Raw genomic sequence first — 70,790 nt, forward strand, 5'->3', positions numbered from 1 at the left:
GCTAAGGCTTTGAAGGAAGGTTTGGCTTTTGCTTATAAAAAAAGTTTCCCTAATTTATAAGTGGAAGGGGACTCCAAATTTGTGATTCTGGTAGTCCTTGATCATTGGGTTGTTCCATAGAGCCTTGTTCATGTGGTCGATAAAATCAGAAGATTGGCCAAGAAGTTCAATGTAATCAAGTGGAACCATAGTTTTAGGGAAGCAAACTTTGTGGTGGATGTTTTTGCCAAGTACGGGTTACATAGTGTGTCGAATCACATTTGGGAATATGTAACTTCCCAATTTCCTTCTCCTACCTTAATCTTTGATTGTATCAGTACTGGTTTTATTTGTGGTTCCTCTTTTTAATGAAGTTTGATTATCAAAAAAAAAAAAAAAAAAAAAAAATATATATATATACAGTTTTTTTATAACAAATGGTTCGTACAATTAACTATCGCACATCATTTGACCCTTGTTGTCCAAATTCGTTAAATTTTCTGTTAGTTTATTGATGTGGCAGATAAGGGACCCACACAACCATTGATTAGGAGCCATGTAGCCATATTCTAGAAAATCAATTATTTGAAATTTAATACACAATTAGAAACCAAATAAAATAATTTTAGAAATAAATGAAACACAAAAAACAATGATTTGGCTACTGCTCAAGCTCTGTGTGTTTGGCCTATTTTATTGGATAGTTGTAATGGATCTATTTTATTTGAATTTTTTCTTTGTGTTTTTTTTTTCTGGTATTAAGGACACAATTTTAAATTATAAATTGAATTATAATAGGGATAAAAATAATTGGAAACGGTTGAATGTTTAAAATTGGTGTTAATGTTATTATATAATCAAGGTATTCCCTTGATTTACAATCCTATCATTACAACAAAACAAAAAATACTAAATAAAACCCTTGTATTAAAACAAAGAACTATAGCATCCCTTCTATTTTTAATCTCATCACTCTTTACTTCCATATTTAAACCCTTGAGACCAACTAAACTCTCATTCAAACAAGCACATAAAAACCAAAGATGCATAAGACATAAGTTCAAAGACTTACTGCAAAGTCTAGCCTTAAGTATTTGGCTTTTCTTGTCAAATATTGTAATTAAACCATCACACATGCTCAATTTAGCTTTAGAATATACTCAGATTATGAGTTGTTGCTGTTGGAGTAAATGTTCAAGAAGTGGCACATTTCAACTCAAAGGTTTGTTAATGCATGTGCATTTCATATCTCTTTTTGTGTTGCATTCTGTCTAGTCAGTTTTGTACGTTAACTTTCAGTTATCTAGACACAAAGATTAAGATAGCCCACATAGGCTGATTGACACATTTATGATGGTAGTCAGTTTCTGGCCATTGATCTACCTAAATCTCTTTTGCAGCCAACAAGTGTCTTTGGGACAAGTTTGTTGATGGAAAATCATATTTTCTTGGGTATATTTACTTCTAGGGTTGGACTCAGTGGAGAGTCCTCGGTTTTTTAACTCAATAGTGGGTTTTTCAGGCCAAAAATATCTTGTGTTCAAGTTACGTTTATTGAGTTCAAGTTATGCTTATTGTGTCACACATCCCACACACACATACATGGTACACATATCTGTTGAACATCTGATACCTTTCAACAGTTCCTCACTGTGTACAAAGTAATGTTGAATGAATCTCTGTCTAGCCATCATACTCTAGTCAAAATCAGAACTGATCATGGAAATGATTTTTGAGAATGCTCACCTTGATGATTTATGTTAACCAACGACATCAAGCATGAGTTTTCTGCTCCAATCACTCCTCAACAAAATGGTGTAGTGGAAAGGAAAAATCGTATTTTGATTGAGATAACTAGGGTGCTACTTAACAGCAAAAACTTGGCAAAACACTTTTGGGCTAAGGCAATAAACACTACCTACTACATCTCAAATTATGTGTTCCTCATACCTGGCACTAATATGACTCCCTATGAACTCTAGAGGGGTAAGAAGCCAATGGTAAAATATTTCAAAGTCTTTGGGAGTGTGTGCCACATTCTACATGATCGAGAACATCTTATAAAGTTTGATACTAAAAGTGATGAATGAATCTTTTTGTGGTACTCGAACACAAGTTAGTCCTATAGAATTTATAATCTGAGGACTAAGACCATCATGGAGTCCATAAATATCAAGATTGATGACACTGATGTCCCTCCCTCTTTGGCAACTGAAAGTGACGATGTGTTATTTCCCTCTTTTAAGGATAATGGTGATGTTTAGAAAGTGACAATGAGAGTGAATCAAGCACTGATCAAGACTCTTGTGTCATTTTCAATGAAAAACCAAAGTGGGCCAGAGGTCATCGTGATGAGGAAATTGTGGGTTTGATTGACAAAGACGTTAGAATCCGAAGACAAATAGTTGATGAAGTTGCAAATGTTTGCTATGTCTCCTAGATTGAGCCTAAGAATATCAAAGATGCTCTAACTGATGATGAATAGATCTTAGCCATGCATAAAGAGCTAAATCAGTTTAAGAGGAATGAAGTCTGGTCCTTTGTTGATCGTCCATCGAACACTAATGTTATTAGGACAAAATGGATTTACAAGAACAAGTTTGATGAGTCAGGGATTGTGATTAGAAATAAGGTCAGGCTTGTTGTTTAAGGATACTCTCAACTTGAAAGTGTTGATTTTGATGAAACCTTCGCTCTTGTTGCTCATCTTGAATCAATCAGACTTCTATGTGCTATTACATGCCATTTAAAGTTCTAACTTTTTCAAATAGATATCAAAACTGCATTCCTTAATGCATATCTTAATGAGGAGGTCTACGTGGAATAACCAAAAGGCTTTGAGGATCCTCACAAGCCAAATGAAGTGTACAAACTAAGGAATGCTCTCCACGGTCTTAAACAAGCCCCACGTGCTTGGTATGACAGGTTTTCGTCTCATCTTCTTACTCATGGTTATACTCGTGGTTTTGTTGATAAAACCTTGTTTGTTAAGATGGTTAAATCTCATGTTGTGATTGCTCAAGTATATGTGGATGACATAGTTGTTAGATCTACTTTTGATTCTATTGTGAAACAATTTATCGATATGATGACAAATGAATTTGAGATGAGTTTGGTTGGTGAATTAAACTATTTCCTTGGACTTTAAGTGAAATAAGAAAATGATGGCATCTTCATTTCTCAAACAAAGTATGCCAAGAATTTGTGAAGAAGTTTGGTCTAAAGGGGTCAAAATCTGCTAGATCTCCCATGAGCACTTGTGCCAAAATTCACAATGACTCAAGTGGCAAGTATGTTGATCATACTCTGTATAGAAGCATGATTGGAAGCTTACTTTACCTAACTGCTAGTCGACCAGATATCTTATTTGTTGTTGGGGTGTGTGCTGATTTCGAAGATGCCCTAATGAGTCTCACTTACAAGTAGTTAAGAGGGTCATCAAGTATGTGAGTGGGACCACTGATTATGGACTTCAATATACTCATGACACCAACACAACATGGATGGGTATAGTGATGCTGATTGAGTTGGGTGCATTGATGATCAGAAGAGTACCTCAGGGGAGCTTTTTATGTTGGGAACAATTTGGTTGCTTGGCATAGCAAGAAGCAAAATTATGCTTCTTTATCTACTGTAGAAGCAGAATATATGGTTATCGGGAGCTGTTGCACTCAATTGATGTGGATGAAACAAATGCTCAACGATTACGATATATCTCAATCCACTTTTCTTGTTTATTGTGATAACATAAGTGCATTTGATATCTTTAAGAACCCTGTCCAACATTCGAGAACCAAACACATTGACATTAGGCATCATTTCATTAGAGATCTAGTGGAAGTTAAGATTCTTATAGTAAACTTTGTGCCAACTGAAAAACAACTAACTGACATATTCACTAAAGCCCTATATAGTCAAAGGTATGAAGATCTTCGACGGTCTATTGGTCTTTCTACAATGAACTGAATTGTTTGAATAGCTACGCTTTCATGTTGTGTCTATCTTGTCAGCATACCCATTAGATACCTTCATTTTGTCTCTCTATATGCTTATCTTAACTATCATACATTCATGACATTTTTGGGATTATCCTTGGTTAATTATTCAATGTGATGTCAAAGGTTCTCCCTTTTATCTTGATGGCCTCTGAAAAATCATTTTTACAATCATCCAAATCTAGTGGTGTTCTTGAATTTAGTGTTACTTTGGTCCTAATTAAGTGGTAATGACTTTACTTACTCTATAATCTGAACCATGTGCCAATTCTCTTCTTTTTGTCCTCTCCCCAAATCAAAACAAAAATTCAATTGGGAGAGTGTTTTATGAAAGGGGTGTCTTCAAAAGAAAGTATATATTATCAAATGGGAAAATCCCTTCATTTTGGCCTTCTATGCAATGTCATGAGTAGTGCTTCAAGATCCCCCTCCGTAGGTCATGTATCAAATTATCTTAAATATAAATGGTAATTCATCAATTTTTCACCTTCATTCAAATGACCTTGGTGTTTCTCAAATTGATGCCTCACTTAAATTTATACCTTGCTTTTTTGCGAGTCTTGTCCATTATCCATATTATGTTGGAAGTGTTGTTTCTTAAGGTCAATGGATTATTAAAAGCTTGATTAACTTTGAAAATGGTTTGAGATTAAATGCTTGGTTCTATGATTTTAAGATGGCTATCCAAAATCCTTTCTCCCATACCTTGACACATCACTATCGGATTAAGACCTTGTGTAATCTCATAATGTTTGTGTATGCCTTTGAAGATTTGTCAATTGAGAACTGCATTGCACGTCTACTTTTTGTGTTCTTCAAATTACATATCTCTTGGAAGCATAGATATTCAAGCTACATTATAGTTCATTCTCATCTTGTGGTTATGTCGTTAGTAGTTTATTGGTGCAAAGTTTCATCTGTTATCTTGATCTCTATCGTCTTAATGAGCTACCTTCAATGACTTGGGTACATTTGTCTATGCTTATGCTCAAATTTTTGTGTCAATGGTCATCTTTTTTGTATGTTGAGTCACTATCCCTTGTCAGTTAAATGAAGTTATGATTTGGAATTATGGGGGAGTGTGTTTTCATGGAGTTCATTTTCATTGCATGCATTCTTTCTGGGGGAGTTTCTATTATGGGGGAGTTCAATCACGTCGCATGCATCTTTTCGTGCTTACTTGTTGCTAGTCTATTTGTTGCTTCATTATGCTTAGGCATATCCATATGATATATTACAATTTCTTTATCTGCAATGCTCTTGTGGTTCTTATCATGTGTTTATGAAGCAAATTTGACTCTTATGTGTGGTTTCGACCATTTCTTTGTCTTACCATGACAAAATGGGGGAGAAAATATATTTTTCATTGTGTTATACTTTGCAAGCCTTTTACCCATGATAAATTTCACTTGTCTTGTCAAGAGTTGTTGTTGTTACTTGGTATTCTTCTGTTGATTGTTGTTTTCTTAGGTGTGGGTTTTGAGTGAAATTAGTTATAGGCTTGGGGTATTTAGTCAAGGAAAGCCAAAGGGGGATATTGTAAAGTCTTGTCTTAAGTGTTTGGATTTCCTTGTCAAATATTGTAATTGAACCATCACACATGCTTAATCTAGCTTTAAAATATACTTAGATTATGGGATGTTGTTGTTGGAGTAAATGTTCAAGAAGTGGCACATTTCAGCCCAAAGGTTTGTTCATGCATATGCATTTCATATCTCTTTTTATGTTGCATTCTATCTAGTTTGATTGTCTAGTAAGTTTTGCGCGCTAACTTTCAACTGTTTAAGCACACAAATTAAGATAGCCCACATGAGGTGACTGACACCTTTATGATGGTAGTCAGTTTCTGGCCATTGATCTACCTAGATCTTTTTTGCAGTTGACAAGTATCTTTAGGATAAGTTGGCTGATGGAAAATCAGATTTCCTAGGGTATATTCAGTGTTCTAAAAATCGCCCTGGGCTGCCGCCTAGGTGTTCAGCTGTGGTTGCCCGATACGATTCCTGGGAAATGGTTACAAAAATCAGTGGGTATCTAGGTAGCCGCCCAGGCACTCGCTAGGCACTCTAGGCAACACTCTAGACGGTTTGAAATTCTCGCCATAGCTAAGGGTTCTACAATTATCGCCGTCTCGAACTCTTATCGGATCTACAACTCCCATGTTGAACTCTCATCGGATCTACAACTCCAACTCTCACAGCAACATCTGCACCCGCATCGCAACTTGTGTATGCATCTAAATCTAGCCTTGCTAGATGTTTCTGGAAAAAACTAAAGAGAGAGAGAGATAGGGGGAGATTTTTTGGGTTTGTGTGTTATGGGTCACCTGCTGATAAGATATTAAAGTGGGAAGAGATGTGTAAAAACAAGGAAACAATGCTTTTCTTTGCCACGTCTGTAGCATTAGAGAATAAATTTATTTTTTATAAGAAAACAAGGCTGTTATTAATTGAAAAGCAAATCCCAATATTGAATAATAAAAAAATAAAAAAAGCAAAGTCAAATAATGAATTAAATATGTAGGCTGAGTAAGCACTAGGCCCCTAACTCGCCGCCCGACTGGCCTAGCGTTTTTTAGAACCTTGGGTATATTTACTTCTAGGGTTTCAGATTGTTCTTGGGGTTTAGAACTTAGTTTTAAAGTGAGAGTTACCTTAAAGGTTTGAAGCTTGCATCTTCTCCACTTATGAACCCTAACTACCAAACCTTCCTCATGCATTAAACACCAAATCATTGTCTATTAGGGTTGCATTATTTTAAGGTTTTGCATTTATGTCTTGGCCTAATTTTAAGCTTTAAATTTGTTTTTAGACCAAGTTTTTGGATTCAAGTTAGATTCTTTCTTCAACAGTATGACTGGAAAATCTGACTGGTCATTTAAATCCAGATTTCATGTGCATATCATAAAATCATATCACATCATTGATCGTGTTGATCTCAATGCCACAAGGTGATGAGTTCAGGAAGAGCTGCCACTTCATGAAGACCGAATGAGTCCATCTTGTGTAAGGCAAGGTTACACAAAGTAAAGCTACTCTGTAGATAAGGATCTAGGAATTGAGCTTGCGTGATCTTTGTATGAACCTTTGTTTACACGAGTGGATTTGACTTAGTGGAGAGTCCCCGATTTTTTAACCTAGATGTGGGTTTTTCATGCCAAAAATATCATGTGTTCAAGTTACGTTTATTGAGTTCAAGTTATGCTTATTGTGTCATACATCCCACACACACATACATGGTACATATATTTGTTGAACATCTAAATGCTATGTGTTTACTGTTATACTCACTTAACACATCGATAACGTGCAACGAACTACAGCCTTACTAACTAGGATAGTTTTTGGAAATTGAAATTGATATTTGAATCTTGCTTTCTAAAATTGTAAACCCTAGGGGTCCCTCCTAAGCTTTATGAAACTAGAGGTGTATAACAAACATGTTGTACACTTTTAGGTTATTAAAAAATAAAAAAGAAAACGTGTTTAGTTTTACTTTGATTTCAATTATGAAGTATGAGATATACAAAATTAATGTGAATACACTTTTTTTTTTTATGATTGTTAGTAAACACATGAATGGAAACCATTTCCATTCTTTTCAAATCATTGGTTATTAGTAAACACATACATTTAAAGAGGAACCTCCTAAAATTGTAAATTCCCAGGTCCCTTCATAACTTTATGAAAACTAGAGGTGTACCATGATATATGCCAAAGTCAATGATTGTTGCATTTGTGCAACTATAGGGCACACTTCCTTAAGTTTCAAGACATCAATCTCATCCATATCTGAATAATCATCACAGTCGAGTATATTACCCACTGTCCAATCACAATGTCCATCAACTTTAACTTTAATTATTACAAGTCAAAATATTAAAACAAAAATTAAAATTTTCTTAATAAAATAAAGACTAAATCAAAGAAATACAACTTATTTATTTTAGTAGTAAATTTGCCATTCAAAATTTGTTTGTTCTTCTATTGAAATATCCTCTTTAGAAAATTTTGCTCTCATCTAGAAGCGATTTAATTTTTATGATATTAATAGCTAAATGACTCGAATGGGCATGATATTAATTTATATATATATGGACACTTTGGAAGTTTTTAAAAGTGATTGTGACTGTAGAAGTATTTTGTTGTAGTTATATAGCTTAATACTTTTATTGAGACTGCAGAGGTATTTTGTTGTTGTAGTTATATAGCTTCAAACTTATATTTAGAGTGTAGTTACATATTTACATCTTTGTATTTTGACCAAAACTTAAACAGAAAGGGAGGAAAATGTCTTTAAAACTATAGCATCTAAAATTGGCTTTAATGGCACAACTCATTTGACAACTAATGAACAAGCCAACCAATTAAGCAAAATAGGAGAAGAAGTAATCAAACCAACTGTCACTTGTCAAACTTGAGACATTTATACTTATAAGTGGGAGGTCTCAAGTTTATTTCTGTAAACAGCGAATTCAGTATCTAATTCTTGTTGATCTATAATATGATTTAGCCAAAATCCTTAAATTGTATTAAAAATACATAAAAAAAAATACAAATATTTAAAAAAAAAAACATAAAAATTACAAAGAAGAACTTCGACGGATCTTTAAACCATACATAAAAAAACTGATCTTTAGGTATGACTTTTTAGGAAAAATTACAAAACCAAATATATGAGTGGTTATACTTATGCCATAAGTTCGCAAAAGCGTCCGCTACCATATTTGCTTATCTAAAAGTATATTGAATTCTAATATTGGGAATTTGCCTAAAAAATACCAAATATCTTAGATAATGGATTGGATTTGACAGGGTACTTGTGCTTCCTGCTGAAGAATTTGGATTAAAATTGTGGGACCATAATTTTCTATAGTTGGAGTAAGGCTGATCCAAATACAAATATCTCAGAAGTCCCGTCATAGACTTATCAGCTCAGGGTTGAGCTGGATCAGACGAAGCAACGGTGCCACCATCATCTTAGCAACTCTGCTTTACACATCCCGACCAAGGCCAAGGCATGCTGGCCGTCACGTGAGAGTGACGTAGCCATGTGCACAGTGCGGAAGCAATAAAGATAGCAAATATATGAATAATTAAAAACCGCATTACTAGAGTACACTACTAAATAGAAAGTGATAGGAGTTAGTTATAACAGTAAACACTCCTAATCAGAGCATAAAGTCTAGGTGCAGTCTAGTAAGACAAGTACTAGTTACACAGTACCAGGAATGTCCTACTATTATTCAAATAGGTCAGAACTGCCGAAGATCCCGAGCCACCAACATCAATCTTACTTAGAACCTGGAGGGGCACAAAACAGAAACGTGAGTGGGCAAAAACAAATGTTTTACAAAATCATTTCATTTATCAATATAATAACCCCTCGCTGTAAAACATGTACTATTTTTCCTAGAATCAGAATATAAGAATATACATAATTAGATGTGAAATTTATCAACTGAATTCATGCTTCAGATAATCATATTCATACGTATATATGCCATGCCAAAATATAATAGAGTAAACAATTCAAGTAAGAATAATTTCATAGAAATGTGATATGTTAGCCGGAACTCCTGTGGTAGTTTGTACGGCTAAATTCATAGCTCAATCTCGAACTAGCCGGAGTCACTACTATGATCTATACGGCAATATACTGCACATAAGTTAGAACCCCTAGAAAGGGTCTGTACAACAAGATTGGATGTAATATAATTATGCTCAAATCTATTCTTTCATGTTAGCCGGGCGATAAATCACTAGTCACCTACGAGTCGAAACCATAAATAAGGTCTGTACGACAAGACTGTGCACTTAAGTTGGATCCAATATGAGCATATAGTGCGAGAGGTGACGTAAATAAACAGGCCTGCATTTCAAATCTTTGGCTAAGTCACAATCACCCTAGGTGCAGCTTTATGAGCTCAACATTACTTAATCACATATCACATATCACATCATCGATGATTCACACAACCAAACATAACTTACCTGAACTCACCTGTGCCTCCACAGCACCATATATATATATATATATATATATATATATATGCAACCATGCAATGCATATTCAAAATATAGAAGCATTAGACATATTATTTCAAAGCATACTTTTCTTAAAGAATGCATTTCTGGGAAATATATCAAGTATATAAATATATACTGAAAACAAAAGCCCACTCACTGGTATGTCGAAGGGTCGTAGCCCCCGAGTCGCCCGTGGATACACTCGTCCTCGAGATAAGTCTCACCTATATGCGAATTAACTATAAAAATGTTATTTTAAAGCACATAGGCAAAACTAGCTAATAACTTCTCATACATAGCTCAAAATGGGTATATGAATATGCCAACGTGACCTACACAACCTCACGAACATCGTGATATTTTTAGAAAAAAATTTCCTATAGCTCACGCGCCTTCACGCGCTAGGGAGGGCATGGCATCATTCGCCCTCACGCGCATCACCTTCAACCTCCAGACGCCGGAATAGTGCCACCAGTGCCGGATTCTGGGCAGACCTGCAACTGCCCATTTCTCTCTCGTTTTTGCACCATTTTCTACGAAATTTTCACCCAAATGTCACAAATTTCAAGAGGAAGAAGGTTATACCTCTTTGAAGCCTCAAATTCTTAAAAAACACGTCGGAAAAATCTCAACAAAACCGGCCACCTTCGAACGTCGTGATCCCGACGTCAAAACCGAGCCAACGTAGCACTCTGAACTTCGTGAGAACCTCCTAGAGTTTGCTGAAAGCTTGGATTGTCCTAAAACATAACCAATCAAAAGTTCATGAATAGTGCTCAACTCGGAGCTTGAGTTTTCAACGTGAAATCGAACGAGTTCTTACCTAAAATGGGTACCTTTGAACTCGTAGGGTCCTCACGAACACAATGGTACCATTTTCTTCCTCGATCTATGAAGATTTTGCTCAGTGTCAAGGTGGTCCGTACGGAGGAGAGTGAAGAGAGAGAGTCTACGAGATGAGAGAGAGAGCACGGGAAAGAGAGAGAAGGGTATGGATTTGTGTGGTCCAAAACTGCACACCAATCCCAACTCTTTAATCTTTTAGTTCTAATTGGGTCCAATTAGTTAGGGATAGAACTGATTGACTCAATTTGACTCAATTCTTTAATTCCACACAAACACACATCCGACGCTTAAGGGTAAATCTATCTTTTCACAACCACAATGATAAAATAAAGTACATTTCTGGGACGGACTATGACACTGCTGAATGACCATGCTTATTTCGCAAGATACGTGATCCGATCCAGATATGGACACAATCAGATCCTTTGAGTCTTGGAGTTCGTACAATCTGAAAATTGGAGTGCACCACAAGTAAACATAACTCCTATAAGGGTACAATATCTACTTTTAGATATCTTCTAGGATTCTCTTGGCTTAGAACTAGGATTCTATCCTAAAATGGTCTCTCTCCCCATGGTATAAATACACCCGTCTAGGGTTCATCTCTAGTAACGCAATCTATACACTTAAATTCTCTTGCCCACTGCTTAAGTTTAAAAATGTTCACTAACGTGACCATCAGAGAACCTTTGGTCAGCACACCCCCTGGTCCTAGGCCTGCTCATGGTTGTTTATTGTATTGCAAATAGTTAAGTTTGAGCACTTCCTCCACGCATGGCGGTGATTTTGATTCCAACTGTTGGCATTTTTATTAAGAGTGAACTCTTATTCCTCTCAACCAGACCACTCAACCCTGTGGAAACTTTACCCAGACGGTCACTCTATGGTCAAGCCACAAACCCATATAATGAATATACCTTTTTCATGGATCAAGTTTGGGATGACCCACTGAAAGTAAGTGTGTCAGTGAAAGATCTTCAGAAAGATCTGCAAATTAGGGAGCGGGTAAGACACTCAAAGCTAGATGAGAGGATGAAAAATATTGAAGATGTCATCGTTCGTTTTGAAAATCCAACCATCTAAGCAACCTCAAATACAATCGATCAAGGTCCATGCATGTTGACCCAAGAACTCATCCTTAAAGCATGCCATGGAAAGCTGCAAAGAACCTAAGGGTTACCCTCGACCATGTATTTTGGAAGGAGATCGTTTCCTGAGTCAACCGCATAGAAGGAAAGCAAGAATGCTTCCAAAATGAACATATAGGAAGAAAGGTGGTACATGAAATACACCAACAAAAGATTCCCGTGACCTTCGTCACGAGACTAGGAACTACCCATTTTCCCCTTGATGTCACTCTTCATCAAGTTGCAAATTTCTGATGCCATGGTAGGTCGAGTTTTGATGCATAATGGATTAGAAGGCAACATCCTCTTCAAGGGTGCGACTGAGATGATGGTCATCCTCGTTAGGGTTAGCTTTAAAAGGGATATTATCCAAACCTTTGATGGGACTCTACTTTACAATATGGAGGACAATATAGCTTATGGTACAAGCAAAATTGTTCGAACATTTAATGACCTTCTATGTCATGGACTACCATCTCTTTACAACGCCACCCTTGGTCGAGAATGGCTACATCGCATGGGCAAGATACCCTTTTTCGACAATCTCTTGTCTCGCTATCCAGCCATAAGGGCAAATATTAGAAGATCGAATGATATGGAAACCGAATAACCAATGCTGGGAGAAATAGCCTATACTGACAAAAGGTAAACACTTCACAAACGTCTCCCAAGTGGCATAAGCGAAAAAAGCTACCAAATCTGAACTATAGGCGATTTGATTCCCTTCCTAGGATATGTAGGCAGTCCATTCCGGACTCAATCTCAATGCAGCCATCTGCATGAAGACAAGTCCATAGACAACTCATCTCTTCACGCCCCACCATAAACTTATCGTCAAAAGTAATCCCTAATGTAATTTTTACATTATATCATCATTTTCTTATAACTACATCAGTGATTTGATTCTCCTTTCCAGAGATATGGAGGCAATCTTTCCCTGATTGTCAATCAATCCTACTTTTGCCATGAATAAAGAAACTTTATCTGTCATGATTTCAATGTCCGTTCTTTCTTTTATTTTTGGTGATGCAAGGAATACCTTACTTGTTCCAAACAAAGAATAAAATTTGAAAACTTCGCACGAATGCAAGTCTAAAATTTAAAACAACATTGTTAAAGGAGTCTCTTTTAGCCCATCCGTACTAAACGGTTAGGAGTTTAGGGGACTCAACCCCTAATAAGCATGGTAATGATTGGCGTCTACGAGCACAGGCACATGGCGCCCTAACCCAAAAGTTCAATGCACCATTTGGCTTCCAAAAAGTTTATTTAACTAGCAAAGTTGTGGTTATAATATTTAAACCTGTGCTCTATGCCATTCAAGGGAATAGTTGAAAGTGTGACCCAAAAATCATTTGAAGGTGGCTCTAAACTCCAACCCCAAGTATGACTACTTCCATACCGGACCAACATACTAAGACAAGTATGTTCTGCAACATTGTATGTTAACAAGTCTGAAGGGAGCATTGAGACTAGGTAACCCCAAGAGGAATTTTAATCCAATGGAGCTCCGATATGCGAAAATGTTATGACTAAGCCAGTTAAGGTAGTCCAATAAAAAACTCTTAGGTCCGACGCATAGGGTTTGACAAGAGGGTTCAAAAAGTGTTCCAACCCACATGCTGATAAGCTCACATATATATATATATATATATATATATATATATATATATTACATTAAATTCACTTGTCTTTTCTTAGTTAGTTCCTTATATTTTTGAGCTATTTACTTTGTTTTTGTGTTTTGTGGGATTTGTCAAGCAAAGAAAAGAAAAATAGCACAAGTGGGATTTTAAGTAACAAATTCGTCAAAACTGCTTGTGCAGATTAGTGAATTTGAAAGCAAGTTGCGAACAGCTCATAATGAATTAGAGAATGAGCCTTAATGCTTTGAAATTTACGGATATCTATTTTCTGGAGCATTTCACGGATTGTTAGTATCATTTTTCTAGAAGAAGTTATGGCCGTTTTAACACTGAAAGGTTCCTAAGAGGCTGAACAGTTTGTAACTGAAAGCAATAAATCCAATAAATCTAGCAACCAAAACTGATGCAGTAAAAAACAAGCCAGCTGACACCTATTCAAATATCAGAGGAAATGGAAATAAGGATGAGGATTAAGTGGGAGTATTTGGCATAAAGGCTACCCAAAGAGTTAATATTGTTTTACCATTTCCTCTCACTTATTGCCATCACTAAATGGCTGTTAGTGGGTGAGTTAAGGAGAAGAAAATGGGACAGCAAGTTAAAAAGGGGAAAGACGGTAGGTTGCAGCGGAAAAAAGAAGAGAATGGACAAAAAAAATAGAAAAGAAAGAGGATAATGAAGCTTTGCGGAAAGGAAGGAAAAATGATAAGGCAGCAGCGTTGGGGAAGGAAGGAAAGGAAGGAGGAAATCTTGGCATTCTCTTCTCTCAGTTTTATCCTCTCAAACTCATGTCTTTCTTTTGGTTTTATTTGATAATAATGTGTAACTAAATTTTTAGTAGTTAAGGGCTGTTTTGAAGCCGCGAATATGATTGCAAGTTTTTTATGACATTTTGTTTGAATTACTTTTTTGAATGGATGGAAATTGATTCACTACTTGTCTCATTGATGAATTCTTTATGTTTTTTCTACGGATGCATACTTAGTAAGCATATCTAGGATTCTAATGCTATGAATATGTGTGTGCATGCCCTTGTTGAATGAGGACCTACATATGTTCTAGAGTAGTACTTGTTAATAGCGATTAACATGTGAACCAATTTCTAGGATAAGTAAGACAACGCTAGTACTTACGATCCCTTGTGATGACTCAAACTCTTTTTATTCTTAATGATTTCTACTTGTTAAATATATGAACACGCCATTCTAGATTGCATGCTAGGAACTAAGTTAAGTTGAAAACGTCATTCTCTTAACATACTACATAAGAAAGAGTAATAGGTTGAGTTCTAACATTGAGCCAACTTGAGCATCTTCATCCGGAAATAAAAGGAATTTGAATGAAACATAACATGTTTGCATGATTATTTGGTTGTGGATAGCAATTCCCCTAACTCGTTTTTCTTAATTTGTGAACTACTTAAAAGTTGTTTCTATCCTGTTTTTGTTTGATTTAATTTAAATAGCAAATCAACTCCAAAAATCTCAAAAATTTGTAAAAGTGTAGCTCTGTGTGTCTAATGTCTGTATATAAAATTTCGTAGACTTCAGATTAGTGTAAGTTAGTCTAATAATTATTTTTCGGTGGCTGGTCAGTAGGGACAGCAACCAGTTTTTGTGACATTTTAAGTAGTTAGATAAAACAATCTTCTGCGGGAAAGACCCTTATTTTCATATGCTACAATTGACAAATCTTAGTATTAATAAGGAAAATCAATAGGACATTTGTGTGCTACTTTGTGGTGTGCTTTTAATCCTATCACATGCCAACGACCAAGGCTCCAAAGAAATTTCATTTAAGATTCACTGGAAACAAACACACAAGGAAATACTCATTTCCTTAGCACCACATTACAAATATTGAAGTCCTTAGCCCAAGAACTGAGGAAAGGCATAGAAGAATCAGCCTCTGTCTACAAGTTACTTTCAGGTACGATTCAAAACTCTTAATTCGATAAATGTGTTTCAAAAAGTGTGGAGCAAAAGTTTTCTTATGGGTTTAATGTTTAATTCCTGGTACAAGAGTAATGTGGTACTCCGGATATTGCGACGAAAATAGTTTATGAATGCTAAGTTTGGGAGGTAATGTTTTTCCGAATCAACGTTGCCAAGGGAGCTTTTAAGCTCTATCTTGGGCCCACAAGATGCTCCGTCACTTATTTCTCCTATAAAGTTCGTCTAATTTAGAGAAGTTTATCGATTAGGACTTTTCCATACATGAGGAAAAAACAAAAAAGAAATTGTATTACGATGAAAAACAAAGCTTGAATCATGGAAAAGACATGCCTCCATCCTTACCAAAATTTTTTAAGGCTAGTCTCTTTTTGCGACTTCTTTTCTCTTGCTAGTAGTTGAAGACTCTCCAAGTGGATCAGGCACTGGGCCTCCTGTTGATAAGGGTAGATATCAAAGATTTGTGGGGAGATTAATATATTTATCTCATACTCGTCCTAATATTGCATATGTTGTGAGTGTTGTAAGTTAGTTTATGCACTCACTAAGTTAAGATCACATGATTAGGGTAATGCGAATTTGGGAATATCTGAAGTCTACACCCGATAAGGGTATAATTTATGGAAAACATGGGCATCTAAATGTTGAAGGGTTTACAAATGCAGATTAAGCTGCCAATGTTACTGACAAACTATCTACATCTGGACATTTTACATTTGTTGGAGGTAATTTAGTTAAGTGGCGTAGTAAGAAGCAGAAAGTGGTGTCAAGGTCGTTTGTTGAAGCTGAGTATAGGGGTGTGGCACACAGAATATGTGAACTCCTTTGGTTATGTAAACTTTTGAGATGTCTTGTTTTTTAACCAAATGAGACAATGAAGTATATTGTGACAATAAGTCTACAAGAGATAACAGATAATTTGGTACAACATGATCGAACAAAGCATGTGGAGGCTGATCAACAATGGGTATGTATGATATCTAGGCACCAACTTGAGGGGGAGTGTTAATCTGAGTCTTAATTTGTAAATATTCTAGGAGTCTTATTTTAGTTAGGATTAGGATTTATAATTTGATTGTAATCCTTTAAGTATATTTTTTGTAGATTAAGACATATGTGCCTATATATTGTAAACCCTAGAGAGATGGATAAAATAACAAAATATTTTTGATGTATTTTCTATGATCTACAAAATATGGTTCAAATAGATTAGTGTAATCTTATTGTTGTTGGATATCATTCTCTTCCCCTTGAAACATCTGTAAACTTCTCGACCTAACGACTTAAGCATTTGCATGCGAGAAAAATGGTGAACCAAAGACACTTATCAGTTGGCATATACAAATTTACATACACGAATGGATGCATATACATATACACATACGTACACACACACACACACACACACACACACACACACACATATATATATATATATATATATCTCACAAATATTCTGAAAAAAAAATTAATTTGTTTTACGGACAAGATAATTTTCTTAACCCGGTTGGAAACAAGATAAAATATCTAAAAATAAAGAGAAAAAGTGGGAATGCATTTTAGTTTTTGGAGTATAAATAGAAGGAAGCGTTCATACCGGATCGAAATTATGTAAAGTTGGTATTGTTCTTAAAGTCATAAGCGGCCATTGTTAGATTCAGATAGAAGGCGTTTACGGCTTTAGAACAACAACGATCAGGTCACGCCTTGCTTGTAAGCAACTTTGGTGCCTCTCTTGGTTTCACAAGCCAGAAGCCAGGTTTCTCTTATCTCTCCTCTTGTTCATAAACTTTCCCTTTGATCGTTTTTATGTTTTATGCATGTTATATGTGTGTTATAGTTCAAATGGCTATAATTATGTGTATGAACATTCAGAATCTTATCCACGATAATATGACCTTCACATACGAATAATGTAACATCCCACATCGCTAAGAGGTGTGGATCCTGTAAGTCTTATATGTATATTCTCATTTCTTCCTAGCAAAAGGCTTTTTGGGAGCTCATTGGCTTCGGGTTCCATCAGAATTTCGAAGTTAAGCGAGTTTGTGCAAGAGCAATCCCATGATGGGTGATCCACTGGGAAGTTCTCGTGTGAGTTCCCAAAAACAAAATCGTGAGGGCGTCGTCGGGACCCAAAACGGACAATATTGTGCTACAGTGGAGTCAAGCCCAGGATGTGGTGGGGGCTCAAACCAAGATGTGACAATTTTGTAACAAAGCCAATCTCTGGCCAGAAGTGTGTCGATGAGGACATCAGGCCACTAAGGGGTAACATCCCACATCGCTCAGGGGAATGGATCCTGTAAGCCTTATATGTATATTCTCATTTCTACCTAGCACGAGGCCTTTTAGGAGCTCATTGACTTCGAGTTTTATCGGAACTCTGAAGTTAAGCAAGTTCGCGTGAGAGCAATCTCATGATGGGTGACCCACTAGGAAGTCCTCGTGTGAGTTCCCAGAAACAAAATCGTGAGGGCGTGGTCGGGGCTCAAAGCAGACAATATCGTGCTACGGTGGAGTCGAGTCCGGGATGTGGTGGGGGCCCTGACCGGAATGTGACAAATAAGATTTCTTATATTAATTATACAATTTTCCCTGAAAGTATTGTATTATATTTTGGCTTAATTTATAGGAAATTGAGTAAAATGATTAATAAAATCTTTACGTCGTATTGTATGGACATATAATACCAATTTTTTTTTTTTTTTTTTTGTTAGATGGAGAATGAGAAATGGGATTTAAGATTACAGGTTCGAAACCACCCAACATAACAAACTAGATAATAATACTGAATTATCCAATTCTCTGCTGGAAAACATAGTGCGTTTTAATGATTAAGGAAATACATATTATGGTGATATCAAACAGTTTATTTTGTGTCGATTATATATGTTATTTATGACAATACGTGTTCTTTTTTCTATACTTTAATTTAGATCAAGATTCGTAATGGTGGTATTTGTTTTGTTTTAATTAGCACGTACACGTGATCTGAAGAGACGGTTTAGGCTTTGAATTTTATAATACGAGGATGAGCAAGCTTTAGACATTAATCAGATAATGTTAAGCCATGTAAAGCATTCAATTGGAGAGTTGATATTGTTTTACTTTCCTATTTCAATTAAACATTACACGAAATCGTGACTTTCCTCCATACGGATTCAATTTGCGCTCTGGTTCCAATTACACTTTTTATTATATCTAAACATGTGATAAGTCCAAAACGAAACACCAACATACTGCCTACTTTCAAAATATAATTTTGACTTAACTTCAAGACAACGAGAAATTTTTAGTTGTGAGGAGAATACGGATGGTACACCACGTGTTTTTATGTAAATGATGGAAAATTTTAATTTTTAAGTTACTAACATTTTAACACACATATCTCATAATTTATATAGGGACACGTGGTGTACCGTCTCGTGTGACGGTCACATTAAAAAATCTCTCAAAGACAATATGGGCATATACATCACCCGTGTCTTGAATTTCTTTATTTATATATTTTACTCAGTGATTGGCTTAAGTAGGCAATAATGTTAATGTGAACTTATGGAATCTCATTTATTTCTTAACAAGTAGGACTCTAACATGTGTACAGACTCATTATTCGCGGACAAACTTGGTGAAAAAAAGTTGGTGTTCGTGACTTCACAACCAAAGTCATAATTAAGATTTTTTTTTAAATAATAATATATTTACACTAAAGGGTGGTGTGAATAAAATGGTTTTCATCTAATCACCCATGAAACTTAAACTTAAAATTTTTCACTTATAAGTGAATATTGTTTAAAACCATTAGAGTTAGCAAGGTGGGTAGAGTGATAGATAGAAATTACTGCAATTTAATCCGATTAAATCCCATAAAATTTGATATTGTATTCAACAATCTTTTTGCGTACATTTTGAAGTGTGAGAAGGACAAATAAAAAAATTTCACATTTTTGGTGCAATATTACAAATTCAAATTTTCCATGCCGATTCTATTACCATAAAATGTTTGTCCATACATGCTAACTCACAACAAATTGATTGTGAAAACGCAGGAGAGGAGACTCTCAGAAAATACAGAAGAAGAAGAAGAAGAAGAAGAAGAAGAGAAAAGGTCCCAGAAGGAAAGAAAAAAATTATAATAAAAGGGTAAAAATGGCTGGTGGTGGAGAAGGTCCAACGCTACAGTTCACGCCAACATGGGTGGTGGCGGCGGTGTGCACGCTGATCGTGGCTATCTCTCTCACTATGGAGCGTGCACTACACTCCGGCGGCAAGTACTTGAAGAAGAAGAAGCAGAAGCCGCTGTACGAGGCTTTGCTGAAGGTGAAGGAGGAGCTGATGCTGCTGGGGTTCATCTCTCTCCTCCTCACTGTTTTTCAGAAGAGGATCACTAAAATTTGCGTGAGCCCTAGGATTATGGTCAAGTGGCTGCCATGCAAACTCAATCACTATGACGATCATCTGAACGGCGAAAAAACTGCCCATTACTCAGCCAACTCCGTGTTTGGTGGCATTCTTGGACCTACCAGGAGGCTGCTAGCTGCCGGGGGTGAGGCTCAACGAGGTTACTGTGGCAAAAAGGTATCTTCAACATAACCCAAAACCCTATTTAGTTTTTTTATTTTTTATTTTTTATTTTGTGCTTCTATATATGATGATCTTATCAATGTTTAGTGTCGGATGATTGGCTATACCGAGTATCGATCAGTTTATGGTACCTAGTGCATTTTTGTTATTCATCAACATTTGAGCAAATATCAACACGATATTGATAAGAATTTTGGTATCTGGTGTCAAAAAGTTTGCTCTTATTTCAATTTATTTGCTACAGTGGTTGGGATTTTTTTAAAGTTTGCTTTAATTTTTTAAATTTTCTGACTAACTTGTCTAATTTATTCATGTGTTTTGATATTCGTCAAATGGAGACTAATGAACTTGTAGTACTGGTTCAAGAGTGTGCCAAATTGGAACCCATTTGACTAAGTTCGAAGGGGTTTTGGTTGTGAAATTGAAGCCTCTTCGAGTTAGATTGAAAGGTTTTGATTCTAGAATCAAGGAATGGTTCACACCTGAAACACATTTGAGAACTGCAGTAAAATGAATCCGTTTTTGTTTATCATGACTTAATGAACTGAGTAGTTGAGAACAAATTAACAAATAAATGATCTATTTTATTGAAGCCATGCTGTCTATGATAATCTTCAGGGAGATAAGACCAAATGATTGATAGATAGATAGACATACCCAAAAGAGATACAGCTACAATGCAAGTTGATAGAAATAATTTTGGAAGTTCATTTTCCAGAATAGGAATAGAGGACCTCATTGGGCATTCCATGAATGATTTCTTTATGTTTTTATGGATTTCAAAAAAAAAAAAATAATAATGTTTCATTTTCATTGTATATGCACAGATACATAAAAATTAGGGAAAATTAGGTTCACATCCTTTTTTTTGTTACTCCATTGATTAAAATCCTATTCATTTTCAATTTTTGATCAAGGTCTTGGGTATTAATAACATCATTAATTATTTGAATAATAAAATATTTTTATTTTTAAATATATTCCTTTAATGTTAAAAATGTTACAATTAGTATATTTATATTTATGGCTAAATTTTTTATCATATATTTTTATTTTTAGTTTGTACCTATTTTTAATTTGCAAATATTTTTAATTTGAACCAATTTTCTTTTCATTTTTAATTTGTACCCATATATTAGTTTCTTTTTGTGCCCATATTTTTTAAAGTTTTATTTGTGTTTGTACTCAGTGTCTACTGTCACTTGACATTTAATCAATGATAGAAAAATTACATATGGTATATTTATGTTTTATGCCTAAACTTTGTATCATATATTTATATTTTTAGTTTGTACCCACTTTTAATTTGCAACATTTTTTTTTTTAAATTTGTAGTATTTTCTTTTTAGTTATATTTTATACCCATGTATTAATTTCTTTTCGCGCCTATATTTTTAAAAATTCATTTGTATTCATAATTTTTAATCTTTTATCTGTACCCTAATTTATTTCTAATGTACCCATTCTTCTTTATTAATGTACTACTTTGTTATATGTGAAACATACCAATTTGTTTGTAAAATGTACCAAATTTTTTAACACTATGGATACATTCTTTTGGCATTTATTATTTATTATTTATACATAGTTTTTATCCATTTATTCAATCAAAATGTTTGAATTTTTTTATTGTAACCATTTCAAATAGTATTATAATGAGGGATTTTAATTTTATAGGATTATAAATCTCATAAAATATGAAACAATTAATGTCAAAACTATAAAAATATAAATATTAATAGTAATATAATGAGGTGTACAAAGTTAAGGGACCTTGATCAAACTTTGAATATTATTAAGATTTTAATCCAAGAATGTTAAGGATTATGGGCCGCATCAAAAGTATCCCTAAAAATTATTTGTTATGACTCTTTTCATTTTTTTTCTTCCCACAGAATAAGGTGCCATTGCTATCAGTTGAGGCATTCCATCACTTGCACATCTTTATCTTTGTCCTAGCCATTGTCCATGTGAGCTTCTGTGCTCTCACTATTGTCTTCGGAAGTTTAAAGGTGAGCTAGACCACTGATTATCTTTCTTAAACCTTTACTTTGACATTTTACTGTTGGTGTTTTAAACGCAGCCCTTTTCATAACACCCTTGATTTTGTTACCATGATTCAGATACATCAATGGAAAAAATGGGAGGATGAAAATGCAAAAGAGATTATTGAAGTAGATGAAGGTATGAATTCTTGCTGTGTTTTCTTTTGATATTTGTTATTGACTATGTGATGTCCCAATTGCATGTTTATGTGTTCAACATCACAACTAGTAGGTTTAATTCCATTAGAAAATGCACTGCGAGTCTTCAGATGAGCAATCTGACTGACTTGCAGAACTACATTCTCATTTGGAAAGGCTTTGCGTCATCGATCTTCTTGTTGCTTGTGTATTTTCCAATTCGGGATTTGTGTTGGTGCAGCTCAAACAAAAATTACCCATGTTCAGGAGCATGACTTTGTCAAGGATCACTTTTGGGGTATCGGTAAAAATTATGTTTTCATGGGATGGCTGGTAAGTTATTTCTGTTTACAATTCAATCTATCTACATATATAATTCTAACTAAGGCTAGAACTTACGAATGATAAAATAATGGTTGAGTTTAGTGCATTTCTTTTACTTTTACGATAAGAAAAAGAAACGATGCTTATTTTTGTTTTCCCAAGTGCCCATGATACCCAACGATTTTGGTGAGTCTTACACATTTCTGGGATAGGAACTGTCAAGGCATCTAAGACATTATACTTCAGATTCATTTAAAATTAGAACGATTTTTATTGTTTTTTCAATAGAAATACTATAATGCTAACAAAGCGTTTTGTTTGTTTGTTCTTTCTGCATATGTTCAGCATTCTTTTCTCAACCAACTTTATGGATCAGTGTGCAGATCAGATTACTTGACTTTGCGATTGGGTTTCATCTCGGTAAGTACCTTACAAGAGGTTGATTTGTTCTAATATAAGTATGTTTACTGTCTCAGTCGGCTCCTAACCTATGATATATTTTTCATCTTCATTATTTCTACTGCAGACCCATTGCAGGGGAAACCCTAAGTTTAATTTCTACACATACATGGTACGCGCACTTGAAGATGATTTTAAAAGAGTCGTCGGTATCAGGCAAGTTTTATATGATATATTTTTGCCATATTGAAGTTCCTTGTGTATTAATTTGGTTAATTTTCAAGAGGAGTTTAATATTTATGACCAATCCGTCCTTTAAAATGGTTTTGATTCGTTTTGATACACCATATGGTTTTTGTTGGCTGCAGTTGGTATTTGTGGATATTTGTCGTCCTCTTCATGCTTCTGAATGTTGATGGTATGATTCTTGTTTCAAACGAAACCACCTCCCCTTGACATTTTCATGCAGTTTTTGCAGTTGTGGCATGGATTGCATTGCCCGCCTTCAAGTTGAACACTATCGCGATAAATAATGACATTCTTTTCTTTTTCTTGTGCAGGATGGCATGCATACTTCTGGATTGCTTTTGTTCCTTTCTTTGTAAGTAGTCTTGACATAACCTTACTCTCAGGTTTTGTGGCTCATTCACATGTGCTGCATTTGCATGTAAAACTGCTATACTTGCAGATTCAAGCATTTCATCCAACTTCAATTACATACCAGAGTGACATAATGTAACTTTACCTATTAGCAGGTAGCTGCATAAGCAAACGAACTTTTCCATTACATTTCAGTCACCGCGCCATTTGAGTTGTGCATAATGAAGAAAACTAATTGCTTCTCTTATCATCGTTCATCTGATTTCAGTTCCTTGTTATGTACTCAATCTTTTCTTTCCTATTTCTCCAGCTTCTACTTGCTGTCGGAACCAAGCTGCAACACGTAATCACCCAGTTGGCTCACGAGGTTGCTGAAAAACATATCGCCATAGAAGGGGAACTAATAGTTCAGCCATCAGACAAGCACTTTTGGTTTGGCAAGCCCAAGTTTGTTCTCTTCTTGATCCATTTCATCCTCTTCCAAAATGCTTTCGAAATGGCGTTCTTTTTCTGGATATGGGTAAATTCAGATTCTATGATCCACAACACACCGTATGACTACAACTAAATTTGTAATCGAGTTTGAGTTAATCAATCTGCTTATATTTTTTTGCAGGTTCAATATGGTTTTACATCTTGCATAATGGGGAAAGTAAGATACATTGTCCCCAGGCTTGTTATTGGGTAAAAATCCAAAGACCTTTCCCTTCATTCTTATAAATTATCGTTCGAAAACATTCGAAGAACATTTATTTAACATTTCTTACTGCTAATCCATCGCCTTTTAATTTTCTTTTTCATTAGGGTGTTCATTCAGGTGCTCTGTAGTTATAGTACTCTACCACTTTATGCGATTGTCACGCAGGTGTGTCGAGTTTAAAACTAACAAATTGACCTTCTTTTTTTTCTGGAAGATGAGGGTTTGGCAAATTTAGTCAAAATTTGATGTTGATGGACGAAAATTCCCCTTACTCGAAGCTTGCCCCTAAGCCTCTTCAAGAAAGACTCGAAGCGGGTTTGATTACGCTTAGAAGAGTCGATACTCGTAGGGGCTTTAAGAAAATAATTAAAGGAGTGTGTTTTGTCAACAATCATCAAATTTTGGCAAACTCACCCTAAGAGAAATAGCCATTTTAAAACAGATTGTCATGAGTTTTGGCCACTATTCTGAAAATGGCTATTTTTCATCAGGGTGACTAAATTTTGTCACCCTAAGAGAAATAGCCATTTTAAAACAGATTGTCATGAGTTTTGGCCACTATTATGAAAAAGGCTATTTTTCATCAGGATGACTAAATTTTGTCTATTTTTCGAGGTGATTGTTAAGGTTCCTCATTCTTTTTCAAAATGTTGATTATATAAAATTCTGTTTCTGCAATGCAATGCAGATGGGAACCAATTTCAAGAAAGCAATGTTCGATGAGAATATACGCTCAGGACTTGTTGGTTGGGCTCAAAAGGCAAAGAGAAGGAAGGCGAGCATCGACGCATCTTAATCTAGCATTGGTTCCGTTGCGGGAGTTTAGCTAGGCAAACTTAACCAAAAGACAACTACGAAGGGCTATACATCTCTGCCTCACATGATATATATTTTTTGTAGTCAAATATAGCTATAGTTTTCTCAAAAAAAAATATAGCTATACTTGTTCGGTGTATGTGTTCCTCGCACAACTTCCCCTACGTGAATGATGAACTCTTGTGTTAATTTTGAAAGGTGCCTTAGTTGAGCCTTTGTTAGTCTCTTAGGCTCTCTTGCAAAGTTAATAATGTAACATCCCACATCAACTAATGGAGAAGGGGTAATGTGCCTTATATGTACATGCCCACCTCCTATAGCACGAGGCCTTTTGGGCACTCACTGGCTTTAGGTTCTATCGGAACTTCGAAGTTAAGCTAGTTTGAGCGAGAGCAATCCTAGGATGGGTGACCTCCTAGGAAGTTCTCGTGTGAGTTCCCAGAAACAAAACCATGAGAGCGTGGCCCAAAGCGGACAATATCGTTCTATGGCAGAGGAGGGGCCTGAGATGTGGTGGAGCCCGGGTCGAGATGTGACAATTTGGTATCAGAGCCACTTTGATGTGTAGTGCAATTATATGTACATACTCACCTCCATATAGCACGAGGCTTTTAGGGAGCTAATTGGCTTCGGTTTCCATATGAACTCCGAAGTTAAGCAAGAATGGGCCAGAGCATTCCCAGAATGGGGGACCCACTGGGAAGTTCTACTCGCGTGAGTTCCCAGAAACAAAACCGTGAGGGTGTGGTCGGGGCCCAAAGAGGACAATATCGTGCTACGGCGGAGGCGAGGCTCGAGATGTGATAATTTTTGTAACATCACACATCGACCAATGGAGGGGGGTGATGTGCCTTGTATGTACATGCCCACCTCCATATAGCAAAGGCCTTTTGGGAGCTCACTGGTTTCAGATTCCGTAGGAACTCCGAAGTTAAGCAAGAATGGGCCAAAGCATTCCCATGATGGGTGACCCACTGGGAAGTTCTACTCGCTTGAGTTGCCAGAGGTCGCGTTTGGTACGCAGGACGGAACGGAACAGAGTGGGACGAGGCATTCTGTCCCACGTTTGGTACACTTAAAATGAGTGGAACGGGTTGTTCTACGGGACAAGTTTTGGATGATTTTTTGTACCACCTCCCCCCTGGAACGGGTTGTTCCACGTCCGTGGGACAAAAATTTACAATATTTTAAGACAAAAATGCCCTTTGTCTTTTTCAAAATTTGCATCATCAAAATCATACAAACCCTAAAAACTATATTCTCTTCTTCTCTCAGCCGCTGTGAACACCTTCGCAACCTTCATCCTCATCTTTTTCCGTGTAGCCTCTTCACCTCTGCATTTCCCCTTCGCAACCTTCATCCTCGTCCTCTTCCGTGTAGCAACTCTGCGAACCTTCCTCCTCATCTTCTTTCGTAGCATCTTCAGCTCTGCATCTCCGTTCCAGGTTCAATCTGTTCTCTCGGTCTCTCTTTCTTTGTAAAAAAATTTCTTTGTAATTTGATGGCATTATAGTGAAAACCAATTGTTCAAATGTTTTTTATTTGTTAAGGGCTTTATGTGGTTGACATTTCCACTGCCCAGTCATCTTCTTCTTATTATTATTCTTTATCTCTCTGTTTTTTTCTTTCAATCTGTTTAATTTAGTCGTTTGCAGAAAACTTGGCCAATCATAAGATAGTAAAAATTATAGATTATAAGATTCTACCCATCCACAAGGTGAAAATCTTTAATATATTGCACATTCTTACATTCTCAGTTCTTCTGAGAGCTCCTCATTTGAGATGGAACGAAAGCCTGTTGGCGTAGCACCTAATTTTCAGACTCAAGACTTGACAAGTTAAACTGTAACCTGATTAAGAAAAAAAAAAGTTTGTCAACCACAGTTTATATTGATAGAGACATTCAACAAATTACTCAGCTATACGACAAAAATAGAAGAGCAAATATACATGATTACCTTTCAATAGTCTCCTGAATGTGCACTGTTTCAGCCGTGAATACAACCACCAAGAACCTTTACCAGATTTTGGTGCTGAAGTTTGGCAATCAGTACGACTTCATTCATGAACTCGTCTAATCCTTAACCAGAACTTCTAGAAAGCCTCTTCACATCTATTTCTTGTCCATCTGCTAGTGTCCCCTGAAAATTTACACTGCATCAAATATTGCAAAATTCACTATAGTGATTCTTTGTTATCATGAGCCTTGCTGTAAAGAAAGTTACAAATTTACTCTGTAAACAGGTCCAAAGCTACTTTCTCATAGCTTGTTTTCGGTTGAAAAGTTTTCTGTCACACTAACTATTTCATTCCAGTCGAAGAGTGGCAACTCTAGGTTCTCTTTTCCTTCCCCTTCATTGCTCTGATCTCTTTCTCCTAATTCTATTTTTTCTGTTGTAATATACTTCATGTAAGCAAAATGAAACTTATATTTGAAGATGCAATAAATATTAGTTCAATCAATTTAAATTGGAACAAATTTTTCATCTCTTTCTCTCAGATGCTCATATCGAGTATACAATAAACTAAAACGAGAAAGTGTTAAGCAAGGATGGTCGGATTAGTTTACTAACTTCTTAGGTTTTTCATCTTTCGCCGAATGTATCCAACTAACAGAATTCCTGAAAACAATATTGTGATTGAAACTACAACTATCAATGCTGTCTTCCATTTACCATCGTTTCCTTCTTCTTGGTTGCCGGATGAAGTATCTGAGAAGGAAGATGAACTACCAAGTAACATTGTAAAAGCAATTGTAAATCTTCCCTAAACACAATGGAAAAGTAATTTAACTACATGGCAGATAAATGCATTTAACAAGCAGCTATTGTTACTTCTTACCTAAAGCTAATTCTAACGCTGACAATCGAACATATAGATCCGGCCCAGCAGTCACAAGCTCCCTTATATCTAGTAGATCACCATACCAAATGGCGCAGCCAGTACCTCCTCTTATATCTGAGCTTGTATAAGCCGTACAAGAACAGTTGCCCAAGCATTTTGCTCTGCATTCGTTGAGATTTATACTTCGGTTCACCCAAGAGTGTGTGGTATCAGGCAACTTTAGGCTAGTGAAATTAAGAAAACCATCCTTATCCTTTTCTTGGCAGCTTAAAGGTTTGTTGCGCACACATCCAAGAGACCAGTCGGTCAAGTTCCCTTTTTCTTGAGACTTAGGCCTAAATCCTTTCAGACATTGGCAGACCTGATAATTGTCAAAAGTACATTTTCCATTGGCTCCACAGAGGTGATACTGATTACATTGCTCCCTAGGCTTTGACGACAACTGCCCCCAATCTGGATCCATGTCATCCCAATAATAGCGAGCACATTTACCAATGGTTTGGTTCAAAACTATTCTTGAGATTATCTGAACTTTATGCTTGTATGTGTAGTACACTTCATCGTCAGTGTACACAAAGTTGAAAGCATGTTATGTATATGGCCATGAAAATGAAATGAATGTGCTTGATAGGAAATTGGACAACTCAAATTAGAAATAGCATTTGTGAAAAATTCAAATGAGGAAATTAAAGGCGATCGAAGGATGTGAAGTTGTGTTCTTATGTTATATACACACACACACACACACACATATATGCGCGCGCGTGTGAACATTGGCAGGCATATGCTGTCAAATGATGTAAGTTCTTGAAAGTCCTTGCATTATACGTTTAGGGATGCCTATAATGCAGATACTGTCATATTTGGGGGACCAATGTAGGTTTTTAAAACTTTCTTTATATTTATACATGTATAAATTTTTTGGAACATTATATATGGAGGTTTGGGCCAATGGCCTTCTCCACGTAGGTACTAAAAACTTAACAAAAAAAGAATTGAGATTATATATTGAAATATATATATATATATATATATATATATATGTACCTGAATTATGTAATGTTATATTCTGATTATGTGCACAGATGTTATGTTATAACACTGTTAGTTTGAATTAGAAGTATTGTTGGCACCGAACACTGGAAAGGAATGCGTAAGTCTTTGATATTAATTTCAAGTATTGGCAAGGGAGGATGGGGTAATGAGAATTTCTAACTTAGCAAAAGAATTGCAGGTTTAGATGCATGATGAGTGCAATTTGATATCCTAATTAAACTTAGCTCTTACCTAGTGATACTTAATTACAAATTTGTTCACAAAATTTTTACCAACTAATTCTTGGTTATATTTCAGTTCCAAATATTGGAAGAGATACAAAATTCGATTTCTCTCTTCCCTTGCATTATTAAAAACTCGCAAAATTGATCGTTTCTCTTCCATTGCATTAACAAAAACTCGCAAATTTCATTATTTTCCCTTTATATAATATGTTTACTTGAAATTTATGAAGCACACCTAGCTAATATACAAACAACTAGCAGCAGTATCAACTAAAGGTTGTTAGATTACTAAAGAAAATGCATGGCTGGTATATATAAAGAGCAGCAGATACGTTGGCTGTAGTTCCATATTACTGTTGCTATATTTATTCATTATTTAGAAATGCTTTTTAGGTTTTGAGAAGTGCATATTTGATGAATCGTAAAACCTTAACCTTATGCAAAAGGAATTGAGCTAGATATGTGAATATATAAATCTCATGTCAACTTTTTTGTTATGCAGTCAGTATCTTATTTGTTCTCAGAAATTTATTAAGGTTTGTTATCTATAACAGGCTTATCAAGAGTCAACCAAAGAAAAGCAGCGTGCCCAAATTGCTCAAGGTTTCACTTCATCTCCCTTCTATTTTCTTCCTTTCCATAGATGGGTACTTTTTATTTGTTATAGATATCAACACATTTTGGGTTTGAAATGCTATACATGTTTAGGATGGGGGTCATGCAGGGTTGTACATATATGAATTGCCTCAGTTATGTTTCCCTCGTTATATACACCCATGTTTCTCTCGTTATATACACCCATGAATTACCCCTTTAACAGTTGCTGGTTTATGTGTTCTAATTTATCTGCTATAGAAGACAGATAAGTAGTAGGTTGCATTTACACAGCTTACTATGGCGTTCCCATTTCTTGTTTTGATCAAAATTTTATTATTAGTTTTATTTGTTCATAATTCTTTAGATGGATGGAAAAGTGAATAGAAATTGAAGTTAGAGAAAATTTGACATGTTGATGAGTAGACCATTACCCTTGCAAAAAGTGTGGGACCTTGTTATCAAATTTCTCACTGAGCAAGTGAGTTCATGATGATCATATAGACTAACATTTAGCCTACTTGATTGATTCTTTCCTGCGTGATTGATTCTTTCTTAAAATCACTTTCAAGTTTATATACCTATTGTGCTTTGCTTTGTGATGGTTTCTAGGGTTTTTTTTTTTTTTTTTGTGTTGAAGCTCTTGTATGTGTTTGCTTAATTTTACCAAGTCCAAGTATCTAAAATGAATTTAGCGTATGTTGATGCTCCACTCATTCATGTGTTGTTTTTTTGCACGTGAAGGTATGGATGAATATGAGACTCAATTCTTTGTTCTTTTGAACGTTTGGATTATAATGGCACAAGTCTTTACTATGAATGCACAATTGTTAAGGTATAGACAACAACAAAGGAGACAACGGGAAATAGCTAGTTTAGAGCAGAGGACATTTGTTAGACTTCATGTTAGGAGAGAGGAAATAAATTGTATCACGCGATTGAGTGATACTAACTGTTTGTGGGAGCTGTGAATGGATAGGAATGCATTTGCAGTTTTATGTGATTTACTACAAACTCGTGGTGGATTGGTAGATGATGGTCATGTTACAATAGAGGAGCAAGTAGCTACTTTTGTTAACATATTAGCCCACCACAATAAAAATAGGTCAATGCAAGTTAGATTCATTAGGTCTGGTGAAACTATTAGTCAGTATGTCCGCAGAGTATTGCGTGCGTTGCTCAGTTTGCAAGATGTTTGCAAAACCAACCCCTATCCCAGAGGATTGCACAGAATCGAGATGGAAATGCTTTAAGATAATCATCATAGTAAAATCATTAATAACATAATTATTTGTAGTTGCTAATTAATATAAGTTTTTTTTTTGTCTAGGGTTGCTTAGGAGCGCTAGATGGAACCTACATAGGGGTCATTGTGCCTGATGTCGATAGACCAAGATATAGAACAAGGAAGGGTCTTATAGCAACTAATGTTTAGGCGTATGGACACACGACCTCAAATTCATATATGTGTTATCCGGTTGAGAGGGATCAGTTACTGATTCGAGAGTTCTTGGTGACGCTGTTACTAGAGCTAATGACCTCAAAGTCCCAACTGGTAAGATAGACAAGCACCTAGTATTTTTCCTTACCTTTGTTGGCCAACAACTAAAATTTAGGGGTGTGCTATCCACACACCCCATTTTACTTCTCACACACCTCTTGATGATTTCTGTCCGTTGATCTTCTTCAATTCATCTGATCCAACGGTCGAAAATTAAAAAGGTGTGTGAGAAGTAAAATGGGGTGTGTGGATATCACACCCCAAAATTTATTATCAACTAATATAGGTACATACTATTTGGTTGATTCCGGATATACGAATGGTGAGGGTTTTTTGGCACCGTATAGAGGCACTAGATACCATTTGCAAGAGTGGAAAGACAATTCACGTGCACCTAGGAATCATGAAGAATATTTTAATATGAAACACTCACGTGCTAGGAATGTCATTGAGAGATGTTTTGGCCTCCTCAAACGACGTTGGGCTATCTTACGAAGTCTTTCCCACTATCCAATCAAGATTTAGGGACGAATGATCACCGCATGTAGTTTACTTCATAATTTTATCAGAATGTATATGGCGGTTGATCCTGAGGAAAATGCAAGACTTGCATTTGATGAATTACCTATAGGGGAAGATTTACCAGAAGTATTAGCCTACATTGAAACCATTGAGTCAAGCCAGATATGGACTCAATGGAGAGATGATCTTGCAAGAGAAATATATGATGAGTGGAGAGGAATGAGGGCTTGAAAATTGGTTGACATGGTAGTTGTTGTAATTGGCTTGAAAATTCGTAACATCAAAGACTATTAGGATGCTTGTTATTGTAATGTGGTAATTGGGAGTTATCTGGATGTTATGGCTTCTTTGATATGTTTATTTGTTTATTTATGGCTTCCTGCATTCCTCAGGGTATTGTTGTTCTCTTCCACGTAGTTGTACTCAGTCCTGCAAACCTAGTGCTAAAACCTCTAAGGTTGATAAACCTAAGCTTTGGGCAAACCCTAATTTATATATGTTTTCTGTGAAATTGGTTTTTAGTTTTGTGTCTTCAAAACTTTGTTCTTCTAGTATTTCACAATTCGTCTCCACAGGTTAGATTTATCAATAAAAATTCAAGTTTAGGGACACAGATCTATGCAATTTTAGGGAAATTTGAGAAAGCTGGAAGCTTTTCTGCAAAACCCCATTCGTTAATTTGGTGGCTTTCAATTTGTATAGCTAATAAATCATTTTGATTTGGTAATTGATTAGTACAACTAATATAAATTTAGTCATTGTCATTTGATTGTGTTTCTAATTTAAAGATTTCAATGGAAACAACACATGAATGTGGTTTTCTATTCATTATATCTATGTTTATTTGTGTTACTTATGTAATATATGGCTTCTTTGATAGATTATATGGCCACCTCACGTAATTGGATTGATCATGAGGAGGATGTACTACTTACCATCCTCGAGGAGATGGTTGCTCATGGTGTTAGGTGTGAGACCAGCAGTTTTAAGGCTGATACTTTTGTAATGGTTGCCTCCAAGATGAGGGAACAGATTTCTGGCATTAATATAGAGCTTAAGCATATACAAAACAAATTGAAGCGCCTGAAAGAAAAGTATTCATCTGCATATGACATGATGAATACATCTGGATTTGGTTGGGATGATGAAAAAAAATGTGTTGTTGTGGATAATGACGAAATACTACAAGATTGGATGAAGGTAAATTTTTTTTCTTATTCTTTATCAATTAGTTGCTTTGAGAGTCTTAACCTTGATTTCTTTGGGTTCTTATTGTAAAAACATCCCAATGCATCTTGCAAACCAAATAAGCCATTCCCATTGTATCCACGGTTATGTACAGACTACAGTGTTTGGGAGAGACCGAGTCATGGGTAGTATAGCTGAATCAGCAGCAGATGCAATTGAAAATATGGGTTTGGAAAGTGAGGATTGTGAGACTTCCGAGATGCCTCCGCATTCACCTACCCCATCTCCTTCTGTTGCTACATCTAGTGCATCTCAACCTGTTAGGAAGGAAGAGGAGTAGGAATGATGGTGATGTAAATATTGTATCTGTTATCAATGAAGGTTGGAATAAAGCTGTTACTGAAATGAAGAAATTAGGTGAAAGTTTTACTTTCAGAGAAGCGAAAGCTAGACTACCTTTTGAGCTTTAGGCCATGGGCCTCCCCTACAATCAGGTGCTAAGAATTTCAATGAAGTTAGTGAAAGATACCAATCTGATGGGTATTTGGACTACCTTGGATGACATATAGAAGCCAAATTTCATTAAAGTGTTTATGGAGAGCCTTTGAGCATTTGGGGTTTTAGTATTTGTGGTTTTAGTTTGATGAACTTTATCAACTTCTAGTGTTTTCATTATTGCTTTAGCAAGACATTATTTGTTTTTTAAGTTGGGACGAATGTTTAATTTTGGATATTTCATGTTTAAGTTTTGCATATTTCATTTTCTTTGTTTAAGTTCTGAATGTTTAAACTCTAAAACATTTACGATATGCATGATCATTAAACTTATATATTTTTCAACATTTCTCATGTGCTCTTGTGTGGTTTGCCATGTAATGCAATGGGGAAAATTTAGAGGGGTGTCCTTCGAAACAAGGTCAATTTTAATGTTTGCAGAACCTGAACTCCCAGAACAACAACCCACAATTGAAAGGACCAAAATTAGGGACTAAAAATTGATTTGGGGTGTGGGTTTTGCAATTTGCATAATAAAATTTGATGGGTTTGTGCTGAAAATTCGGATGGAGCTGTAGCAAAATATCATGAAAGATATGTAACTGCCAGCAGGTTGTAAAACTGACCACCAAAGCATAACAGCAACAATAGTTTACATACCAAGTAACAAAAGTTTCATTGAGCATGCCTATACAAATAGACATGCAAGAGAAAGATACCTATATTAATAAACAAACTAAGAAAGTATTTACAAGCCTCCTCTAGTCGACCTGCATCATGAAAACACAGTTTCAATTGATGCCATCTTAGAGAAAAAGGCTTAAGTAAGAATGTGTGTTTTTTTTAAAGGTCGACGCCATTTTACACCGCACTTGATGGGCAAAGTGGGAGTTATGATAGCCAGTCTTCATGAGTTGCCCCCAGCTCTTATGAAACTGCAAATGTAAACAAACCACAAGTCAACATTCTTGAAACCAAATTCATATACCACTGGACTAAAGCCTTGAACTAGGAAGCATGTTTCATGTTGTACAAGAGAATTACTACCATTTGGTGACATTCACGTTGAGCCTGTTGATGGGTGAAACGCACTTGATCTCTTTGAAACTATAAAATCAAGCCATTAAGAAGTATAAATACGAATTTCACAACTGTTGAGCAACATATTTAAGCAGCTAAAATAAACTTTACTCGGCAAGTTTAACAGGCTTACCTCCAAAGCATTGCATTCAGAAGATAATTTTTGCTTCTCCACAATACTAAAATCGTCATATCTGATAAGGGCAATAGCATTTCTGTGTAAATTTTTGCTCACAATTGAAAATTTAATAAATAAAAGTACTATAGAATTCTAGATGAACACTGACTTGAGAGACCACTTTAGATGATGTATTTTGTCTTCAATTAGATCGCGTTCATTCATCAACAATTGAAGTTGCTGTATGAACCAGCATACAAGTTAGCTTGTTGATCATGATACTACATTACAGCAGTTTCACAATAAGTTTTAGAAAGATCTTGCGGGTATCTCTCAATTCCCATAGGAGTTCAACCTCCCTCTCTAGCTCTGGAACGACAAGCATTGTTCTCCACCCTATCCATATAGACAAGAAATTAGGGAAAATATGATCACATTTGGGGAAGCAACGTGGAAGAAAGAAAACACGCACATTGTTTAAAGAAGTGACACAGATAACTGAAATCGGGAAAAAAAAAAGGAAATTATAAGACTCAGTACCAAGAACCTTTTTGCTGCGCAAAATATCTCCATATATATGGTCACCAACATAAAGAACCTATGAAAAATGTGTAAAATATTAGACCCAAGTTTGGTGGTAGCATCGGTTTTTCTTACAACTGATGTACTTCCAGGAAAGAATAGTTCACCTGTGAACTTGACTCAATTGAAAGTAGTTTATGAAGATGGCCAACGCTACCTCCCTGAAACAATGTCAAAGGCACTATTACTCAAGTTGAAATAATTAACACAATAATCAGAAAAACAGAAGGTTTTGTTATAGAAAATAAACTATTCAAATAAAGCTATTAATATGATCCTATATAATGCACTAAATATTTAAGAGTGCCTAGAAAACTCTACAAGCCTTCTTCTATCCCTTCAACAATAATGTAGGTGCAGGTGAAGAACTTCCAACCTTTTGGAATATGAAATTAATTAATAAAACTAGATAAAATAAGAGGATACAAGTGTATAATGCGACATACAATGAATTATCAACATTAGCATACCAACCTGAGCCGTAGAAGAACCATTATCAGTATTGATTAGCATCCCTGACTCGAGTTCTACCTCAAACAGATTAGCACGGTTACCATCATGAAAGAAGCTTGGCTTTGCACTGCATAGGTAACCACTTCTAATGGTTAGTAAAATGATAGTTACTATGACATAAGCGGTGTAGATGGCAAACAAATGCTTAGCAAATTCAGAGATGGTGAACATAATGATAAACAACATAACTCATAAAAACCTACACTATATCAAAGGGTAGGGTAATTGAAATCCAGATTAGCATTCTCCAATTAAGGAATTAATAAAGTAGTGATATCTGGTAAAGAATAACAACAAAGAACGCTTAGAGGAAAGGAAAAATCATGACCTGCCAGTGATGACAACATCAAAGTATGTAAGCTTCAGCTAGAGCAAAGAGGGTATCAATGATAATATAATCTGGCTTGTCAAAGGAATCTCGTATTACAACACTTGGCCTCTCTTACTTCTATGAGGAAATCCCACAACACAGCATATTGCTTGCTACTTCCTAAAATGTCAATCAAAATGAACTTGTGTGCAAAAAATGTGATAGCTTTTAGCACTATGTCGAAAACCCAGAATTGTTTTAGCCCAAAGAATGAACCTGTGTGCAGAAAGCCCGAGATTTTTGCAGCGTTTCAGAACTTGCTCAACCCAAGTTTGTGGAGATTTGGGTAGACAAAGCGTTGAGGGAGAGCTCCAAGTCGTGGTGAGGGTTCTTGTGGTCGCTGAGGATGTAGGAGAACTCGATTACCAGGTGCGGTGATGGTGGAGATGGCGGGTTGTGGTGGGTGAGAGAAGAGAAGGGGTGGCGATGAGTGTTGGGTTTGGAGGGTGAGAGAAGAGAGTGGAAGATAAAGAAAAAGAAGCAGCAGTGGCGATGTTCTGTGTGTAAGAAGGGTTTTGGGTATTTTGGTCATTTTAATCTTTTAGTTCCGTTCCGTCCATGCACTACCAAACGCAGGACAGAACAACCGTCCTATTCGGTCCCGCGCGTACCAAACATAACACAGAACATCTGTTTCATCCCGTCCCGTCCTGTCCCATCCCGTCCCGTCCCGTCTGCGTACCAAACGCTACCTAAGCGAACACTGTCACTATTTTTAGAACTCAATATGAAAGTATCAATTTTAAGGAAGCACTTGCATAGAAAGAAAGCTCATAAAGAGAGGATTAAACTTCTCTCTTGGGTCAAGGATCAAGGACTGGTAAAAATTTGGCAAAAATTGCCAGAAAATCGTCACCATTGGGGAGCTTGATGTCTTTAGACATTGAGTTTCAACGTGTGGGTCTTCTATTAGAATAACGAGGGCGTCGATATGAACTCGTAGCCTCGGACATTGCGTGATTTATGAAGAATCTAAGATTGGAAAGAAGGAAAAGAGATGGAGGAACACAAGCAGCAGTTAATGTGTTTCCAGCGTGAAATGGACCAAATAAAAGGGCAAAGGCTTGCCTTCATGAGAAAAATGTTGAATGTTGAATTTGGACTTGTGCCAGTCTTATTCGGATGGTTTGATGTTGAATTTATCTTAATCATTAAATAAAGTTATTAAAATATTTTTTATTAAGATTCAAAGTTTTAAAACTTTTTTTTATTAGTTTTCATTGAGAACTATTGGCTTTATCCATATACTTTCACTTTTCACTCTGCAAACATTCAAACTCGGAGGAGCACTGTAACTCCCATAAGGTGTTTTCTTACAAGACCTTTCTAACCTCATCTTTACTACAGATACCAATAAAAGAAATAAACTGAAAAATCCATCACTCTCCGCTCCACTTCAAATCTTTAGCAAAGGTTCTTCCTCAACTTATCTATATATATATAAAACATGGTTGTCCTCATTTAACACATTTTTAAAATTCAAGGACCAACTTGATACGTATAGAAAACCTGGAGGAGGAGGACTAAAGTGCAAGACACAAAACAATTGAAGGCAAAAATTGAAAGATAACCCTTACAACCCATGGATCACGAGTCACCCGATCGACCCGACCCACTTCTCCACCCCCTCCAAATTTCAATGTATTCGTTTCACCATTTTCAGCCGGAAAAAGGAACCCAGGTAATTGGTAAACCCTAACAAACGCCATGACTCTCCACTCCATAGTCATACAGAAGCTGCTCAGCACCAACGCCCATTTGGGCCGCCGTGTCGCCGCCCACCACTTCAAGCAGTTCACCTACGGAACCCGCAATGGCATGGCCATCATCGACTCCGACCGCACCCTCATCTGCCTCCGCAGCGCCGCCGAGTTCATCGCCGCCCTCGCCCAGCAGAAGGCCCGCTTCATGTTCGTCAACACCAACTCCCTCTGGGACGAAATCATCGAGCAGATGACGAAGAGGATTGGGTGCTACAGCCCCTCCATGAACATGCTCTGGCGCACTGGCGGCTTCCTCACGAACAGCCACAGTCCCAAGAAGTTCAGGTCTCGCCATAAGAAGATTTGCTTCGGCCCCACCCAGCCCCCGGATTGCCTTGTGGTTTTTGACACGGATCGAAAATCTTCGGTGATTCTCGAGGCTGATAGGTTGCAGATTCCAATTGTTTCGCTTGTCGATTCGGCAATGCCATTGGAGTACTATAAGAAGATCACCTATCCGATTCCCGCCAACGACTCGGTTCAGTTCGTGTACTTGGTGTGCAATTTGATTACCAAGACGTTTCTTCTCCAGCAGAAGAGAAATGGTGCTGTTGCAGCGGACGAGGGGACGAGGTGGGTATCGTGTTGTTTGTGTTTATTGAGTTGCGCTCTAGGTGTTTGATGTTTTGCTCCAGTGAAACTTTGTGGTGAAATTTGATTGTGTGTGTTGTATTGAAGGGAGAAAGTGGAGAGTATAGAGGAGAGTAAGACTACCAACAAGGCTGAGTTGCTTGTGCTTCCTTACAACTTGTTACCCATTTCTCCTGGTAAAATTATAAACATTATTCCTTTAAGAAATTTCACCAAAAGCAATCAATTATTTAAGGAATTTCATTTCGTGCGTGTATGAGAGCGCAGGTGTTGAAGAAACTGAGGAGCTCTTAGACAAGCTTGTTGTGCTCAAGTTCAATGGAGCTTTGGGTACAAATATGGGATTCGATGGCCCCAAGTATGCACTCATACTCAATTACTACACTTTTAGCCTAAATTGGTATACTTGTTCTGCCAGTATTGTTCTTGGTTTGGTTTTGGAGAAAATTTACTGTAATTATATTTATTTCTAATTCAGGTCTGCTATTGAAATCCGTGATGGGTTGACATCTTTGGACTTAATTGTTAAGCAAATTGAGGTCAGTTTTAACCACTCTCTCATGTCTCTTTGTGTTGCTTTCAAAATTGCATAATGTATTCTATGATCTGCACTTCAGATATCCTAATATCACTGCTCCAATTTCTTGCAGACTCTCCGTTCTAAGTACAGATGCAGTGTTCCTTTGCTCCTGATGAACACACCAACGACACATGAAGATACCGTCAAGGTGACCTTGGCATATACTTGTAAGTTCATACTTTTGGATCCTATGGTTTTTTACTGATATCAGCTTGTGTAATGTAGGTCTTGGAGAAATATTCCATTTCAAACATTGATATCCATTCTCTTAAACAGGTTTTCAACTCTAACTTATATTTTATTTGTATAGTAGTTTATGTTGTTTTTTTTTTCTTTCCCTTTTTTGGGTTATTGGAAGCTTGGATTAGGAATTACTTGTGAATGTATGTGTTCTAATCTATACAGACCGAACAACCACAGCTGAAGTCACATGGAGTAGGATGGGGTGGTGAAGATGAACTGTAAACGATCTTTCTTATGTCTTTTCAACATTATTAATTTTTTTTTAACCATAACGTAAAAAATCAGTTTGATGTTGATAGCAGACATAACACATTTTCAGATAGATTAAGTGTTATTAGTTCCTGGTGATTTGCAGTGTTTGTTCTGGTGTGAGGATAGGAATATTTTTTTGTTCTTCTACTTCTCTTTTCATGTTCATTATGTGCACTATCTAGGGATCTATCCATATAGATACCATCTAATATCTCTCATGCCCGTACCATCACAAATTGATTTCTTTTGACATTTAATATTTTTTTTTATCAATTACACTCCTTTTGTGTATATGTGAAGGTATCCTTCTGGACATGGAGCATTGTTCCTTTCCCTTGTCAAAAGTGGAACTCTTGATGTCCTATTATCACAGGTATGTATAGTAGCTCTCTTTGTTTTATTTTTATGTTTATTTATTTACATTTTCATCTTAACTGCTGAGAAACATCAATTTGAATCAATGCATAAAGAAGTACCTGGCGAGAGGTGGTATCTAAAGGTAAACTTGACTAACTTCTTCAGCTTTCCTTTTCAGGGTAAGGAGTATATCCTTCTGGTTAACTCAGACAACGTGGCTGCTACAATTGACCCAAGTATCCTTGTCGTAGTTTTTTTCTTTTATTAGTGTAGTCCTCTGTCAACTCCGCCTATGTCTTACATGGCCGGTCCCAAGCCCGGATAAAGGAGGAGGGGGAGGGCGTCAGGTAGTTGACAGCCGGCACTCCATGATCACGTCGAATCCTTATGAAAATGAATCCAGAACAAAATCGCGCTAAAGCTAGGGCGTCACCCGTAAGTGGCGCGCTGTGTGGCCTGAGCACAGTGATAAGTGAGCAAGGGTCGCTGTATCTCCATCGGCACCCGGATGCAGTGTTAAATGAGCAAGGGGGCCATAGAAACTTCTTTTCGAACGACTCCACTCAAAGTTGTTTGGGAGCATATGCTCCTATCAACTTTACCCGGGACACACAAAAGAAGTACTTTGATCCTATTAGACGGGGGAGGGTGAAGAAGCTAGGACAGAAGGGTAGAGTTCAAGAGAGCAAAATGCGTTTAGGAACGTGGAATATAGGAACCTTAACGGGAAAATCTATGGAAGTAGTGGAAGTTATGGTGAGGAGAAGGATAAATATTATGTGCCTACAAGAAACTAAGTGGGTTGGTAGTAAGGCAAAGGATCTAGAAAACTCAGGGTTTAAACTTTGGTATTCGGGCACAAATAGAACGAGAAACGGTGTTGGCATCATCGTGGACAAGACCTTGGTACAAGATGTTGTAGATGTCAAGAGGGTAGGAGATAGAATCATGGCAATCAAGATTGTAATAGGACAAGAACTTATCAATGTGATTAGTGCGTACGCACCTCAAGTAGGGTTGGATACGAGTTCGAAGGAGAAATTTTGGGAAGATCTTGGAGACTTGGTGCAAGGAATTGCTCAGACGGAGAAGTTATTTATAGGAGGAGATTTAAATGGACACGTGGGCAGGGAGACAGGCAACTATGGAGGTTTTCATGGTGGCCATGGTTTTGGGGAGAGAAACGAGGATGGGGAAGCTATCTTGGATTTTGCAATGGCATATGATCTCTTCTTAGCCAACACCTTCTTTAAGAAGAGAGAAGAACATGTGATCACCTACAAGAGTGGGTCGTCAAAAACACAAATAGATTTTCTTCTAATGAGGAAAGGGGATCGTATAACTTGTAAGGATTGCAAAGTTATACCAGGAGAGAGCGTGGCTAATCAACATCGCTTGTTGGTGATGGATGTACATATCAAAAGAGTAAGACAAAAGAACAAGACTTGGAAGTGCCCAAGGACTAGATGGTGGAATCTAAAAGAAGAAAAACAAGCCATTTTCAAAGAGAAGGTAATCACCCAATGTGTGTGGGATAGAGAGGGGGAAGCTAGCCAAATGTGGGATTCCATGGCTAGTTGTATCCGAAAAGTAGCAAAAGAGGTATTAGGAGAGTCCAAGGGCTTTGCCCCACACCAAAAGGAATCTTGGTGGTGGAATGAGGAGGTACAAACAAAGGTGAAGGCTAAGAAGGAATGTTGTAAAGCCTTATACAAGGAGAGGACTGATGAAAATGGTGAAAGGTATAGAAAAGCGAAGCAAGAGGCGAAGAAAGCTGTCAGAGAAGCTAAGTTAGCGGCTTACGACGATATGTATAAACGACTAGATACCAAAGAAGGAGAGTTGGATATCTATAAACTATCTAGAGCAAGGGAAAAGAAGACAAGGGACCTAAACCAAGTGAGGTGCATCAAGGATGAGGATGGAAAGGTTCTTGCTACAGAGAACGCGGTTAAAGACAGATGGAGAGGTTATTTTCATAATCTTTTCAATGAAGGACATGAAATGAGTGCTTCTTTAGGGGAGTTGAGTAACTCAGAAGAGTGTAGAAACTACTCTTTTTATCGTCGAATCCGGAAGGAAGAAGTGGTTGTAGCTTTGAAGAAGATGAAGCATAAAAAAGCAATAGGCCCAGACGATATACCAATCGAAGTGTGGAAACTTTTGGGAGAGACAGGTATAACATGGCTCACTGACCTTTTCAATAGGATTTTGAAAACGAAGAAGATGCCAAATGAGTGGCGAATGAGCACTTTGGTGCCTATCTACAAGAATAAGGGCGACGTACAAAATTGCATGAACTATAGGGGTATTAAGCTAATGAGTCATACAATGAAGCTCTGGGAGAGAGTCATTGAGCATAGATTGAGGCAAGAGACACGGGTTTCGGACAACCAATTCGGGTTCATGCCAGGGCGCTCAACCATGGAGGCAATCTATCTCTTACGAAGATTGATGGAAAGATATAGAGATGGGAAAAAGGATTTACACATGGTCTTTATAGATTTGGAAAAAGCGTATGATAGGGTCCCAAGAGACATTCTTTGGAGGATTTTAGAGAAGAAAGGAGTACGAGTAGCATATATCCAAGCTATAAAGGATATGTATGAAGGAGCAAAGACTGCCGTAAGAACTCATGAAGGACAAACCGAAAGCTTTCCCATAACTGTAGGATTACATCAAGGCTCATCCTTAAGTCCTTACCTTTTTGCGTTGGTAATGGATGAGTTAACACGACATATTCAAGATGATATTCCTTGGTGTATGCTTTTCGCAGACGATATAGTGTTGATAGATGAAACTCAGGAAGGGGTAAATGCAAAGCTTAACCTTTGGAGAGAAGTGTTGGAATCTAAAGGTCTTCGCCTAAGCCGATCAAAGACAGAATATATGGAGTGCAAGTTCAGTGCAAATGGAGGCCAAAACGAGTTAGGGGTGAGGATCGGAGATCAAGAAATACCAAAGAGCGACCGTTTTTCGTTACCTAGGATCTATCTTGCAAAAGAACGGAGAATTAGATGGAGATCTCAACCATAGAATACAAGCTGGATGGATGAAGTGGAAGAGTGCATCCGGCGTGTTGTGTGACCGCCGTATGCCACTGAAGCTCAAGGGAAAATTTTATAGGACGGCAATAAGGCCGGCGATGCTGTATGGCACAGAATGTTGGGCGGTGAAACATCAACACGTACACAAAATGGGTGTAGCGGAGATGAGGATGCTTCGTTGGATGTGTGGGCACACGAGAAAGGATAAGATTAGGAATGAGGATATCCGGGGTAAAGTAGGAGTAGCCGAAATTGAAGGAAAGATGAGAGAAAATCGGTTACGGTGGTTTGGACATGTGCAAAGAAGGCCTACTGACGTTCCGATTAGAAGATGCGACTATGGGACAGAGGTTCAGGGCCGAAGGGGTAGAGGAAGACCTAGGAAAACTTTGGAAGAGACTCTAAGAAAAGACCTAGAGTACTTAGATCTAACGAAGGACATGACACAGGATCGAGCACAATGGCGTTCTAAGATTCATATAGCCGATCCCACTCAGTGACTTGGATTTTCCAAGTCTCCAACTGAGAAGTTTTCCTCACTCGGGAAATTAAGGGAACACTACCCCAACCTACATGCTCCACTCAGAAAGCTTCAACATACAAGCTTTAACAAAAGAAAATTCAAAGAACTTAGCGAAGAAGGCTTTGGTGTATTTAACACAATACGTTGAAATGAAGGAAAGCTTATTTATTGATATCCCCGATAAGCTACAAATATGTACATATACATGAGTCAAAATAAGCACACAAGAGGGAGCCTTCACAAAGGTTGCTTTGGAGAAGTCTCAGCAGTCGGTAGAGCCCCAGAAAGAGAAGGCACCGGAGGGGGATCATTTGGAGCCTCAGTACTGGACAGAACCCTAGAAGGAGGAGGCATCAGAGGTTGATCATTTGGAGCTTCATTACGCGGTACAGCCCCAGAAGACGAAGGCAATAAATGCCTTTGGAACAAACCCACAAATCTCTGATGATCAAGTAAAACCTGACCATCAGTTTCCTTCATCTGGTCAAGCTTCCTCTTCATGTTTGTAGCATAGTCATGTGCGAGCCGGTGCAACTGTTTATTCTCATGCTTGAGCCCTCTAATCTCCTGTTTGAGACTCATCACTTCAGCCGCCAATGATTCAACTTGGCGGGTTCGAGCAAATAGGCGTTGGGCCATATTAGACACAGAACCTGCACACTGAACACTGAGAGCCAGCGAATCCTTAACAGCTAACTCATCAGACCGTTTGGAAAGTAGTCTGTTATCTTTGGGAGTGAGAAGGTTCCTGGCCACCACCGCAGCGGTCATATCATTCTTCATCACGGAATCCCCAACGGTAAGAGGACCAGTAGGGGAGACGAAGGATGGGCGCCATATGTTGTCTGGAGAAGGCGGGGCTGCCTCTTCAACAAGGTTCAAGTCAAAACGACGGTCGGAGGGGCCAGACATTTTCAAAGGTGTTGAAGAGAGAAGAGGTCGGACAAATCAAGATCTTAGAAGTGCAAGAATGAAGCTTCTACTGGTGGAGATTCAAGTGTGCTTTGGAACTTAATGCCAGCCCCTATAAAAATCTGCACTCGACGAAGCTTCAGAAATCGAAGAGGCGCCTGATCAGAAATCGAAGAGGCGTTTGCTTTCTCAAAAGCTGGGCTGCTTAGAGATCACGAGGGTTGATCTCAGAAATCGAAGAGGCGTTTGCTTTCTCAAAAGTTGGGCTGCTCAAAGACCACGAAGGCCGATCTCAAAAATCGAAGAGGCGCTCGCTTTCTCAAAAGCTGGGCTCCCCAGAGACCACGAGGGCCGATCTCAGAAATCGAAGAGGCACCTACTTTTCAAGCCTTTTCCAGCCTTGTCAGCACCTGTCACACGCACACTCAGTTTTGCGGAAATTATGGGCATTCTGTCAAAGACTTCTGGGGAAGTAGAAAACACATGAATCTTACTGTACAATCACCCACTTCCCACACGCAACAATAGCTCATGGGTACCACAGATAACTTTGCCAAAGTTCTCTGCCAAAGTTGAGCACGTGAAGCTTGCAGCTCCCACTACATCGCTCTGACCAAGAAGGGTAAAAGAATAGCAAAGAAACAGCACTAACAAAGTTTAGACCCATAAATTTTGAAGGTCTAGCTACCATATTATTACCCACAAGGGTAAAGGAACAGTACCACTGCTGGATAATTGGAAAGTCCCTGTGTGTCAACCTCTGTGCTTCGTGGCAAGGTAGACTAGCAAACATGCCCAACCTTTACTCACATTCGAGAAAACACTCCCAATAAGATTGCTTGCTCCAAAATCGAAGAGGCACCGTCCTCCGAATCTCGAGAGCCAGACTCCCAACATGACTACTTTCTTAAAAATCGAAGAGAGGGTAAAGGAACAGTACCATTGCTGGATAATTGGAAAGTCCCTGTGTGTCAACCTCTGTGCTTCGTGGCAAGGTAGACTAGCAAACATGCCCAACCTTTACTCACATTCGAGAAAACACTCCCAACAAGATTGCTTACTCCAAAATCGAAGAGGCACCGCCCTCCGAATCTCGAGAGCCAGACTCCCAACATGATTACTTTCTCAAAAATCGAAGAGACACTGCTCCCTGAATCTCGAGAGCCAGACCCCCAGCATGATTGCTTTCTCAAAAATCGATGAGGCATCGTTCTCCGAATCAATCGAAGAGGCGCTCGCTTTCTCAAAAGCTGGGCTGCTCAGAGACCACGAGGGCCGATCTCAGAAATCGAAGAGGCACCTACTTTTCTAGCCTTGTCAGCACCTGTCACACGCACACTCAGCTTTGCAGAAATTATGGGCATTCTGTCGAAGACTTCTGGTGAAGTAGAAAGCACATGAATCTTACTGTTCAATCACCCACTTCCCACACGCAACAATAGCTCATGGGTACCACAAATAACTTTGCCAAAGTTCTCTGCCAAAGTTGAGCACGTGAAGCTTGCAGCTCCCACTACATCGCTCTGACCAAGAAAGGTAAAAGAATAGCAAAGAAACAGCACTAACAAAAGTTTAGACACATAAATTTTGAAGGTCTAGCTACCATATTATTACCCACAACTGTAAAGGAACAGTACCACTGCTGGATAATTGGAAAGTCCCTGTGTGTCAACCTCTGTGCTTCGTGGCAAGGTAGACTAGCAAACATGCCCAACCTTTACTCACATTCGAGAAAACACTCCCAATAAGATTGCTTGCTCCAAAATCGAAGAGGCACCGTCCTCCGAATCTCGAGAGCCAGACTCCCAACATGACTACTTTCTCAAAATCGAAGAGAGGGTAAAGGAACAGTACCATTGCTGGATAATTGGAAAGTCCCTGTGTGTCAACCTTTGTGCTTCGTGGCAAGGTAGACTAGCAAACATGCCCAACCTTTACTCACATTCGAGACAACACTCCCAACAAGATTGCTTGCTCCAAAATCGAAGAGGCACCGCCCTCCGAATCTCGAGAGCCAGACTCCCAACATGATTACTTCCTCAAAAATCGAAGAGACACTGCTCTCCGAATCTCGAGAGTCATACCCCCAGCATGATTGCTTTCTCAAAAATCGAAGAGGCATCGTTCTCTGAATCTCGAGAGCCAGATACCACAGACCACTTTTTCAAAGTGCTCTGACAGAGTTAAAACATGTGAAACTGGCAGCTCCCACTACTGTGCTATGACCAAGCAGGGTAAAGGAATAGCATTACTACTTGTTGTTAGGGAGACTCCTATATATGTCGACCTCCATCCCCAACGGACAGGCAGACCTGCAAAAATGCTCAACCCTTCATCATATCTGAGAGGGCACTCCCAACGAAGCCTTTCGAAATATTCAGCTTTCTTTCCCCCCGATAATACCTCTGCAAACAAGCTATACTAGAGCAAGAATATCTCATATCATCAGGGTTAAAAGCAAGAGTATCCCATATCATGCTTTTTCCCTGTCTTTTCTTTTGGCCTTGTTTTTACCTGCAAGACAAGGAGAAAGAGAGCAATCAGTCAGCACTTGGAATCAAGCTTCCAGCCAGGAACTGACTGCCTGGAACCCCTTACCTGATTACTTACCTGGCATTGCTCTCGAGTACTCATCTTCAACATCTTATGTTTCCAGGGAAGATTCCGCATCTGCTTGAGGAACAGATAGGGCAAGTGCGAAGGATACAAGGAAGCATGTGGAGACAAGCGTAACAGCACACGTGCCGATACATTCATTACTCTGTCAAAAGCAAAAGTATCCCATATCAGCAGGGTGGAACGTACTCTAGATTTGATGGACTTGTTTTGACCCTCAAATTCTTCAGTCGGCCTTATACTCTGGAGGAAACCAGAAAACCCTCCAGCTCAGTTCAAGAATAAGCCTGTGGAAAGTTACTTCTTCAAAAGCAAAAGTATCTCATATCATCTCTTCTCATTTTTCTTCTCTTTATCCTTCATGCTGCTGCAAGATGGGGAGAAGGTGAACAATCAGTCGGAGCTCTGATTGCTTACCTTGTCTGTCACCTCTTTCAGCAGACCCCCTAGCTCGGCGACTTGGGGGACTCCTACTACATGGTTTGTATCGCGCTTGACCAAGCCTGAAACTACAAGTAAGCTTCAAGTGAAATTGATACATTACCTTGTGCATTTCCACCAGTTAAAGATACCACCCCTGGATGGAGGAAGAGTACTTCCAGAGAAGATGCCACATCTACCTATGAGACAGATAAGGCAAGTCAAGACGACACCACACTCCGATACTTAGAAGTTTCGTGACTACGAGATCATTCTCCCACAATATTTCCTAATGTCATTTGTACTAAATCATTCACTTGTACTCACTAAATGAGAGCTTGAACCTATGTACTTGTGTAAACCCTTCACAATTAATGAGAACTCTTCTATTCCGTGGACGTAGCCAATCTGGGTGAACCACGTACATCTTGTGTTTGCTTTCCTATCTCTATCCATTTATATACTTATCCACACTAATGACCGGAGCAATCTAGCGAAGATCACAAAAAGCAATCGTTTTCGCTACCTAGGATCTATCTTGCAAGAGAACGGAGAATTAGATGGAGATCTCAACCATAGAATACGAGCTGGATGGAAAGAGTGCATCCGGCGTGTTGTGTGACCGTCGTAGGCCACCGAAGCTCAAGGGAAAATTTTATAGGACGGCAATAAGGCTAGCGATGTTGTATGGCACAGAATGTTGGGTGGTGAAGCATCAACACGTACACAAAATGGGTGTAGCGGAGATGAGGATGCTTCGTGGGATGTGTGGGCACACGAGAAAGGATAAGATTGGGAATGAGGATATCCGAGGTAAAGTAGGAGTAGCCGAAATTGTAGGAAATATGAGAGAAAATCGGCTCCGGTGATTTTGAACATGTGCAAAGAAGGCCGACTGACGCTCCGGTTCGAAGATGTGACTACGGGACAGAGGTTCAGGGCCGAAGGGGTAGAGGAAGACCTAGGACAACTTTGGAAGAGACTCTAAGAAAAGACTCAGAGTACTTGGATCTAACGGAGGACATGACACAAAACCGAGCGCAATGGCGTTCTAGGATTCATATTGCCGACCCCACTTAGTGGGAAAAGGCTTTGTTGTTGTTGTTGTTGTAGTGTAGTCCTCTGTCATACTTTCATTTATTTTGTGCTTTTGATCTTTTTTGGGCTTAATCGTAGACCCTTGTGTCCCTTAAGTGGATGTGTAGAAATTTTAAACCATTTGATTGAAAACAAAATTGAATACTGTATGGAGGTAACAATCAACCCCCTTCTTTTTCTTTAGTTTATTTTCTCATTTTCTGTGGTAATATTGTAAGTGCGAATTTACCCTTCCAACAGGTCACACCTACCTCTTATGATTCAGATTTTAGCAACATTGGCTCACGCCTACAGAAGTTTGAGGTAAGTTGTATATATGGTTCTATATAACCTTCCTCTTATCTCAATCCAATAAAATTGTGGTCGGAGTGCTCAATGGTAGTATTTTCAAAGGTGGTTAACTTTTTACTTTTTGTATAAATTAAATTTTGTGATGCAATTTATAAATGTTTGAGCTTTTGAGTGATAGGTTAAACGTGAAATTCTTTAATGAATCCACATCTTGTATGGGTCCTATTTTTCCTTCATTTTAAGTTGGTTGTAAAGAGTTAGATTCAAGTTTAGGGGAAGCCTTCAAAGGAAGCAACTACAACAACAAAGCCTTTTCCCACTAAGTTCAAAGGAAGCAACTGCTTAGATAAATTCGGAAACCTGTTCATAAAGCTGGAAGTTATGCCGTAATTGACCAGAACCTGGGGTTCTAGATTGAACTACTGAAAAGTTATTGTCATGACTGAAATTCATATTAATCCAAATGATTGATCACATGATGAAAACCTTTAAGCTTATTGACGAGAGCAAAACCTTCCTTCCATTTGTGCTACGATCAGTCCAGTGTGTAGGGAGTTAGATTGGAGGGTATAACCTTTTGATATAACTTTTTCTTCCTTCGATCTGGATAGGAAATAATTTTGACGTATTATTTTTACCAAAAGAACATACACTTGGATATGTTTATGGTGCAAATTCGCAATCCAACTGGCTGCTGATGGTTGGTTTTAACTACATATTGGTGATGGACATAATTATCTCACCCACACTAACTTTTGAGAAGATGAGTTGTCAATAACTCAAAATCCAAATATGTCCACAATTCTAAAATGCTATATATTTCTTGTGAGCTAAGGCACATTGGATAGCTGATAGCCTTGCTAATTGGAGCTGCAACATGGATTTGGGCTATTGTTATTTTCATTTTGAGAACCCTCCTGAATCCTGATTGGGTTGGTCTGCTGGGTTATGGAAGATCTGTTAGGCCCGTTTTATTGCCGAGACAAATTGATTGTTGCTTTCTAGAAGTGAACTTTTTAATCCGTATTTGCTTCTAATCCCAAATGCTCTATGATTTGTTGAAGTAAATTTGTTTTTGTTAACTTGGCTTTGGTCTAAATATTCGTTCGAGTCATCTTAATTTGATGTTAATTATTGATGGATAAATTTTATTTTGGTCTTAATATGTTAAATAATAGGTAATTAATATTTCTTCCCCTAATATTATGCAGCTTGCGGAAATAGCTCAGAACTTTGTTAAACATGTAAGTTGTGACTTATTCTTCTTCTTTTTGGTCTCCTCTTTTGGTTATGTTTTGTTTTATATCTCTCTTTCTAGGTGTGAAATTCTATTTTGTGCTGATAATACATGGTATGTTTAATTATTAACTTGATTTTATTTAAATGATGACTCACTTTCTGTGTTATGTGCTTGTTGATACATCCAAGTCAATGGACAAATTCAAACTTCTTGATACTGGCAGCTTGTAAGTTGAAATAGTAGGTCAATTTGCATTGCTTCTGCAACTGAATAATATGTTTAACTTCATATTTGTGCTATCTTGAACAGGTGGGTCAATTTGAAAGCCGTTAAAAGGCTTTTGGATACAGATGCAATAAAGATAGAAGATATCTCTGTTTCAAAGGTACTGTACCCCATAATCTGTAGAACTTCCCTACATTAACTCGTAATTACTAAAAATACTACTTTTTAACAGGGAACGGAGAGTGATGAAGTTCCTTTGCAAGAAACGGCAGCTGGTTCAGCAATACGGGTATTTTTTGTCCAATGATCAATACTTGTCATTTCTTTCAATAGTTATTGTTTCAATGTTCTTATGTAATTTAAATTTTATGTCTACCAGTTCTTTGATCGTGCTATTGGTGTCAATGTTCCCCATTCTCGATCTCTTTCAATCAATAAAACATCAGACCTACTCCTTTTAAAGGTGATGTTAACACTTCTCTAACCCATATGTTTAATATTAACAAATGAAATAGTACTCTCTCTGGAGCTTCAAATTTATTGTTTTTGTTTTATCTCATTTATTTATTTTTACAGTCAGATATCTTCATCTGCGATGGAGGAGTTCTAGTTCGGAATATAGCTAGAACAAATCCCGAAGATCCTGTTATTGAATTAGGACCTGAATTCGAAAAGGTAAAGATTTGTTTAACTGCAATTTCCATGCCTTTATCTGTTGCCATTTGTCTTTAATAACTTTATTTATTTTATCTCCTTCAGGTCAGTGACCTCCTGAGCCGATTTAAGTCCATACCCGATATTATGGACCTGGATAGATTGAAGGTGACTGGTGATGTGTGGTTTGGAGCTGGTATAACTCTCAAGGTATTGTCAATGTTCTCCTGGAATTTGTTTCAAATTTGTATGAACTTTGTGCCCAAACATATTATGAATTGTAACCTTTTAGCTTTGTGGAGGTTATTTTATTTTCTTTGTGATATTGGCGGTAAAACACCTCAGATTCTTACTACTGGAAAACAAATTGCTAGTTCTGGCTATCTATCATTATACGTAGGACTCAGGGTATTGATATCAAAGCAGAACACATGTACATGCTCGATTTCATTCATTCATTTATCCATTCATATAAAAATTGATTTTCGTGAACAGCATATTGCCATCAATCCTTCCACTGTTTCTCTCTGTTATTTGTCGATCCAACACCAACACCAACTGTATCTCATTTCTTTTCTTATGGTTGATTTACTTCTCAAGGGGAAAGTAACTATTGTTGCAAAACCCGGGATGAAATTGGAAATTCCTGACGGAGTGGTAATAGAGAATAAGGTAGTCACTTTTTTTTATTTATTCTTCGTTTATCGGGCCTCTGTGATTTTCCACTTTTATCTGCTAAATTATTCTGTTACACTGCCCAGGACATCAACGACCCTTCGGGCATTTGACAAGGAGACGAGTTGCTCGGAGAATGTTGACGAAAATGAGTTAAACCTGCCGAACATCTTCCTCCGGTGTCCTTATAGGCAGCAGCATACTTTGACATTGCTACAGATTCCATCGAATATTCCATTATTTGTTTTGAGAAACAGAGAGAAATGCAGAGCGCAGTCTCAGTATTTATTTTGGCTGAGAATTAGAGAGGTCGCGTGACCAAATAAGCTTCGTGTTAAATTGTTTATTGGAAGAGGTGCGGCGAAAGGTTGTAGAATAGTTCCTTTTGGTTAGTTTACTGATTGATTTTCAGCTGTAATCTGAATTTAGCCGTAAAGTGCCGGCGTAAGGAGCTTAGCCAAGTAGTTCTTGTTCCAAGTATTGTTCATAATCTACGGGCCTATTTATTTTGGGTGTCATACGCATTCTTTACATGCCTTATTGTAAACTTGTGAAGTGCAAGTTACCTTCGAATTCTAGTATAATTTTTTTAGCATGATCGTCACACCGCTACTTGTTGGACCCATATGGTTTACCATGGGCCGCACATTTTTCCTATTTACCTTTCCCACTGCCCTCTTGCTGTGTAATCCACCTACATTTTGCGTAGTCACCCTAATTAACAAAAGAATCTATTCTATACTCGTATCTGATTAGATGCATTCAAGAAAAAGGAAAATAAGATCCGTAGTTTCAGTTGGGAGACGTTTCAAAAAGGAGGATATTTTTGTAGTCCACATTGTATTTCAACATCTAACTATTTATCCTTTTTAGGCATTCCTTCAAAGATCTATCTCTATCAATATTATTCAAAATTGGAATTCATTTGACGAATTAAATAACGGTTATTTTAGTGTTTCTTCAAAGCATTGTATTCATCTATATCCTTAACTATAATTGAATGTTTAACTGATTTTAGATTTGTTTAATTTTTTTTTTGCAATGACTATACATTATCTATTCTAAAATTGAGGAGGGATTTGACTATAGCTTAGCTACAGTCAAAATTTTGTCACCAAATATGTGGCTGGGTTGGTGTTTGGGCTGGCCCCTTTTTTTCATGGGCTTCATTGGTTTTCGGTAGAAGCCTGGCCATCAGTAAATTTAATGACAATTCTGCCCACCAAATCTTAAAATCCAACGGTGGGGATGATGGGTTAGGAAGGGCAATTTTTTCTTCTACGTTTTGAGCGAATTGGGGTAGATTTGGCTTGGTTGTCATTCGATGAGGTTTCGAGGATGCAGGCTATGCTGCCTCTGAGATAGAGAGAGATATGGGAGGATTTTTTGCGAGGGATTTCAGGGATTGCATAGAGAGAGAGAGATGGGACAAAGGGTGTCTGTTGCAGAGAGAGGGATTTTAGGGATTTGCAAATCATTCCCCTTCTCTCTTTTTTCATTTCTCTCAAATTCGGATTTCTCTTTCTCTCTCTTCATTTCTCTCAACCTCTAGCCCCAACGCCGCTCACCCCCATTCTTCTTCTTCATCTCTCATTTATTTCATCTTCTCTCAGAAAAAAATAAATAAAAAACCCTAGTCGCTTAATTTCTTTCAACCCTAGTCATCCCTTATCCAATTTCTCTCAACCATGGCCTCCATTTTAGGTGTCGAGTTCACAAAATCTGGAGAGCTTTCTCTCTCGCCTGCAAACGAAGGTGCTCGAGTACGAGAGCCCGTGGTGGACTGCCGCAAAAAAACCCTTCAAATCCACTCTGAGTCAGCTCATAACAGCTTAGAACGACTTACACGACGTCAATCGCCACTGCCACCAACTCATGGGCTCCACGCATTCTCAAGTATTCAAGTTTTTTTTACTTTTCTGGGTTTTTCTTTTTAGTTATTTTTTTCCTTTTTTTTCCTGATGAGAATGCAGGTTTTGGATTTAGCATTTGATTTTCTCTGATGGGATTTTGAATTTATTGTGTGGAAATTGGGTTTCATCTGAAAAATCTGAATGTTTACTGCTTTTTGTTTTGTTTTTTTTGAATTTTTTTATGAGAATGCAGGTTTTGGATTTAGTACGATATGATACCTACGAATTGTAGCAAGATAATAAGATGTGACTACTCATTTATGCGTGAAGATTGTGATTGGTGATGCAATCCGTTGACTACCCGTACTACTACCTTCACCAATCCCTTACTAAAAGATGGCTCAAACCTCACACTCACGTGGAACTCTTCCAAGTAAGTCTGGTAAGCTTGTGAAAAGGTGTTCCTAACATTCCTGTTAGAATCGATATGAAATGGGCGCACATTTCCGCCAAATTGATCGATCATGAATTCCTCACTAATTGAGCGAGAAACCATGTCGAGAAGGCTATAAGAATACTCAAGAATTTGAGGGTCAAAACAAGTCTAAGGATAATTCGTATTTCATAACTCCTGTGAGGAATTTCAATTTCCAATGGTCACAACCCCTTTTTGGAAATTAATGAGAATAGCGTTTGCTATTGAAGATTCTTCTAAGGAAGTATTAAATCTAAACGAAGTCAACGCTCGATGAATTTGGGGTGAAACTAACAGTCGATGGTTAGGGAACTTGACTTCGTCGTTGGAGTAAGCAAGAGGGTAATCGATAGAACAATCGCTGAGAATTGTTCTAAAGATCCACACGAATTTCCTCAGCATGAACAAGTCCGAGAACATTGATTCGATCCCACCAATTACCACTTACTAAACTTCGTAACAACCAGTGTTTACTTGCTTTCTCCAGCATGCACTTCGAAAGTTTAAAGTAGTTTCCAAAGAGATATGACTCTGCCCGCCATTCCTGGGGAATGCATGTCGCAGAGTACAACACTGCTTCAAATCTCCAATTGGTCTTAACCAACTCGTACCACTAAGATTTTTCTGTTTCCCAACATTCTGATATAGATCCGACTCTATTCGCAATTCCTAGGGAATGTTGCAGAGCATTAGTTTGATGTTGAAAGTTGTCCCATAATCCATTACGTCATCGGTGAGGCATAATCCCGACACGAGATTTCTTCTTCTTCAATAGGATGTGGCTATTCATAACGTGATGAGGGTTGCACAATCGTGCCGAATGACAACCAATCCGGAAGTTGTGCATCCAAATAATGTCAATACCGACACACTACTAGAGTAAGAGAAGATCATATGTATGCTCTTTACAAACCACGCTCTGATACCAAACTAACACGCCCGACCCTGATATTCCCCGAACAGCAGGGTAGGCACGTGCTGGCCGACACCCGAAGGTGACGAAGCCATATTAGGATCCATGAGAACAACCAATATAAATAAGACTTATAAATTTAAATTACAATGAGCATGCAAATGAGGAATGTGTTCAGAGCATACAACTAATTCTATACACTATAAAAGAAATGATATACAATTGAATGAACAAAGGAGTGGGTCCTACACCGAGAAGACTCAAAGATGCCAATGTAGAAGTGCCTTGACACGGGGATTGTATGCCTCGATTCTAAAACCTGAGGGGGCGCAAAACAAACATAAGTGGACCAAGTTGATATATATATAATACTGAAACAGTTATCAACATATTAACCCCCAAAGTTTAACGAAAACTCATAGCATAATATGTAATAGGTTTTTGAAACCCTAGCATGCCATAAAACCTTTCATGAAACATATCTCGTATATAATGTGCTAACCAATGGTATCAGTATAGCCCGAAGGCCTATAGAACTCTTCCTTCAGAACACTTCATTTGCCAAACTGGCACCAACCTACTCCCGGCCGAAGCCAATATAAATATCATTTGCCAAACAAGTACCAACCTACGCCTGACCGAAGCCAATATATGTATCATCGCCCTTAGGCAGAATAGTGACCACTTGCTACGCACAAAAACATTGAATATAGTCTTTCCAAACATAGGTACATATATCTCAAAACATCTTCATAGCATATAGTCATCCATCATATCTACTACATAGAAGTGTGTAAAAGCATGTTAATAAATAGTATATAGTCATCCATCATATATGCTACAAAGAACATCAGTTCGATAAAATACGGTATTCCAAAATATTCTCAGTAAGCATAATATCTCATAAAACGTAACCATTAAATCATGTTTTTCATGTATGCATTTCTACTATTAAAACATACATTTTAGAAGGGGTCCCACTCATAGATATTTCGTCGTCGTAAAGCCGTACGAACTAGGCGGAATGGAAACGCCCGCTAATAATTTCACCTAATCACATAAAGGGTCCAATAACTATACTCAAACGATTGAATTTTGGAAAACGGAAGTCATAAATGGATCCAAGACGTCGAATTACCCTAAGAAGGGTCCTGGTTAAATTTCGTAGAAGTCAACAAGAGAATATTCCAAAGAATATTCCTCGAAATATTCCACCAGGTTGGCCTTCGGGTTAGGTTTAGGTGGATTGGGCTTAGGATAATGGGTTAAGGGTTTCTAATTTAAAACGGGTTTTAGGGCTGGGTTATATTAGGTTTGGGCTTGAAAACCCTACCCAAGTGCTTGGGCTGAGTCCTGATTTGGGTTAGGTTAAAGGGGTTTTGGGTTTGCCAATTGGGCCTATTCCATGGCCCAATGCCCGAGTTAGGGTTTTACAAATATGGGTTTAGGTTTAGATAGGGTTGAAAGCCTTGGGTTTAGTTCTGGGCTAGCCCAAGGGTCTTTAGGCTTAACATGTTATGAAGTTGGGCTGCCCAAAAGGGCTGGGTTCCATGGCCATGGGTCGGCCGGTCTCGCCAAAGAAGAAAGTCGTAGCCTCCAAGCTCTGGACAACCCATAACTCAACTAAACTCATCAACCCATATACCAAAATGAAGCTACGAAGGAGGGGAAGAATAATATACCTATCACGGGGCCAATCGTGGCAAAAAAAAGGCCTGCAGCACACAGTTCAATCGCTGAAAAATGGGGAGAGTTTCCCCTGACCTGTTCTGCGTCCAACTAATGTACACAACATCAAACCTACCCTAAACTTTAAAACACACCCCACAAGGTTTTAGAGTCTTACCCTTGGTCATAGACGGCGGAACACTTCGGGGAAGGTTGCACGGTGACTGGAAAGAGAGGAGCTTGGGGGGAGGGGCTCCTCCATCGGTCCTGGATTCGTGGGACTTGCAGAGGATGTGGGGAGGGGTGAGCTGATAGTGGTGCAGAGAAGAGGGCTCAAGGAGCTTAGGGGAGAAGGAAAGAAAAGTGGAGAGGGGTGAGTAAGGTCCGAGAGAGAGTTTTGGGGGGAGAGAGAGAAGAGAGAACCGGGAGAGAGAGGAGAGAAGAAGAGGGAAACATAGAGGATTGCCACATGGCAGCCATAGGGAAAAGGAGACCGGGGAATCAAAAAGAGAAAGTGGTCCCACCCCGCTCACCATTTAAGGTCCCAAAAGCAATTCCAAAATAAAAAATATCCCTTTTTTCGTGAAATTACATAAATGCCTTCTCGATTCAAAATCTATTTAATTAATCGGGACGGGTTGTCACATTGTTCAACCCAAAATCTAGGATTGTTGTTTTTATGGTTTTAAAAGATGAAGATTAGAAGAATTTAAGTGCTTTAGTTGAAGAAGGAAATTGTACATATTCATGTATGACCCATATTGCTTCCTCTCTCTTTCACCTATCTGATCCGTTGGGAGTTTGATCTCTTATCAATTGGTATTTTCTATAGGTGGCATGATGGGACAATCCCATCAAAGTTCCATCGTGTTTGAAGTGGGCTCCTCCCAGAGACATGTTCATTGTATGATATTCAAGGTTTATTTTCTGATGCAATTGCTATAGCCTATACACATTAACCACAAAATTTATTTCAAAATCTTTATTATTGGTTTTTGCATTATTTGTTGGGAAATATCCATTCCCTTATGTGCTTATAATTTTTTATGCAAGGAAAACAAGCAAGTTGGGAAATATTTGTGTTCCTTAAAAAATTATGATTACTAATTTATTTCCTTTATTTCAATGTGAATGCCGCTACATAAAATCTACTTAACTAATGGACATGACCTAGTGTTTGGCTGCGGTGAAGTTTTGGTTGGTAAGGTCCTCCTACGACTCATGTGAATCAGTTGCACAATGATTTTATTGTTCGAATTTCATCTTTTGCTTGAGTGCTTGAGTGCTTCAATGTTTGAATTAGATATTTCAAATTGTACGTGAATTGTAGTCCATTAGGGAAAATTTTATTAAAATGTAATGGATGCCTTTTGGGTAATAATGCATATCAAGACCTTTGAATTTGTTGATTCAGATGTTTGAACACGGTTGAAACTCACTATGTTGTTTTTGCAGTTTGATTATGAATTGTTAATTATAGTTGGCTAATTTTGTTACTAAGAGTTTAGGGCCAATTAACAAATCTATTGAGTGATTTGTAAGGGTCTAGAAGCAAACCTTTTGGAGAAGTTGAAGTTATTTGAAGTAAACTGATAAAATTTGACTATCATGGCCAACATGTTTTTTTTTTTACTATTGACAACTTCTCAACCATATTTACTAATTGCAAGAATTGGTTGCATTTGAAACCTGCAACATCGGGTGGACAATTTTTGCTAGTTCTAAATTAAAATTATGGACGGTTTGGATAATTGACAAAAGTTGTAGAGTAAGCTACACAAGTGCCAACTTACACAAATGATTCATGGCCGCCGAGACATTCAAATCAAGTATATAATGTGTGATGAACCCATCTTATGTTAAGTTGCTCTCCATATAACAAAAGATTGGTGCTATATCGATCCACTGTCTTATCTCCCCACCCACCTTATATTTTCACCCATCATAAAAAGTGAAAAAAATTGATAAACTCTTTCCCCACCTACCATTATTCTCAAATAGTTCTTCAATTTTTCCTTAATATAAAAAAATTATTATTATTTAAGAAAAATAACAATTATCATTAAACAAATTACTCAGCAACTCCAAATATAACCAAGAGAAGAGAGATATTTTTACCTATTTTTAGTAAACTTTGTAGAAGTAGAATATGATTGAAGTGTACAAGTAATCCTTTAAAGGGCTGCGGATAAATAGGTCAATCAAACCATAAACGAAGAATAATAAGATAATTATCCTTAAAAAAAATAGCGGAATTCATTCGGCCATTCCAAGAGCACTTTCTCATATTCTCATGAGTCGGACAATATTATGTTATTTCCAATGATTGTTTTAGTTTTATTTATGTTAATCGTTAGAGTCATAGGAATCCATTTCTTCAATCAAGAAGGAATAAATTTGGATATATTATCCAAGTACATTGCCCCTTTAGTGAACAAGAGAACGACTTTGTATAGAAACCCTCAACCCGTGTTTGTTGCTCTACTAGGCTCACAATTATTTCATTATATTTTTTAATTCAAGCTCAAAAGAATATATGTATGGAGCTATGTCAACTTGTGTACGTCTTGTTCACCAAAACAATTTCCAGAACCGTCACTACTAACACCCCCAAATTCTCAGCCAACCACACCACCACCCAGCGTTCGTCTTCAATCGCCTACCATCACAGCATCACCATGTCTCAAAAACAGCTCTGTATCCAATCTCTATCGTTTCCCAATTTGAATTCATACCACATAGGGGAGAGTGATTAAATTTGATAAGTAAATAAAGTTCATTGATTGCCAATTAGTATTACGATCTAGTGGTATTTCTCTTTACTTGTAATTGAAATGTCTTTTTGAAGAAACGATATTATCTACACTAAGGTGAGAGGGTAGGCTTATCTTCATAATGAGTTAGCAATAATGTGGTTTAAATTCGCCTTTGACGAGAATCGAATATAAAACCTCTCACTTATCATTAAAGAGAACCACTCACTTATCATTGAAGAGGAATGCATACCACTAGAACGTAGTAGTAAGTAAAAAAAAAAAACAAGTTCAGTGATTGAATAGGATAGCCCCACTGTAGTTTGGGTGGTCCCACATAGATTGCAAATTGCGAAAAATTTTTAATTGTGACCGGAATATAAATGGTACATCACGTATTTTAATAAAATTGTGAGAAATTTCATTTTTAAGTTATTAACTTTTTAGCACATATATTCCATTATTTATACAATGACACATGATGTACCACCTCGTGTATTGATCACATTGAAAAATCTTTAGCAAATTGCAATCCTTTCCCAAAACCCAATTGGAAAGGATAAGAAACAAGGCCACCGGCCTTCCAGTCCTCTTTCTCACTCAACCCAAAAAACCAGACAGCCATCATGTCAATCCTTTCCATTTCATCACCTTCTTCTTCCTCCGCTCTCCTCCCCAATGTCTCCTTCTCCTCCAAATCCTCCTCATTCCTCACCCCGCCGCTCCAAATCGCCACCCCATCGCTCGCCGTCGCAAAAAACCACAAAAACCGACTGACGGGAATAACCATGAGCATGGAGGCCGGCATTGGAGTTATGGCCACGAAGCTCGGCATGATGAGCTTCTTCGAGCCCACCGGCAAAGTCGTCCCGGTCACGGTCGTGGGTTTCAAAGAGGGCAACATCGTCACCCAGGTCAAAACCCAGGCCACCGACGGCTACGACGCCGTCCAAATCGGGTACCGGCGGGTCCGTGACCGGAAGCTAACGAAGCCCGAAATGGGTCACCTCCAGAAGGCCGGCTCGATCCCCCTTCGCCACCTCCAGGAGTTCCGGCTTCAAAACGTCCAAGGGTTCGAGCCGAACCAGAAGCTCTCGTTCGATGAGCTTTTCAACGAGGGCGACATTGTCGACGTCTCTGGAACCACAATCGGAAAGGGATTTCAGGGAGGAATCAAGCGGCACAATTTCAAGCGGGGGCAGATGACCCACGGGTCCAAGAGCCACAGAGCTCTCGGGTCTATCGGTGCCGGAACCACGCCGGGGCGGGTTTACAAGGGGAAGAAGATGCCCGGGAGAATGGGAGGAACCAAGACCAAGATTAGGAAGCTGAAGATTGTGAAGATCGATAAGGAGCTCAATGTTGTGATGATCAAAGGCGCTCTGCCTGGTAAGCCCGGAAACCTTCTCCGCATTGCTCCTGCTAAAATTGTGGGGAAGAACATTCCCAAGAGTTAGTTTGATTCCCGTTTTTGTTTAAGTTGTTTCGGTTTTGTGAATTTTTGTATCGACATTGACTCGTATGAATGTTAACTAGTGTTTTGTGAATTTATGGAAGTAGTTCACTTGATAGGAGCAAGAATAGCTGGTTTTGGTTGACTTGAATGTTAGATAGTGGAAATATGATGCTAGTCTTTTGTGAAACTATGTTTGAGTTCATTAACGCTGTTCGCGGAATATGTGATAGAAAGTTACAATTTTTGTCTTTTGGATGAATTGGGTACTCTTCGATAAACTAGGAAATCAACTAAAGAGGTGTTGTCTGTTTTTTGTTTTGTTTTGTATCATTTGTGTCAATGATATGGCTACAATGCTACAATCATATAATTTGACATGTTTGTTTAGAGCTTATTGCAATAACTTCTTTGCTGTCCATACTGAACTGTTAATTCTTCCCATGTTCGTTTCTGGTCATTGTCCTCCGTAACTTGTTAGTTCTGGTTTGTACTCAATTAGTGCGAATGGAAGTTTGTTTCTACTTTCTTGTGAACAAAAGGCATTCATTTATTATTGGTAGCATTGGTGATATATTCACCCAATTTGGAATGACTTAATCTAAATCATTTGGGGTTGAGGAAGGCTACTCTGTTGGGTGAGTTGGGTGAAGAGAGGTTAATCTGAACTGGTACAACGAATAGCAAGATTTCGAATCTGGGTAGACTTCTTGGAAACTTGTTATTTGGTTCATAGGTAGTTTCTTGGATAAGACAGCCGTGAAATGATAACCTGCAAAGGTCCCGATAAAATCATGGAACTGAGATAGTCCCCTGAGGTAAAGCCATATGGGTTACAGCTACATATTCTGGTGGATGTGGATGGGTGGTGTGTCCTAATCCTTATCCTATCTTCACTTTTACTCCCTCGTCATCACCTTATTTAGTCCTAGGGCAAGGGGCTTTCGTGGGTACATATTTTGGAATTGTTCCTCCCGAGCGACAAAAAGCGCGCCAGTGAGAGCCTTTTTTGTTCACGTTACGATTAAATGCATTGGAAGTGTGGATGAGAAATACGTGGGGTGGTGAGCGGTTGGATTCACTCCTGCATACAGTTAGTTGCTCACGCCTTGTCATTTGAGCAAAACCGCCAATTTGGGAAGAGATAAAAGGTGTTCTATGTATGACGTGAAATGTAAGATTTTAGTCTAAAACTGTATGCAAATGTTAGGCCAGAAAGGAAACAAAACACGAAAAACTGCAACATATCCAACATCACACAAAGCTCATCCCATCTGGTGAGGAGAAGAGATGTTTATCAGTACATCTCCATAGTCTAAACAAAACATGTTTAGCATTTTATTTTAGATAAACGAACTGATTGTTTTGGAGGACTTCAACAGAGTACGCAGAAGTTGCATCATCCTAACGGAGGCGCCTGCAGAGGGTGAGTACATCCCCAACGGAAAGATGAGCCAATACGATACAAGAATCAGCAGCTAGAAAGCTGTTCAACTCCAAGATATGTTTTCTGTTTGGTCTAGCTTTTTCATCTAGTTTCTCCTTCGGCTCCACCACTGAGCCGAACCATAACGTGTTATCGTACGCGATCATTCCACCAACCTTAACAAGCTTTAACAGTAGCTCATGATATTCCATGTACTTATCCTTGTTAGCATCAACAAATGCAAAATCAAAGCTCCCTTCTTCCTCCCCCTGTATATTTGTTTAAAATTTCAATTCTCTAAGCTAAGGCCATCTCCAACCGAAGGGTCTAGAGGGTTAGAGGGCCGAAAATAGCATGAAAACCGTCTTCAACCGAGGGTTAGGCCAGAGGGCTTTGGAATCTGGGAGGCCCCCACAGAATTGGGGAGGGCTGGCCACTTCCAGCCAGCCAGACCCGGGCTGGCCAATTTTTTTTTTTGAAGTGTTGGATTTCCTGTCGGTTAAAACCGATAGGAATAGTATAGAATATAATGAATTAAAGCTAACGACTACTAGGATATTTATTAATTAGTATTAGTGTCGATTATAACCAACACAAATACTAATTTGAATTGCAAATAGTGTTGGTTATAACTGACACAAATAGTTTGAAAAAATTTGAATAACGGCTAGCTGATTGAAGCTAGCCGTTGTATTCAAATTTTTTATTTTTTATTTTTGAATTTAAACTTTTTTTTACTTCTATAAATATGGTGAAGCTCTTTCAATTCGTCACTTCATCTGCAATATTTCCTTCAATATATTTTTCAATATTTCCTTCATCTACAATATTTCTTTCAAATTTTCAATAATTTCCTTCAATATTTTTTCAATAATTTAAATAATAAATTATGTTTGACCCTATGACCCTTTGGCCCTCGGTTGAAGACGGTTTTTTGTGATAGGGCTAAAACGAGCTCTCTGACCCTCGGTTGGAGACGAAGGCAAATATGACCCTGTACTGTTCATTAAAATATTAATATCTTGGAGAATCTTGGAGGGCCAGAGGGCTAAAACGAGCCATCTGCCAGCCATTGGTTGGAGATGGCCTAATAGTCGTTGGTTGAGATGGTACAAATAGCAGCACTCGTATATTGATCATGTAGGCTTCTAACTGCGAATCTTGCAATGTTATAAGTAAATAACGAATCTAGCCAATTTTTGTTTGACAGAAACTTACACTGGAAATGAGATCATTTAGGACTGAGAAGGCATCCGAGTGGAAGAATTTAATCTAATGATTCACTCCAGCCTTCTGAATGAACGGCAATCCAAACTCTCTTCTTTATTTGGATCGATTGCTGTAATGTGAAAATTTGTTTTACAAACACCATAACTAATTATAAGTGTTCATCCAGCATACATCAATTTTTTATACCAACGATATTCTATTTAAAAAAAATTTAAACTGAAATTTAAACTGCGGAAAGAGCGATATTCGAATTTGGAAGATTAAAGTACAGAGAATACTTTGCCATCAAGGGGCGGTGCAAGAGCAGTGGTGAGAAGAGAATAGCCAGTAAAAACTCCGAGCTCCCGTGTCTTCTTTGCATTCATGATTTTTAGAAGCATAGAGAGGAAAAGTCCATCAACAGGCACATTCATTATACTCCTGTGCTCCAAAATGTAACTTTTGAGGTTAATTAAGGGTCATTTTGGTTCCGGTTCCTAATCAACTTAATTGCTACACATAAACCCTATTTGTTTAAATATTTTGATCGAGGTCCTTAACATTATTTAAGATATTTAACTCATGCATTTATGGGTTTAATGTCCCACAGATTATGAAATTTAAACAAATTCAAATAATATTTTTAAAATATAATAAATACTTGAAAATAAATAATAGAATAATATTGTTCTTCACAAAATTATAGCAAAGAAAATAATGTACCCACATAATTATTAACATATTTTAAAAAATAACTATTGATATATTTTAAAACATAATTAGCATGGGTACAATTAGTAAAATTAAAAATGGGTACAAATAAATAAAAAAATATGGGTACAAATACAAATAAAACTTGAAAAATATGGGCACAAAAAGAAATTAATATATGGGTACAAATTAAAAGTGAAAAGAATATTGGTACAAATAAATAAAAAAGTTGCAAAATAAAAATAAAAATATATGATAAAAAATTTAGCCATAAATATAAATATACCAAATGATATTATCAAATGTAACATTTCTAACACTAAATGAATATATTTAGAAATAACAAATTGTTTATTATTAAAATAATTAATGACGTTTATTAATACCTAGGGGACTTGATAAAAAAATTGAAAAGAAATAAAGTTTTAATCAATGAAATAGCAAAAAAATGGATGTGAACTTAATTTATTCTTAATTTAATTTGATAAAGGCCTCATTTGTATAAAGGGTGGCTTCATTGTATAAAGGGTGTCTCCCTCATTTTTAGATATTATTTTATTAGAATTGTAATTTTATTGTGGTAAGAAATTAAACTTCTCTACTACTATAAATAAAAATGAGTGGTGAAAACACACTTAGGAATTCACCCAATTCTCTCTACATTTTGCCGCATCCTCTCTCTCTCTCAATCTCTCTATTATTGTTAAGTCAAATAGGCCCAAAACATATTATTTCAGCTTTTTCGAAAAGGATTTTCTACAAAGGAACCCCTAGTAATCAGGTTTCGTAGTTCTTGAACAATTCATTAGTAGTGTCCGAGTATTACTTTTTCAACACTTGAATATAAAATTCCTAGTACGTCTCCTCTTTTTTAGTGTAAATAATATTTTTTGTTCAAAAAAATGCTTTTTTAACACCTAAAACTCCTAGTATGCACTCTCTTTTTATATAATATCATTTGTTAAAAAAAAACGTAAACACATAAAATTTCTAGTACGTAAGTTAAAGGTTCTTCGCCCAAACATAAGTCTTCAAAATTATTGTAAATATGTAACATATATATTGAACATACCAGAACTGGTATTTCTCGACAGTGGCTTCCCTTAATTGCTTCAACTGCTCATGCTCTCTTGGGTAGCAGCTTGTTTCAAGGATGTACTGCAATGACACAAGAAATTAAAGCCAATATATTTATCTTGTGAAGAAAAGTAAATCATGTATATCACAAGATGGAAAACTTCAACCTAAAAATATATAAAATGCAAAACCTTTATTTATATTCTAGCCCTTAAACTAGTGTTTGTGTGCGTTGGGGGGAGGAGGGTTTTTGGGTGCAACAGTCTTTTCCCCTTCAAGAGAAGGTTGGTATTTTATACACAACTATTAATAAAGAGCTAATCTCTCATAACCCTTCTTTATAAACCCTAGTCTCCGACCTCGAAGGGGCACTATTAGGGATGGAATTCCAGCACTGGATCTTCAAAGATACACACACATATATACGTACGCTATACACATTGAGGAAAGAGGAATGAAGAATGAACCTTCAGAAGTGCTGGGGTTTTGAGGATGATCATCTCATCTTTCTCTGGTGCCATGCTCAAGAGTGATGATCTAATATAGATCTGGAATAAATAGAACTTTTGGTCTTTATACATAGTTTCTTCAGCATCAAGGAGATTCAACCCGCTACCAACCCCTCCAGAAAGTTAGGGGACCATCTGTCATTTCACTTGAATTGACACTGCCAATGTCGACATTTGAGTTTAATAAAAGCTAATGCGCAATGGTCACATCCGTCACAATCAACAAGTTTTCTTTCCAATTATTGTCCGTTTCGTGCTCTCCCATTCTCAAAAGCTCCATATTCCATGGAACTCATTGTGACGTGATACGAATGGTACACCATGTGCTTTTATGTAAGTGACAAGAAATTTTATTTTTAAGTTATTAACTTTTTAACACATATACTCACCATTTATATAGTGACATATGGTGTACCACTCCGTGTGCCCGTCACGTTAAAAAATCTCTTCTCACTGTCACTGCTATGAACAATTGTGCTGGGTTAATTATTCCTTCAAGTTTCAGACGCCTTACTGAATATGGAAAATCATTTATGGTTGAACAACACTAGAAAAAGAATAAAAATAGTTCTCCATTCCCTCCAAGAAATTTTATTTCATTTTCTTTTCAGAAATTAAAAATGTTTACTGAGGGCTTGTAACTCTAAAACAACCACATCCAGTGAGCATCTAAACTCCATAGGTGGAATAGTTAACGAGTTTTTGAAGAAATTCAAACAAAACTTATGTGACTGTATTCAGAGTTGTGCATATTGGTCATCTCTCCTTCTACGCTCCTCATCCTCTTCCATCTCATTTTGGGCCACCTGAAGATTGAACATTCCTTCTGATTGGTTAAACAATTCTTCATCTTACTAATTGATTTCCCACATCATCCTTGAAGAAGAGGACATTGTAAGAAGGAACGAGAAACTATGAATAATGATACAAATTTTGATTTTGGTGAAGAATGAAGCATAAACTATGAATAATGATAGAGATTTTGAGAAAATTAGTGTGAGATTTCTGAGGATGGATGGTGGACTATATGGAGGATTCAGAAAGGATTAGGTTGTAGATAATGCCACGTGGCATGTCGTCATTCGTTAAAAATCTGATCAAAATCTATCATCAAAGATTGTAACATATGACGCGACGTGATTGGTTAAAAATCTTTTTGGAAATCTATCCTCAACGATTCTGAAAAGGCAACGACTCGTGGCACGACGACATTGGATAAAAATCATATCGAAATCCATCACCAATAATTGTCTTTTCGGATAATGGCATGTGGCGCAACGAGAACGATTAAAAATCTTATTCAAAATTACAAATAAAATTATTTTGTATTATTTTATAAATAAAAAATTACTAATATTTTATTGCCTATTGCCAGGGCTATTCAGTGTAGGGGTGGAGATGTAAAAGGCTGTTACTATTCATTAAGGGCAATTACTGTCCACTAGGTGGATTAAATAGTGAATAGCCCTGGGAGGCCTTAGCAACGGTGGAGTTGCTCTTAGTAAGAAAATGGCATCGATGCCATTTTATAAGTGTAAAGGCAAGTGTTTATACTTAGGGCTGGTTTGGTATTGCTGTGCTTTGAAAAAAAACTGTTGTGAGAATTAGCGGCTGTGCTGTGAGAATAAGCAGCTGTGAAATAAATCAGCAGAGTGTTTGGTAAATTTTTTTGTAAAAGTGCTTTTGAAAAAAAAAAGTAGTCTGATAGTGGGTCTTTTCATTAAAGGAGCACCGTAGCTCCGTGTGATTTGAAAAAAAACCAATTTTCCAAAGCTGCAAATAACTGTTTCAGCTTTTTCCTTTGATTTCAGCTTATTCTCACAGCAGCTTCCAAAATAAGCCCTTTTTTTTTAGTTTACCAAACACCTAAAACCCTCATAGTTTTTTTTCATGGGTGCTTTTTTTTAAGCACCTCATTCCCAAACCACCCCTTAGCATGCTTGAATTACTATAACGTTTTTTATTACAGCATTGACATCCATATATAATAGTATAGACGTATATTACTATTAGGGGGCGTCCTTAAATTACCCAACATGGTAATCGTGTTACAACATGACGCAACAATTAACGTCAAGGTAAGGTTATTACTAGGGGACATGATGAAATTACACATCATAATTGTGTTACAACATGACGTATCATTCAACGTTTGAGGTAAGGTTGAGCCTTTTACCACAGTAGTGGAAAAGTGTTGAGCCTTTGCATGAGGGTATGGGTTCAAACCCCGTCAGTAGCTAATCTAACCTCTAATTTAACAAAATCTATCGTTAGATAAAAAAAAAAAAACATTTGATGTAAAGTTACGATTCATTCAAACTTACACTCCAAGGCATATTTTATCGTAACGTTATAATTAATTATGAATATTGATATTGCTATTACTATAACAAGCTGGCTTTTACAACGTGCATCTCAGATTACACTTTTAATGTAAAATTGTATTCAGACGTTATTACATCCCAATATTAACGTTCTTATGAAAGGTAATGTAGACCGACCCTATATTAACGTTTTAGTGTTCTATTCTATATCTGCAGGAAAGTGGCAAGTTGGCAACTCTTTTGGCCTTATAAGTCGAAAGTAAATCTCCAGGAAGGCAACTACAAAATTCGTAATTATTAGAGGCAGTTTTATTTGCATCTATTAACTATTATTAGGTGCAATTATTGTTAATTTCTGCCCCTAAAATTAAGGAGTGGCGGATAAAAGATTTGCTCCTAAAACTGCTGTTGCTATTACTCCATCTGGCAGTTAAAGCAATTGAGGCATACAATTCTGCATCTATTGTAGAATTTATTTAAATTTAATTATTTAATTTTACTTTCCTTGTAAATTAGATTAATATATACTTACATTTTTTGTCAAATACATATATATATATTCTTCTTGAATGCATTGATTTACAATGTTTATAGGGAATACATGAAAGAAGAAGAAGTACAAATCTAGCCCATAATGTAGTACTTATAAAATTATAACAAAACTTATATGCAATCAAAGACTCAATCTTCAGCCTCCAAAAGCCCAAATGCACACGTCTTTTATCGTTCCTTCATCCTTGTAGATACAGTAGAGGGAGATGAAAGAAAATAGATTTCCAAAAAATAAAACTTCAATTGAAAATCCTAGATAAAAGAGCAATATAAGATAAAGTAATATTTAAATATAAACAGAACTCAAAAAATAAGAAGAAACCTGTATTGTCACCCTTCTCAAAAGAATTGTACATTAAATCTGCAAAAGCAAAACAAACAAAAATAACAAAGAAAGCCCAACCCCAAATTGAGCCGGTTCATAAGGCAATCTTCTAATAATAAAACCTAGAAATCTTACACCAAGTTAAAAGTATAAGAAAATCCATAAGTGAAGATTAAGCACAAGGCCTTTACCTTAAACTTTCTTGAAAATTTTCAATCAGTTCTACTTCGAATTCTTCAAATCCGGGCACTCTCCCCAATCTTAAATTTTGTCGCTCAGTTTTTTAATCTCTGGAATATCACAATGAAGAAAGATAAAGACGAAATAGAGAAGAAAAGATTATGAAGAAGGAAGAAATGACAGAGAACACGAGTTCAAAAGGAAGGAGCTGTGCGCGTGGAAGGTTGGAAATAAGAGAAATAAGGGATGTCGGTGCATAGGTATCGGAGAATTAGGGTTTTGGGAGTTAATATCTTTTGATTTATCCATTAAACACATCCAAAATAAAAGTAAAAATATGTAAATACCTAACTAAAATTATTAAATTTCATTAAATATATTAGAGGTCCATTTATTCGCCTCTAATATCTGAAATTAATAGCAACAATTTTTATTCCACCCCTATCACTTTAATTAGAGGCAAAATTATATATCCGCCCCTAATGCAAATTAATAGAGATGAATCCTTATTTTCGCCCCTAAGCTACTGCCCCTAATAATCAATATTCTTGTAGTGGGGCCACCCTTTCCTATTTTGGTACATAAAAAGGGCCATCTTTCATTTGTCTGAAGCCGTTTGTTAAAAATCTCTCTCAGTTGGAAGCAAATGTGATAGTGAATACCATTTATGAGCTTTATGTGCAGTTCAACTACTATTTATCTGTTATGGAATCTGACTCGGCTAGCTGTTGTTACCATCCTTAAGTCTCGTTCTCTCCTCCTTGCGTTTTGATCCGCCAGTCTTTACCTGCTAATCTTCATCGCTGTTCGGTTGGAGACTTCGTTTTGTGCCCATTAGTTAGGTTGCTGGAGAGTTTTTCCCGACTGCGTCCCATGCTTATAATCTTCTTCACAGTTAGATGCGGTGGGTTTGACTCCTCATGTTTTAGGGTTTTGACATCCGATTAGTGATCATTTCAAACTTATATTTTGGATTTAAGCCTAGTAACCGGTATATAGGTATCAAAGTAACCTACGTCTTTTTGTCTGAATCATTCGGCAACTAACGTAACTTTAAACTTGTCTATGTGTATGTATGTATGTATGTATTAATAAGGGTAAAACTGTAAACAGTTAAGGTTGTTATGGTAGTTTTGTAATTAGTGAGTGATTAGTTGATGAAGGTGTAATTAGTTAGTTATCTAATACTAGTGAGTAACTAGTATATAAGACATCATTGTGTAACCTTATTACTCGCCTAAGTCCTACGACAGCTGATCCTCTTCCTCTGCTTCCCGCTTCTTCCTCTTCGAATCTTCAAACCCTAGAAATCTCTTGCTTCCTTCTCTTCGATTCTTCCAAACCTAGCAATCGCCATGGCTGGATCTCCTTCTTCTGGCTCTGCTTCTTGCCCTAATTCTTCTCTCTCCTCGACGACATCGTCAATTACAATCCAAAATATTGGATCTATGGTGCCGATCAAGCTCACATCGACGAACTATCTCACCTAGAGTGCTCTGTTCCTCCCATCCTTCGCCGGTACAATCTCACCGGAATCATTGATGGCACGATGTCTGCTCCGCCGAAATACCTTCTTGACTCCTCGGGTAATCAAACCTCTACTCT

The 70,790-nt window shown here is 37.4% G+C and overlaps 5 protein-coding genes, 2 long non-coding RNA genes and 1 pseudogene across 9 annotated transcripts; 4 read left to right on the forward strand and 4 right to left on the reverse strand.

Moving 5' to 3' along the window:
* The first annotated feature begins 17,177 nt into the window (after nucleotides 1-17,177).
* Nucleotides 17,178-25,372, forward strand: LOC126600137 (MLO-like protein 1). 2 transcript variants are annotated; one of them, XM_050266687.1, is made up of 13 exons: nucleotides 17,178-17,333; nucleotides 19,627-20,155; nucleotides 22,057-22,173; nucleotides 22,285-22,345; nucleotides 22,586-22,677; nucleotides 23,014-23,088; nucleotides 23,195-23,283; nucleotides 23,436-23,485; nucleotides 23,628-23,668; nucleotides 23,978-24,187; nucleotides 24,284-24,351; nucleotides 24,472-24,532; nucleotides 25,056-25,372. In XM_050266687.1, exons 2-13 carry the CDS (start codon nucleotides 19,727-19,729, stop codon nucleotides 25,161-25,163), a joined length of 1,401 nt encoding a protein of 466 aa, XP_050122644.1. In that variant the 5' UTR covers nucleotides 17,178-17,333; nucleotides 19,627-19,726; the 3' UTR covers nucleotides 25,164-25,372. The 2 variants fall into 2 exon arrangements, with proteins under 2 accessions (XP_050122644.1, XP_050122651.1); XM_050266694.1 differs by lacking the exon at nucleotides 24,472-24,532.
* Nucleotides 25,373-27,405: 2,033 nt separating this feature from the next.
* Nucleotides 27,406-28,490, reverse strand: LOC126602650 (receptor-like serine/threonine-protein kinase SD1-8). Its single transcript, XM_050269569.1, has 3 exons — nucleotides 28,025-28,490; nucleotides 27,757-27,894; nucleotides 27,406-27,574 (listed from the first exon to the last, which is right to left on the reverse strand). The coding sequence occupies exons 1-3, from the start codon at nucleotides 28,488-28,490 to the stop codon at nucleotides 27,444-27,446; spliced, it is 735 nt and encodes a 244-aa protein (XP_050125526.1). The 3' UTR covers nucleotides 27,406-27,443.
* A 2,520-nt stretch (nucleotides 28,491-31,010) lies between these two features.
* LOC126602658 (uncharacterized) lies at nucleotides 31,011-33,202 on the forward strand (annotated as a pseudogene).
* A 1,445-nt stretch (nucleotides 33,203-34,647) lies between these two features.
* On the reverse strand, nucleotides 34,648-35,047 carry LOC126600152 (uncharacterized). Its single transcript, XR_007615369.1, has 3 exons — nucleotides 34,975-35,047; nucleotides 34,821-34,881; nucleotides 34,648-34,714 (listed from the first exon to the last, which is right to left on the reverse strand). It is a non-coding gene; the product is annotated as an uncharacterized LOC126600152 (long non-coding RNA).
* A 76-nt stretch (nucleotides 35,048-35,123) lies between these two features.
* On the reverse strand, nucleotides 35,124-35,537 carry LOC126613972 (uncharacterized). The gene is made up of 3 exons (XR_007620241.1): nucleotides 35,495-35,537; nucleotides 35,346-35,403; nucleotides 35,124-35,201 (listed from the first exon to the last, which is right to left on the reverse strand). It is a non-coding gene; the product is annotated as an uncharacterized LOC126613972 (long non-coding RNA).
* Nucleotides 35,538-37,889: 2,352 nt separating this feature from the next.
* LOC126603786 (ribosomal protein S2, mitochondrial) lies at nucleotides 37,890-52,275 on the forward strand. Of its 2 annotated transcripts, XM_050270747.1 has the most exons (20): nucleotides 37,895-38,606; nucleotides 38,712-38,800; nucleotides 38,892-38,982; nucleotides 39,103-39,163; nucleotides 39,275-39,352; nucleotides 39,430-39,480; nucleotides 39,610-39,665; nucleotides 40,000-40,072; nucleotides 40,235-40,292; nucleotides 48,780-48,826; nucleotides 48,913-48,975; nucleotides 50,175-50,207; nucleotides 50,392-50,429; nucleotides 50,513-50,588; nucleotides 50,661-50,717; nucleotides 50,808-50,891; nucleotides 51,005-51,103; nucleotides 51,188-51,292; nucleotides 51,683-51,754; nucleotides 51,844-52,275. In XM_050270747.1, the coding sequence occupies exons 1-20, from the start codon at nucleotides 37,978-37,980 to the stop codon at nucleotides 51,868-51,870; spliced, it is 1,887 nt and encodes a 628-aa protein (XP_050126704.1). In that variant the 5' UTR covers nucleotides 37,895-37,977; the 3' UTR covers nucleotides 51,871-52,275. The 2 variants fall into 2 exon arrangements, with proteins under 2 accessions (XP_050126713.1, XP_050126704.1); XM_050270756.1 differs by lacking the exons at nucleotides 48,913-48,975; nucleotides 50,175-50,207; nucleotides 50,392-50,429; ... (5 more) ...; nucleotides 51,683-51,754; nucleotides 51,844-52,275 and having other exon boundaries at nucleotides 37,890-38,606; nucleotides 40,235-40,321; nucleotides 48,685-48,809.
* A 7,665-nt stretch (nucleotides 52,276-59,940) lies between these two features.
* On the forward strand, nucleotides 59,941-60,966 carry LOC126611720 (50S ribosomal protein L3, chloroplastic-like). Its single transcript, XM_050280103.1, has one exon. It carries the CDS (start codon nucleotides 60,046-60,048, stop codon nucleotides 60,874-60,876), a length of 831 nt encoding a protein of 276 aa, XP_050136060.1. The 5' UTR covers nucleotides 59,941-60,045; the 3' UTR covers nucleotides 60,877-60,966.
* A 2,082-nt stretch (nucleotides 60,967-63,048) lies between these two features.
* Nucleotides 63,049-65,889, reverse strand: LOC126611729 (flavonoid 3',5'-methyltransferase-like). The gene is made up of 3 exons (XM_050280107.1): nucleotides 65,763-65,889; nucleotides 65,291-65,376; nucleotides 63,049-63,948 (listed from the first exon to the last, which is right to left on the reverse strand). The coding sequence occupies exons 1-3, from the start codon at nucleotides 65,874-65,876 to the stop codon at nucleotides 63,789-63,791; spliced, it is 360 nt and encodes a 119-aa protein (XP_050136064.1). The 5' UTR covers nucleotides 65,877-65,889; the 3' UTR covers nucleotides 63,049-63,788.
* Nucleotides 65,890-70,790: the final 4,901 nt, after the last annotated feature.

This window comes from Malus sylvestris, chromosome 2, assembly GCF_916048215.2.
Source record: "Malus sylvestris chromosome 2, drMalSylv7.2, whole genome shotgun sequence".
NCBI classification, from domain to species: Eukaryota; Viridiplantae; Streptophyta; class Magnoliopsida; order Rosales; family Rosaceae; genus Malus; species Malus sylvestris.

Bases quoted from the DNA above. Each gene is read 5' to 3' on its own strand.
- LOC126603786 (XM_050270747.1), top strand. From the start codon at position 37,978: ATGACTCTCCACTCCATAGTCATACAGAAGCTGCTCAGCACCAACGCC. The intron at 40,073-40,234 runs GTATGTATAGTA...TTTCCTTTTCAG, and splicing joins TTGATGTCCTATTATCACAG to GGTAAGGAGTATATCCTTCT. The intron at 40,293-48,779 runs GTATCCTTGTCG...GTGGATGTGTAG, and splicing joins GGCTGCTACAATTGACCCAA to AAATTTTAAACCATTTGATT.
- LOC126611729 (XM_050280107.1), bottom strand. From the start codon at position 65,876: ATGTATAAAGACCAAAAGTTCTATTTATTCCAGATCTATATTAGATCA. The intron at 65,377-65,762 runs GTTCATTCTTCA...GTGTCATTGCAG, and splicing joins AAACCCCAGCACTTCTGAAG to TACATCCTTGAAACAAGCTG. The intron at 63,949-65,290 runs GTATGTTCAATA...TTTGGAGCACAG, and splicing joins GTCGAGAAATACCAGTTCTG to GAGTATAATGAATGTGCCTG.
- LOC126600137 (XM_050266687.1), top strand. From the start codon at position 19,727: ATGGCTGGTGGTGGAGAAGGTCCAACGCTACAGTTCACGCCAACATGG. The intron at 23,284-23,435 runs GCAAGTTTTATA...TGTTGGCTGCAG, and splicing joins AAAAGAGTCGTCGGTATCAG to TTGGTATTTGTGGATATTTG. The intron at 24,533-25,055 runs GTGTGTCGAGTT...AATGCAATGCAG, and splicing joins TTTATGCGATTGTCACGCAG to ATGGGAACCAATTTCAAGAA.
- LOC126611720 (XM_050280103.1), top strand. From the start codon at position 60,046: ATGTCAATCCTTTCCATTTCATCACCTTCTTCTTCCTCCGCTCTCCTC.
- LOC126602650 (XM_050269569.1), bottom strand. From the start codon at position 28,490: ATGGATCCAGATTGGGGGCAGTTGTCGTCAAAGCCTAGGGAGCAATGT. The intron at 27,895-28,024 runs GTAAGAAGTAAC...CTTCCTTCTCAG, and splicing joins AGCGTTAGAATTAGCTTTAG to ATACTTCATCCGGCAACCAA. The intron at 27,575-27,756 runs GTTAGTAAACTA...ATATTACAACAG, and splicing joins AAAGATGAAAAACCTAAGAA to AAAAAATAGAATTAGGAGAA.